Below are 66,130 nucleotides of genomic sequence, written 5' to 3'. Positions count from 1 at the left end.
ATATTTGTGTGTGTGTGTGTCGTCACAGCCCACTACCTCCTTCTCCACCCCCCCCCCCCCCCATCGCCCTGCCCCGTCCATCTTCTCCGCTGCCTCCTCATCCTGAGTCATCTTGTGTAATCAAACGTGAAATGAAACAGCGAAGCATCTCTGTTTGTGTTTCCATCTCGCTGCTATGTCTCTCTCTCTCTCTCCCCTCGCCGCCGCGTCCTAACTTCACCATCAGGCCCCGGCTGCTCGGCCTCCTCAGCATCACATCCCGGCCCAGCTCCACCGGCCCGGCATCCATTATGGATGCTGGGCCGGTGGAGCCGGCTTCACGTTCAATCTGCCTTTCACCAGTAAACAATCAGATTGTGTTTGTTTTCATTTTCTTCCCGTCTCTGATTCCATTCAGAATCCGTCTCATTGTTATACATCAGCTCCCAGAAGTGGTGTAGTGTCTTTCTGCTGAGATGAGGTCTCCTCCCTTTACTCTCTCTCTCTCTCTCTCTCTGCAGTGAAGGTTCTGGTTCTGTCCGTTCACACACAATGGCGTCAGAGGACAACACAATAATTAGCATGAATAAATCTAAACATTACACACTGTGTACCAGCCTTGAGAGAATTACCCACATCCCAGAAATTACCCCTTTTTGTTATTCCTCATTAAAAAACAAAACCAGCCCTTCCCTCCCTCCCTCCTTCTCTCTCTCGCTCTCTCTCTCTCTCTCTCTCTCTCTCTCTCTCTCTCTCTCTCTCTCTCTCTCTCTCTCTCGTTCTCGGCCACACTCGCCCAGACGCACATCTCAAGGTTGTGCAGACCGAGCCACGGAGCACGTTGCATTGCGATGTCCTCCTCTGAGCGACCTGCTGCTTCCTGACTCCCTCACGTCTCCTCTGCTGCTGCTGCTTGTTTCTCAGAGCGACGCCTCGATACTCAAACTAACAGAATGTTCCGACGCACCAAAAGGTAAGAGAGAGAGAGAGAGAGCAGGGCGAGTCCGTTCGGCCTCCGGGTGACGTGACTTCTGTTTTCCGTTCTCCTCCCTCTTGGTCTTAGATGCTCGGTTCATTTCCCTGTTCGGCTACAGGCTCAGTAAACATTACACAGGCTCGTGTTGTGGGGGGGGGCGGGGGTTGGGACGTGGATTTAATATTTCTGCTCACTTCTGTGTGCACGATGAGATTCTTAGTGGTTTTGAGTTGATTGTAGAATATCTCCTCTGGTCCCACTGGGGAACTGTTCACTCCAGAGCTCTGGTCCTGATGGTTCCCTTCCTCTAACTCTTCATCTCATATTATCAATAAATCAAATTCTATCTTCATCGTCTAATCTGACAAAACATTTTTTTGCAAAACTAATTACTTTCCCATCAGCCTCAGCTGTACTCTGGGTTTGATGCTAATTGGCCGACATTAACATGCTAATATGCTAAGATAATGAAAGGAAATGCTAATCATCACACCTGCTGATCATCAGCGCTGTGGCTTTGCTTTACTATGAATATGTTAGCGAGTCGACATTAGCATTTAGCTCAGAGCAGTTTGAGCCTAAGTACAGTCTGAGAATTATTCACATCGTTTCCCATTAATTATCGAAACTGTGGCAACCTGCCATATTTTAATATTCTAATTATGATCTGCCAAAGTACAAAGGATGGATGAAGCAAATTTTGTAATTTTATGTAAATATATCTGAGCAATAGACTCATTAACAGAATGTTTGAAATGGAAGTTCTGTATAAAAACCTTGAGATTGAAGTTTATATCTCATTTAATAACTGTATCTGTGACCCAGGTTATGTTGTTGTTGACGTTAAAGTAGCGTTAAGTTTTTGTAAAGGTGACTCATCATGTTGACATTTAGCCGAGCTGCAGGTTTTTACTGATTCACTGTTTGATCAAACTCTGATTACATGAGACGAGGATGAGTCACACAACGAGAGATGTTTTTCTGAAGTTGGATTTTTTCGGCTGGTTTTATTTGAAGTTTTTATCTCGCTGAAGTTTCCTTTGTGCAACTGAAGCTGCTGCTTTCAGACAGGAGCTGAACCGAGTTCTCTGGAGTTTCAAGAAGAATACTAATATCTCAGGATAAAACAAAGCCGTGAGATACTTCCTTTAAAATCCCTTCCACCTGTATGATCAGTATTTTCCTTTGTGTGTTTTTAACCGATGCTTCCAGTCACTCTCATGTCAGGAGTCTGTAAATTCGATCTGGCATTAGAGCGCCAGGGGCTTCCTGTTCGGCGGCGGCAGTAGTGACTTCACGCTGAGTCTCGCTGAGTGACTTCATTGCCCCCCCCACTGATCGGGGATTAAACCGGAGACTCTGGCCGTGGCCCGCCCGAGCCCCGCAGGCGAGCAGATGGAAATACTGCAGAGGTTTCACCTTTTTTTTAAAGCTCACCCCCCTCCTGCAGCGGTGCTCACACCCAAGAGGAATAGTTAAAACAGATCTGGGGCAAACAACAGCTCACCTGGTTGGGCGGGCGGCTCATGTACGGGGGTTTGAGTCCCTGCCTTCCCCCACTCTCTCTCTCTTTCTCTCTCTCTCCCTTCCACACTTAAATCTGTCCTATCGAATAACAATGCTCAGAGAATAACTTTAAGAAATGTATTCCGTGCACGGAGAGTTCCCTACAGTGGCTGGAAAACAAGTTTATTCCTCAGCTGTGACGACAACGAGGTCACGAAGCAAAGTCACAGCCAGGAACGAGCGAAGGGGGAAACAAGTGATTAAAGCGACGGAGGAGGAGGACGAAGCGGGGGAGGTTGCGCAAGAGGTGAAAGGAGGAGAGGCTGAGATGGAGCGCCGGGCCCTGGGGTGATCTCTGTGTCGGCTCCTCCATTAGGGACCAGCTCGCTAAGGTTACGTGAGCAGGACACGCAAACTCCCTCCGAGTGCCTCTCTCTCTCTAATTCCTTCTCTTCTCTTTCGTTTTGTCCTCCTTCGTTCTCCTTTCATCCGTCCGTCTGTGTTCCTCTGCACGTCAGGGTGGATGGAGGAAAAGATAGAAGTTGGCCTTTGTTTACGTCCGTCAGAAAATCAGGGAGCCATTGTTTAAAAAAAGTGTTTTGATGATGAATGTGTAGCGTGCGTCAGATGTCGCATCAAAAGCAAAGTGGAAACACGTTTAGGGAATTTAGTTAATTGGTTGGAAGCTCCGACTCAGCTGCTCTGTGCTGCGGGGCAAACTGTACACACACACACACACACACACACACACACACACACACACACACACACACACACACACACACACACACACACACACACACCTCCTCAGTAACTAAATAAGCCATTACACTTCACTAACCCAGTTACGTGCAAACCACGGAAGGTCAGAAAGAGGTTGAGGCTCCTGAATCAAAGTCTTAGCTTCTAAAAGCCGCAGCTTTTCTCAGGAGGGGCCCAGGGTTCGATACACACACACACACACACACACACACACAGACACACACACACACACAGGTGCTACATCCACCATTAGCTGCAGTTTTCAGTAAAGGTCTCTGTCCTGTTAGAGTAATGGGACTCTCATTCTCTTTGATCCTGCTCCTCCTCGTCCTCTTACAGGAAAACACAATGTGAGGACACAGACTTCCCGACGGCACTACATCCACCTTGACAGATATTGCTGCAGTCAGCTGTTGTGTAGTTCCCTCAGACCGAGACTTTGCATTTCAGACTATTACCGGAAGAAAGAAAACAACGAGAAAACGGAGTTGCATCGGGGCCGAGGGGCTTTGAAGGGATGTTTGAGACCCCGGAGAAAAGAGGAAATGTTGACTTTTCTCCTCATCTGTGTTTCCCACCACGTTTTGACATTAACCGCAGTGTCCCGTGGAATCGGGTGCAGACCTGACGGGGCTAAGTGAGGACAGTGTCCGGCCTCGGGCCCTCGACACGACCGTTTAGCTTCTGTCCGCCCCTCTTACCGCTGCTGTGACCCAGTAGACCCAATGGTAAGGGTTAGAGACTTAAGGGAATAGGAATCAATAACCTGTTTATTTACTGTTACCTCGCTGTTCATGGTGTAAAAGCTGAAATCACTGTTTCACTAATCACTTCATCAAATGACGGATTTCCACCAAATTCAGTGGAAGGAAGAACCCCTTAATTTTGGTGCAGATCCAGGAAGTTTTTTATGATTTTAAAGGTTGTTTTCTGACATTTCTACTTATTTCTCAGATGATAATTCATGCATATTGATTTTTAAAAGAATCTTGCATATTTAGGAAACTGATATTGAGGAGTTTGTGTAATCGGGTGCAGCTTCAATGGGACTTTTGGGAAGTGATAAATAGATTTGTAACATCAGTTATTAATCTCCTCTTCTTTCCTCTGTGTAGGTTTTGTTTTCATTAAAAAACATTTTTGGTTGCTTCACGTCCCTATTACCCACTTTTGTAGAATCTAGTTTCCTTTTATCCGATACCAGGTGTTTGTTTGACATTGTTCCACCGTCCGGTGTCATGAGTTGTGTCCTTCCTCTCCTCTCTGATTCTCTATCTCACTCGCGACAGTGACAGGAGAGTTTCCTGTAATGAGCGGTTCTCCTCTCTGGTCCCTGGTCGGTGTTATCAGACGCCTCCCGGCTGCAGGCTGCGTGGCAACGAGGCCTCATGTGACCACAGCGTCTTCCACTCCTCACATCGTTGTGGAGGCCGACTTTGTCTCTGGAATCGTGTCCCAGTCTTTATAACAACTTCACGACAGTAAAACCAAAGAGCTGCTCTCCAAGAAAACAAAAATATCCTCCTCCTTCACCCCTTCCCTGATTTCTCCCAGTCGTCTTTTCCACCAAACCAGTGATTTATTCAGCTCTCCCCTTTTCTCCGGTCACCTCTCCCCAGGCGTCAGAGGTAAACAAACTTCTCGCCAGCCTCTTTCTTCTTCTTTCTCTCCGCCTTTGTTCTCTTTGAAGCGCTCTCTTTCTTCTTCTCTCTCTCTCCGCTGCACCAATCTCTCCTCCACTCCGCCTCTCCTATCCACTTCCATTTGACTTTGTGTATCACTGCTACACTCGTGCAGGTCTCGTATGAGCGGGTGCTTTGGTTCGATCAATATTAACGGTCCCCCTGCTGCTAGGTGGAGAGCGAGGAACATGCAGAGGATGAAGGCTCCTGTTTGTCTGGCTTTGTTAGAGCCATGATTCCCCCCCCCCCTCGGTGTCATCTGCTCCCAGCGAACAATACTTCCCCATGTACTCCTAATGTGTGTGCACGTGTGTGTGTGTGTGTGTGTGTGTGAGGAAGAAACTGGGTCATGTTTGCCTTGCTCATGTGTGGGTGATGAGCACCACTGGGAGGCTTTCAACCTGCATCTCTAATTCTAGTTGTTCTCCCCCCAGTATATTTCCATTCAGTTTGCAGTCACCCCATACGAGGATTCACTTTTCAGTTTCTCACTTCCAGCTCACACCTCCCTCTCTCTCTCACTCTCTCTCTCTCTCTCTCTCTTCTCTCTCTCTCGCTCTAATCTCACCTTCCCGCCCTATACGCAAATATTTGATTTTGCCATTTTTCGTCACTATAGTGGAGATACACTACACAAGTTCTCTCTTCATCTCTCTTCTCCAACCACCACAGCCAGTACAGCCCAGTGCACCCCCCCCCCCCCCCCACCACACCTCTATTGATCTTTTCTGACCATCTTGTAAGAAACCGGCCTCGGGCTTCCCCCCTGAAATCTGCACTGTGGATGTGGAAAGTAAAAACATGTCAGCTTGTGTCTACATGGTAACATACAGCTCTGAATACTGACAGCAGTGTGTGTGTGTGTGTGTGAGTGTGTGTGTGTGTGCGCGCAGTCAACCTCCATTGATTTCCTGCAGCACAGGGAATCCATTAAAGGTCCTTCTGCTTGTTTTTTTATTAGTTTTACTCTGTCTTTCCCTTTACTAAGAGGAAACACACACACACACACACACACACACACACACACACACACACACACACACACTCACACACTCACACACTCATTGTACTTCTACTGCAGACACTCATTGTTGAACCTCCTACCCTACTTTTTGTGCACGCCAAGAAGTTAGAATATTCTCACTCCTTGCATATGTACACACAAGTAAACACAAGTACACACACACTGAGGGATATCAGAGTTGTGTGTGTGTTACACTGAGATTATTGCAGCCTCAGAGAAACAGGTTCACAGCTAAAGAACAATGTCAGGATGTAATTGATCCAATTAAGAAAGAGTGAAATGGAACGATAGCAGTTAGTGGACCTGCATGTGAAATGCCCCCCCCCCCCCCCCCCCCCCATTGGCATTTGAGATCAATATCCATAAAGATCTATTATAGATCTGATTGATCAGGGCGTCCTGCGACTTGTTAACATAATGAAAAGAGGCCGATGAGACGAGGCAACGTTTTCTGACCCTGTCGTAATATTTTAGATTTGATCCACTGAGTTTCCAGTTCTCATGGGGTTCACCAGTATGAGCGGACTGGGTTTCAAACAGCCTCGTCTCATTGGCTGGGATCTAGTGTCTCCTGGTGGGAAGGGAGCTCCGTGTTTATCGGCTCGTCTCAGCAGCGGAAAAGAAACAGAGATGAATTCATGATTCTGTTAAAAAACATATTTTCTTCAACATTGTGAGATACATTTTTTTTTACCATTTTCCCAAACTAATCCCTGGAAATCGATAGAAAAACCCGGCACCATTAGGGAGCTGCTGTAAATGAGCACTGTGAGGTGTGAGCTCTCCTGATTGACATTCTATTCAGGTTTGTGTAATTGTGAAACCCCTGGACGATCATTCATCACTTCAATCAGCGGAGACATCATTCATATCCAAATGTGTTATTTAATAAGCGCTCGAGGTGTTATCGTCTTCACGTCTCTACACCGCCAGTGAGTGTGTGTGTGTGTGTGTGTGTGTGTGTGTGTGGTGGAGGTGGTAGTGTCCCGCTTGGGGGGGGGAGGGGGGGACCAACCAGTGTCTTCATCTGACCGTGGACACAATGGTGTTTCTGTTTATTCTCTCCTCTCTGTTTTTTATTAGCATTTATTCAAGCCCCTGACGTCGCCTCGGAAAACCAGAGCCTTTGAAAACAACAACAACAACAACCGGCTGCAGTGTGAGAGTTCAAACAGAATAAGTGTGAATATAAAAAGGTTGTTTAGCCTGACGGTGAGGATGTGGTACAGTAACACAACTGGAGTGACTCACACCGGGGCTGTGACGCCTGTAAAGTACCTCACACACAATTAAGCTGTTTTTTCCTGCGTTTACGTTTATTTTGTGCAAACACAGTCGATTCCCTCACTGCTCTAATCTTTCTCCTTTCTTCTCGGCTTGTTGCCGCTAATCTCCCCAACTTCCCCGCTCTCTCGTCGTGTTCCGCCCGCTCTCCCCCCTCGCCTCTTATCTGGGCCGAGGGGAAGCAGACAGGGATGAATGACGGAGGAAATTGAATCCTCTTTATCGCGGTGGTGATCCCACAGCAAGCCACTCGTTTGCTCGCTTCGCCTGCACACATAGATTTGCACCCTCACATAATAATCTCTCTTTTCTCTCTCTCTCTCTCTCTCTCCCTCTCTCTCTCTCTCTCTCTCTCTCTCTCTCTCTCTCTCTCTCTCTCTCTCTCTGCAGTTGTCGTGCAAGCAACAGGAAAAGCCTGATCCTGACCACCACCTCTCCCACGCTGCCTCGCCCTCACTCCCCGCTGCCCCTCCCTGGACACCTCGGTACGTACAGTCACGCATCACGCAGCTGTGAGCTTCTTCAGAAAAGTTTAATAAGTTTTAATAAGTGGGGTTGTCCGTCCGTCTGTGTGTGACATTGTGAACACGATAACTCAAGAACATCTTCAGGGAATATCTTCAAATTGAGTACAAATCTTCACTTGGACTTAAAGATGAACTGATTAGATTTTGGTGGTTTGAAGATCATCTCATGTTCTTGTGAAGGTGATGTTTGAGGAACATGCTTTGGAAATTGTGTTACATGTGACACAATCACTTGTGGATGACCTGAAGTCAAAGGTTGCTCTGACCTCAAAAAACTGTATCTTTGCCTTTTGACCCTAATATCTTATGAGTGCCCTGAGAGGATCCTTCCAAACATGACAGACGTATTGAATTCAACTTAATTAATTGATTAGAGTGTGGTAGTCAAAGGTCAAAGGTCAAGGTCACGGTGGCCCCTTGAACATCATGTCTTAAGTCGGCCTTTAGGGGATTTCTTCAAGTTTTGGCCAGTTCTCACTTGGACTCACGGATGAACTGATTCGATTTATTCAAAGGTCAAAGGTCAGGTTTTGTTTTAAGTTAACACGACTTGACTAAGGTGCTCGTTGCTCGTATTGATTCATCTTTGAAATGTCTGTCAATCAAATCTCAGTCCATCAATCAAAACACCGACATTAACGTCCACAGAACAGGACAAAGGCTACAGAACATTCATCAGTCTTAAAATCAATGTCAGGTCGTTATGGTCTGGAAAAACCATCTAAATCAATTTCACACAATTTCCCCCCCCTCAGACCTGATAACTGTGAAAAAGTCCCATTGTCGAATTGAACTCAGAATCAGATGAGAGTGTTTTCATTAAATAACAAAGCTTGATTTTGTGTTGTCACATGTTCCTGTCCAGTGTTTGTGTGTCTCTCATTGTGTTTCTCTGGTGGCCCTCACAGGAAGCAGCCCCCTGGACAGCCCACGGAACTTCTCTCCCAGCAACCCGGCTCACTTCTCGTTCGCCTCCTCCAGAAGGTCGCTGCCTTTTAATCACCACATGTACTGAGTGTGTTTACTCTGATCTCAAGTTCTGTTTATATCAGAGAGCAGCCACATCCACACTTGTACGTTTTCATTTAGAAACACATAGAACTCTTTGTTGGTCCAGTTTCAGTTTGAAACCTCAGGGGCTGCGAGGGATTTGGAAACAGGAGATGCTCACGACCTCGTGCTGATTGGGTCTGTGTGATCGATCAGGCTCCTTTCACCTTCAGGAAGAAAGACACCGACATTATCTTCAGCTTCCAGTGCAGAACACAACACAGAGAATCAATTACAAGCGTTTCAAACCCTGTTGTTCAGTTTAATTCTGCATTTAACTTTTTAAAAATGGCTGCCTTGCTCTTTCTGCAACTAACAAAACAACAAAAATGCTTCCTGTTGACACCCACACGTGCCACACAGTGTACCTTGTGCACGTTTGTGAGGAGAGCATTGTGTGTGTGTGTGTGTTTCTAGCTGATGCTGCACTGTAATCATGATATTGTGTTCATGGCAGAGTCTGATTGTCGCATTGGGCTTTTAAATGATGTAACGTTTGTGTTTCCTCTGCAGAGCGGACGGACGCCGATGGTCTTTGGCTTCTCTGCCGTCTTCTGGATATGGCACCAACACTCCCAGCTCAACGGTAAATCACCCCCCTCTTTACATCAGCAGTTTCCCAACAGTGAAAATATCCAATGAAAGAAATATCTGCAGCAGAGTGAAGTTATTCTCACGGTGCCGACCCTCGGTTTCACCCTAGCATCATTCGTCAGCAGCCTTCCCATCAGATTTAAGTTCTCACACTACACTTCACACTTTAACTGCAGCAGGTTGTCACTTCCTATTGTTTCCTGGATGGAGGAGTAGAGGGATGGAGGGATAGAGGGATGGAGGGTGGAGGGAGGGAGGAGGGGGAAGTGACGAGTGCCAGGACAGTGGGATGAGAGGGTCATTAGAGAGGAGAAGCTGGAATTAGATGAATCACATTCTGCTCCAGTGTAATTTAACACATCCTTAATTTAGCACGAGCCTATGATTAGAGGCAAAGAGATGTTTTATTGAAAGATTATTCTGAACAGAAAAGTTTCCTGCTCACGAACTCACTGCACAACTCAAAGAAATAACGTCAAACAAAACGCTGAGCGACACCTTGTGGGTAATAAATGTTGTGGGCTACAGAATCTCTTTAAACTTCATCTACTCAGCATCCGGGTGAATTGTGACACGATAAAGAAAGTGCTCCTCTCAGCTGAACTCCTTCAGTTGGCTCTGGAGACACTGAGGTGCTGGAGAGAGAAGAAGGAGGAGAACGATGGAGGAGGTTCGTCTGAGTCTCAGATTCACGGATCTGAGGCTGAACCGAAACCAGTTCATTAACGTCTCGGCTCCTCCAGGACCAGCAGCTGTAACGGTGGTGAAACTGGAGTAATTGAGCTTTCAGAGCATGAAGAGCTGAACTTATTATCAGCTTGATGAAGATTAATTAGGATAATGTGCCGGAGTTTTGCTTCATTAACTTTCTGGCACTTTCTCTTTTTTCTCCTTCCAACTCCTCCACCCACTCTCTGATATTCCTCCCTCACTCGTCTGCCAACTCATTCCTTCCTCTCCCCCGTCGCCCTAATCCTCTCCACACCCTCGTCTGCTTCCTGTTCCTCCTCCGCCCTCCCCCTCATCCCCCTCTTCCTCCTCTGTGGCTGCAGTCCTCCAGCTCGTCCCAGGAGCGGCTGCACCAGCTGCCCTCCCAGCCCACCATGGACGAGCTGCACTTCTTATCAAAGCACTTCGGCAGCACCGAGAGCATCACGGACGACGACGGGGGCCGCTGCTCCCCCCACATGCGGCTGCGCTCTCGAAGTCTCAGGTCAGCAGCAGCAGCCGAACCCACGAGATTAAACACTGTTCTCTGTTCTAAAGGACACTCTGGGAGCAGATTTACGGGGGTGACCCCTGGTTGATGTGTTTTTTTGCTGTTATACAACCTCTTGTTTTATTTTATCCTGTTGTGAGCTACAGAGAATGAGCTTTTTTAAACAGAGAGAAAGCAAAATGTACAAGTAAACTTAATTTAGCTAAGATAAATTGTTTAACCTTTAGAGAGAACCGTTAAAGAAAGTTAAGATATTAAAATGCATACAATCAACCCTAAAACTGTACTAAACAAAATAGAATAAGATATCATCTTCATCTATAACTCTACTTCTATAGAGATTCATTAATGTTGGTTACATAGACTGTAGGTAAAGTCTATAGAAGCCAAAACATATGAGGCTGGCTCCAGTAGAGGCCCCACCTCCTCCATGTTAATGTTTGGGACATAGACCAAACTATTAAAAAGTCAGAGAACACGTGAAATACATTTTACTAAACATGTTTTGGTTTGTTCTTATCACACGACAGTTTTCCATCATGTTCTGTTTTTCCCTGCAGCCCCGGACGCTCGTCCTCCTGCTACGACAACGAGATAGTCATGATGAACCATGTGTACAAAGAGCGCTTTCCAAAGGTGACACACACACACACACATTATTGAACATGATGTTTATCATACAACAAATCCTTAAGCCTCCAAAGCATAAACCTGATCATTCAATCCTTCCTATCTGCGACTAATCCCATTAATTCAGAGCTAAAATATTAGAAATCAAAAGAAAGGGGGATTGAATGTGTTCAGATTGAATGTGTGTGAATGTTTAATATCATTCATCCAAACCCAGTTAGAAAGGAGCCATGGAGGCTGTTAAACCTCCACAAACTAGATTATGTGACACATTCCCAGGCCCCAGACATGTTTCACCGTGACAGGGAGAACATCACGTTTCTCCACAATGCTCCTGAAAGCTGCCACGGCTGAGCGGAGGAATAAAAAAAACGACTTTCACTCCTTTGCCTCATTCTTCTCCCCGTGGCTGTCTCGTGGGCTGAGGGAGGTTTAAGAGGAGTTCACTCGAGGTAGAAGCTCCTTCGGTTTGTCCTCACACAAGTCAGATAGAAAATGAAAGACGCTGTGAATTAGCAGCGTCACCCTGTCTGGGCCTCAGATTAAATTACTTCCTGAAGTTTTAAGTCACGTATCTCCGGCTCATCTAAAGAAATTCAATCCTGTCTTCTAGATGTGATCTCTGTCATTTCCTCTTCTAAAATATCCTCTCTCTCCTCTCCCCCCCCCCCCCCCCCCTCTGTCCTCCTCCACCAGGCCACGGCTCAGATGGAGGGGAGGCTGGCCGAGTTCATCCACGCTTTCTCCCCCGAGAGCGTCCTGCCGCTGGCTGACGGGGTCCTCAGCTTCATCCACCACCAGATAGCAGAGCTGTCCAGAGACTGCCTGACCAAAGCACGCGAGGGCCTCATCACCTCCGTGTACTTCTTTGAGCTGCAGCAGAATCTGGAGAAGCTCCTGAATGACGTGAGTGTAGAAGATGTAACTTCAGCACGAGTTCAAGTCCGGCCGATATCAGACTTCAACACCTGACCTTTGACTTTCTTAGCTCAGTATGTTAAAGGGAAACTGAATACTGTATTATGATATTATATGATATGATGTACCTTCATCGATACAGGTCATTTGAAATTGACACAGCAGCACAAGGGGGAAAATAAAGTAAGGAATAAGAATAGAAACAGATTCTAGAGTAAATTTGATAACATTTTAAAACTGTCTACAACATAAATGGAAGTACTTCATACAATAAAATCAGAAACACTATATAGAATAAAAATATAAATACTATACTGTATCTACACAGATAAAAGAAGTGCAGTATGTGCAGCAGTGTTTCTTGCACTGTGGATATTTCGGAGCTGTGGCGTCGTGCCTTCTGATTGGCTGACGGAGCCCTCGAGCGCTGAATGTGCTCTGGAGTCGACTCAGCTCAGCGGAGAGGCGATGAGAGCGATGATGGCTTTTAGTTCCCCCATCATCCTCTTCTCCGTCACTGTCCACTAACCCCCCCCCCCCCCCCCCTCTCCACAGTCTGTGTGTGTGTGGATGTGAGCTGCAGCTGTGGAGGTTTCTCTCAAGTCTTAAATCCCGATGCCTCTACTGAGAGATGAGATTGGAGCTAATTGAGCTCATGATTTAGGGGAATTGATATCAGGCATCGGGGATTTTCATCAGCAGCTCGATTAAATCACAGTGATCAGTGGGATCGAGTCTTTCATGATCAGAAACTCTCTCTTCACAGCTTTGAACCCTTTGAACACAGTGAAATGTTATCGCATATTCATGTACTTTATTATACTTATCTCTCTCTCACTCTCTCTCTCTCTCTCTCTCTCTCTCTCTCTCTCACTCCCTCTCTCTCTCTCTCTCTCTCAGGCCTTTGAGCGTTCAGAGAGCACCGAGGTCGCCTTCGTCACAGAGCTGGTGAAGAAGCTCCTCATCATCATCTCGAGACCGGCCCGACTCCTGGAGTGTCTGGTAAGAAAACACACCAATCATCCTACCTGGTTTATCTTCCATTAAGATTTGACAGTCAATGTTTTGATATTAATGAAACAGAATTTGCTTTATTACTGTTCACGAGTGAGGTTTATATATAAGTTTGAAGTCGGATATTCTAGACGTCTCAATCTTCAGACCCAGGTTCGCAACTTTTCAAAATAAAAGATCTGTAATTTTACCTGGAGTAAAGCATCACAGCATCAAAACAAATGTTGTGCTTTTAAGTTGTAGAACAATCTGGAGATAAACCGTCCACTTACACACAAACACACATCTCCCAGTTGATGTTCCTCTTGCACCTCAAAACAAATCCATTGTTCTTGATACAAACTTGAGCACGGTCACTTCTTTATGAGCCTTTAAGCACCGCGTTGTATTACACAGCCGGAGCAGAAAGTCCCAACAAGCAAACACTGATCTATACGAGTGGATCCAGGTTTGTTTGGGTGGCGAACATATTTTGCATTTAGATTAAAATTGGCCGTGCCACACTAATACCAGGCGGCGGCCCCCTGATGCTCGGCTGCCATCCAGCCTGACTCTCTCACACTGCAGCCGGGGTGTCACTTAAAGCTGGAGGATGCCAACGTGTGTGTTTGTGTTTGTGTGTAACCCAGTGCGACTGTGTTTCATAACCCGCTGTCAATCTTGTGTCCTCCGGGATGAGTCATGCCACCCTGACGTGGGCTTTGATTAGAGATGACAGCTGAGACGGAGACGTGGAGAATCGATTCAGCGACTCACTCCCTCCCTCGTTCTCTGCATATCGCTGCGTTTGGATTATGTTCGGGATCCATTGCATGATTCTGGCGTCGTTAGTGATTCAGCTTGTCTCGGCAGCGTGGAGATGCATTAGAGACACGATGACTGACGTGTTGAAACAGACGTTAGAGCAGCAGAGGGCTCTGAATGAGAGGCTTCAGCTCTGATTGGATTAAGTTAAGTGGGTGTCGTTAAGCATCTTATGAGGAGCTGAAGAAGCTTGTTCACTTCCACGTCCTCCTCCTCCTTCACCCGTGTTGAATCAGGAGGAAGAGGAGGAGGATAAAGTGTAACTGTGGAATAGACTATAGCCTGAGTTTCTGGTACTTTCCAATTCCTTCTGGACCCCAAGATGTTCACTTCCTGTCCCCATCTGTGGTACTTCCTGCTTCCATCAATATGCCTGACTCCTTATAATCCAGGGCCCCATCTTATAAGCAAGTTATTAAAATACGTCTCAGGAGGGAACATGAGTGCGAGGTGTAAACACACAGACTAAATAATAAAGTAAACAAGTAATTTCAAGTTAAAAATGTGATTTTGCTGTTGAGTGAATAGTTCAGGGCGCAGGGAGACTGGGAAATTAAATAAAACTAAGTGAGAGAGGTGATTATTGTGGAAACCAGTGGAAACTATGAATCACAGACCATGAAGTGAAGCTTTACACGGAGGATTTCACCGGTGACTTTACTGAACAGCACAAACTGCAGTGACGCTGAATCCTGGAGCCGCTCCAGAGGCAGTGGATCATGACTCGGCTCCTGGAGGCCGACACGGAGCCTTTTGAATCAATCAGCCCCCCCCCCCCATTCTAAGTCAATGTTAATCATCGGTTCAAGTCTTGATGCTCTGGTTTCCAGGAGTTCAACCCGGAGGAGTTCTACCACCTGCTGGAGGCGGCGGAGGACCACGCCAAGGAGGGTCACCTGATGAAGACGGACATTCCTCGATACATCATCTGCCAGCTGGGACTGACCAGGGACCCCATCGAGGGTGAGGGGGACTCAGAGGTTTATAAAGTGTTAGGATGTTAATTGAACTGTCTTTAACTCGATCTGTCATGTGTCTGTCTCCAGAGATGGTAAACCTCGATAGCTACGACAGCGAGGGACCAGCAACGCCCGAGACAGACGACTCGACGGAGGTGAGACTGGTTGTTCCTCCGAGTTATCACGTCTTTAAAGCTCCTTCCTTTTCCACATTCATCCATTAACTTCCTGCCTCCTGCAGAATGAGAGCATCAGCTCCAGTCGGCCCGGCTCTGCTTCATCTGCTAATGACTTGGCTTCAAGCTTTATCCACTTTATTCAGCTCGTTTATGCTGAGGTACAAAAAGAGAACAGGATATCCCCTCTAACGTTAGGTGTTCATCCAACTGGGCTGGAATTAAGAAGTGAGGCAGCTTCATAGTTATAACATCTGCAACGGAGGTTATACATATTCAACCCTGTACATTTATTTTGTTTGTTTAACATTGATGGGTCTGTGTTGTAGTCACCATTTCATTTGGTGCAGCTTGAAATGAAACAGATTGTGTTGACGCCTGTTAAGAGACGATCGTAATAATTAAGATGTTTGATCCTCAGGGAAAGATCAGAGCAGTGAAACCTCCAGAAGAGGCCGACTTCCAGAGCATCAAGCTGATCAGTAACGGAGCGTACGGGTGAGTCCTCTTCTCTCTGCGCACGAGGACGCCATCAATGATTAACTCAAACATGAGATCTGTTAAAGTTAAACATGCACGTGCCTCTGTGTGTGTGTGTGTGTGTGTGTGTCAGTGCTGTGTACCTGGTGCGTCACCTGGAGACCCGGCAGCGCTTCGCCATGAAGAAGATCAACAAGCAGAACCTGATCCTGAGGAACCAGATCCAGCAGGCCTTCGTGGAGAGGGACATCCTCACCTTCGCAGAGAATCCCTTCGTGGTCTCCATGTTCTGCTCGTTCGAAACCCGCCGACACCTCTGCATGGTGATGGAGTACGTGGAAGGTGAGTGTGTGTGTGTGTGTGGGGGGGCAGGTTGTTCTGGACATCTTCATCCGTGTCTTCTACGTGTATGGCTCCTTTAGTAGGAGTCTGGAAGGATAAACTCTGGAGACATTTGCCTTCTCCCCTCTGGATAATATCTGGAGATTATCTGGAGTTCAGTGCAGGTCTGAAAGCAGCTATAGTCAGATCAAGAACTTTGAATATTACAGAGAAACCCAACAGTCAAGTTATTCAAGGACATCTTTTTGTGTCAGATGTCCTTGAACAGAACTGCCGTCACATCGAGCTCGGCCGTGCACGTCCCCTTTCGTCCTAAATGGAAATGAGAATGTTCTAGAACAAGAGGAACCCAGGAGACGTTCATGTTAATCGCTGATGACTAATGGAATCCCTGGTTGTGCTGTCAGGAGGAGACTGTGCCACTCTGCTGAAGAACATCGGAGCTCTGCCCGTGGAGATGGCGCGGATGTACTTTGCAGAAACCGTCCTGGCGCTGGAGTACCTGCACAACTATGGCATCGTGCACCGTGACCTCAAGCCTGACAAGTAAGAAGATGGGAGTTCAAGGAGTTTTAGTTTGAAACTTTTAACTCTTTACACTGGATTCACTGTATATAAAGCTCGTGTAGCTCAGTGTGTACGTTTGTGTCCCCAGCCTCTTGATCACCTCCATGGGACACATCAAGCTGACGGACTTCGGCCTGTCCAAGATGGGGCTGATGAGTCTCACCACCAACTTGTATGAAGGACACATAGAGAAGGATACCCGGGAGTTCCTGGATAAACAGGTATCACGGAGACTGAGCATGAAAATAATAGGATTTGATAAGGAACTGTGAGGTTTTCATAGTTAACAGTAGCTTTACTCAAATAATAAAGAATGCTGCAAGTTCCCACAGGTCTGTGGTTGGGGAACAATCTATTTCGCCTTCAAAATAAGAGCACGATGTGATTTATAGATTATTTCTACTTTGTGATGATAAATAAAGTGTAAGTTTGTTTATGGTTTTAACATTTTAACTCTTTTTTAAGCAAAAAAATTATCACACTCCATGAATGTACTAAACTTTTTAACTAAACAAATTTTAATAATGTCTCATCTCACAGATTTTAACCTCAGATTTCAGTATCGTTACTGATAATGAATTTACTGCTATTTAAACTGTGACTAACTCAAAGTGCATTATTTCTAAACATGGAATAAACAAGTGGGAACACCTAAGTGGAGTCAGAACCAAACTTTACTTACAGACCATTTATTGAGGTCATTAGAATCTACCTTCACTTTTGATAAAACTAAGTATTGTGTCATTTAAATTATTAAAATAACCTCATATATACTGTAGATTGCGTCTTTTTGGCAGAATTCCAGTGATGCACCAAGCAGAGAACTCCCGTGTCATCGTGTGCCAGTCGTATCTGAGGCATGAATCGTTAACAGTTGGCAGAACAAAGCACCGGGCCTTCCACTCTTATTATAATCATTTCCCTTGTAGCTTCGTCTTGTTTCCTCGGGCCTTTCATTCGCTGGTCCTGCTTTGAATCTCAGCCTCATTGTTTCTTGTGGTTTTTTTGCATCATGATGCTCCAGGAGTCTATTTGCATTCAGTGCACGTGCACATTAAAAAACGCTCACCGGGGGCTTTCATCTTCTCCGGGCATCTGTGACGTTGATCCACTTGGCTCGGTCTGAAGAGCACATGCTTCCTACACGCGTGTTCCTCTCACTCACTGTCTCCTGCTCAGCGCCTATTTTAAACTCATCAGTTCATTACTCTAATTATAGGTTTAGAATAATCTAGAGTGATTTCATTAACATCAGAATTTGAAATTGAATTATCTGTGGAGTTTGTATGTTCTCCCCTAGTCTGCACAGGTTTTCTCCAGGTTCTGAACTGGGTCGTATGTAATTCACATAAAATCTAAATATCTCTAACCCCAATCTGTATTTGTTCAGGTGTGTGGAACCCCCGAGTACATCGCCCCTGAGGTTATTCTTCGTCAGGGCTATGGGAAGCCGGTGGACTGGTGGGCTATGGGCATCATCCTGTACGAGTTCCTGGTGGGCATGGTGCCGTTCTTTGGAGACACCACAGAGGAGCTGTTTGGACAAGTCATCACAGGTGAGAGACGTCCCAGCTGCACCAGTATGTTCAGCTGGAATCCATTCAACACTAGATAAACCACACTGCAGTTCTAATTTACTTCTTCTGCTTCCTGTCTTGTAGACGACATAGTTTGGCCTGAGGGGGACGAGGCTCTCCCTCTCGACGCCCAGCACCTGATCTCCTCGCTCCTGCTGACGAATCCACTGGTTCGACTGGGAACTGGTGAGTCACTTGCTGTTTCCTGCAGTCAGTAAACTCCCACACTCCTTCATCAATATTACGTGTTATGCATTCAATCTGTTTATTTATCTAAATCTGGAATGCAGTTTAACTCTGACTTCTGACTCGTGGGTATTTCGGTCCTGGCTGTCAGTACCTTCACTTTCTCTCAGGCTGCAGAACTCACCCGTCTGCCTTTGTCTCTCCTCCTCTTCATCCCCCCCCCCCCCCCCCCCCCCCCCCCCCCTCACCGCAGGAGGCACGTTTGAAGTGAAGCAGCACTCGTTCTTCACCGAGGTGGACTGGAACAGCCTGCTGAGACAGAAGGCCGAGTTCATCCCTCACCTGGAGTCCGAGGAAGACACCAGTTATTTTGACAGTAAGTTCATCCCAGAAATAAAGTACATATATTTAAGTTACTGGTTTGAAGTAGATTGTTCAGGTATCTAGACTTTATTTATACTTTAACACACATATCTGAACCTCCTACTCCTCTCCTTTGATTTGCACAGTTTCAGTCGGTAGAAATAACCTTTAGGGGAACTTTTTACTTTCTTACTTTGAGTACAATCCCCACCCTGTACTTTTATACCTTTACTTGTGTAAAAAGGGTGAATCAGTACTTTTATTTGAGTCATTTGGAACACAAGTATATGTGGACTTTCTCCACCTCTGCAGAACACACATCCTTTTAGGTTCTCTCCCGTGTTACCATGAAAACCACAGTAGCTGCAGAAGGGTCATTATGTGCATTTTTAGACTCGAGCACCAGCAGGGGGCCCATCGGAGTTTGCAGCTTTTCAGCCCAAGCTCTCAAACCCAGTGATTCACGTCTATGGGCCAGAGTTAGTATCCAGTGTGTGTTCGGGGTGAGATCATCAGAGAGAAAGATAACGACCCTGTTCTCTCTCTCTACCTTCCCTCCTCAGCTCGCTCTGAGCGCTACCACCACGTCCAGTCCTACGACGAGGACGACACCAACGACGATGAGCCCGTGGAGATCCACCGCTTCTCCTCCTGCTCCCCCCGCTTCAGCAAGGTCAGACCCCAGTCCTCTCATGTCTTCATAGTGATGTTTGAGTTATTCTAAAGAAGAATAAAGTGTGACTGACTGGTTGTGTGGGCGTGCAGGTGTACAGCAGCATGGAGCATCTTTCCCAGCTGGAGCACAAACCTCATGGAGTGACTCTACGGGAGCACAAGGTCCCCAGGGAGGAGCGGATGGCCAAGAGAGAAAGTCTGGGCAGCGTCACGCTCCGGGACAAGAGCTGGAGGACTGGATCACCTGAGATGTGAGAGCAGGCTGCAGCCCAATCCTCTTTTTAAAGGATGTGCACACTTGGTTCTAATCTTTTTGTTTGGTCTTGTTCCTCCAGGAAGCGTTTGTCCTGCTCTGAATCGTCCTTCACGGAGAGCGACTCCAGTCCCCCGTCCGGGACTCGGAGACGTTTCTCCGCCCTCATGGATGCTCACCGCTTGCCCTCCCCTCTGGAGCTGGACTCAGAGCTGCTGGCCTCCTGCAGGCAGTCCGCAGTGAAGGCGAGGGGGACTTCCCTGGAAGGAGCCATGGGGACCATCTCCTCTCAAGGCGATCTGAGAGCCCTCCTGAAAGACGGCAACGGGCTCACCTCTGGAGGTAGGAGGGGACTCGAACATCTGATCTCTGGCCCCAAACTAAAACGTTCTTGAGACCTGCTGATGCATCGATGTCTCTTCCAGGCGGAGCTGCTGTTCTGGGGCTTCCGGACGCACCGGGGCCCCGGGGGGCCGCCACTGACCTGGTGCTGCGGAGAGTTCGCCACCACCAGCTCTCGGCCGAGGGAGACAAACGTAACTCACTGCCAGGAACCAAAGTGATCAAGTCTGCCTCTGCCACGGCTCTGTCTGTCATCATTCCTGCAGGTGAAGGAGGAAGTTGTAACTGTGAAACTGTAAAAAAACTTTTTAACACACTGTCTTCTAACTTAACTCCGCCCCTCCGCCCACAGTGGAGCAGCACGTTGCGTCCCCTCTGGCGAGCCCCATGTCTCCTCGCTCCCTCTCGTCCAACCCCTCGTCCCGGGACTCCTCTCCCAGCAGAGACTACTCTCCGATGGTCAACGTCCAACATTCTCCCATCACCATCCATCGCTCGGGGAAGAAGTACGGCTTCACGCTCCGAGCCATCCGGGTGTACATGGGAGACAGTGACGTCTACAGCGTGCATCACATGGTCTGGGTGAGGGAGCCGAGTTATACTACTCACAGTTCTTTATAACTACTACCACTACTATTACTTATATACATAACAATGTTTTATATACATATTTATATTTTTATATAATCATCAATGGAGCTGAAAAGGCTTTGGATCAAATTGTAAATATATCAAACGTGTGAAGGAGTGAAAACAAAGTATTTACCAGATATAAAATTCAATTTTCAGTCAAGATGTTTACAGAAAGACACATTCGACCAAATATAGATTTGATCTATTAATCAGAATCTGAAAAACTTTATTGATACCAGGGGGAATTGGGTTTTATTATAGTCGCTCCAGCAATATACAGAGACAATAACAAAACATAGAAATATAAAATATATGTAAGATTTAAGACTAGTAAACATATATGTGCATTATAGTATAATATAATCTAACAAATAAACAGAAGCTGAATAAGATAATAGAGTAAATACAATAAATATGTGTGTGTGTGTGACACTCAGATAATCGAATATGTTTCATTAATCATTTCTTCTGATCCCAGCACGTGGAGGACGGAGGTCCGGCCCAGGATTCTGGACTCCGAGCTGGGGACCTGATCACTCATGTGAACGGGGAGTCGGTCCACGGTCTGGTTCACACCGAGGTGGTGGAGCTCATCCTCAAGGTGAGGCCGACTCATCTGTTCATGAATCTGTTTATATTTGACTTTTTAATTGTTCAGATCAATAACACACATGAGTATTTTTCCTCAGAGTGGAAATAAAGTGACGGTTACCACTACTCCCTTTGAGAACACCTCGATCAAAGTGGGTCCCGCCCGCAAGACCAGCTACAAATCCAAGATGGCGCGGCGCAGCAAGCGGACCGGGGCCAAGGAGGGACCGGAGTGAGTTCCCTCAAAGCAGATCATCACACTTCCTGCTTCCTGTGAGTTTCTCCTCCTCCTCATCTCCTCTGTTTGTCCGTGTGTTTCAGGAAGAAGCGCAACTCGCTGTTCAGGAAAATCACCAAACAGTCCAACCTGCTCCACACCAGCCGGAGCCTGTCCTCCCTGAACCGCTCGCTGTCCTCCGGGGACAGTCTCCCGGGCTCGCCCACCCACAGCCTCTCCGCCCGCTCGCCCACGCAGACCTACCGCTCCACCCTGGAGTCCTCTCACCCGGGTTAGTATGAAGCCACACCCGCACTAATACGTCTTAGTTTGAAAATGTTTTAGAGGATTGAAGAGGTTTGAAGATTATTCTCTCTGCTCCCCTCAGCCAACTCCTCCCAGAGCAGCTCCCCAGCCACCAGCACGCCCAACTCCCCGGCAGCCTCCCACCACATGAGGCCCAGCTCCCTGCACGGCCTGAGTCCCAAGCTCCACCGGCAGTACCGCTCCGCTCGGTGCAAATCCGCCGGCAACATCCCTCTGTCCCCTCTGGCTCACACCCCCTCCCCCACCACCTCCTCCCCTCCGCCCCTCAGCGGCCACACGGTGGGGAGCTCCAACACCACGCAGACGTTCCCCGTCAAGCTGCACTCCTCGCCTCCCGTCGCCCGCCCTCGTCCCAAGAGCGCCGAGCCGCCCAGGTCCCCTCTGCTGCAGCGGGTGCAGTCGTCGGAGAAGCTCGGGGCTCAGATTCAGCCTTCCTCCTCCTCGTCTTCATCGTCGCCCTCTCCTCTGACCGGCGGGGTGTCGTTACGCAAGCACAGCCTGGAGGTGACGCACGGGGACTACAGGAGAGAGTCTTTCCACTGTGAGCATAGTCTTCAGAGTCTGTTGGAGATGGAGGGGGAGAACGGACCTGCTCCACCTTCCCCTTCATCATCCTCCTCCCCTTCTCCTCCCATGGGAGGGGAGATCGGGTGCCTGAAGCCGGGGAGGAGGCTGGGGAGACAGGAGTCGCCGCTCAGCCGGGACACACTGTTCACAGCCAGAGATAAAGACACTCAAACCACAGCATCTGAGACCATCACTAGAGCTGAGTCCAAACCCAATGTTGTGGACACGAGTAAGACTCTGTCGGCTGCTAAGGTTCTGAAGAGTAACGTCAGTGCAGCAGCTGCGGAGACCAAGTCCCGTCCAGCACCGGTTCCATCCGCTGCAGAGACCAAACCGGGCCCTGGGGACAAACCTCCACATACAAGTGCTTCAGCTTCGATGGGACCAGTGACCAAGAGTAAACTCAGCGAGAAGGTCTCCACTCCGGGAACATTAAAGAGTTTACAACAGCTTGTGAGCAAACAGCAGCAGACAGACGCTGGAGCTGGAACCAAAGCTCAGGAGAAGACTGAGGAGAAAGTGAAAGCTGAAAAACTTCCCGTGCAGAGATCCTCGTCTACAGATCAGTCGAAGACACGCAAGGGCTCCGAGACGGGAGAGAGAGGAGGCGTCTGCGATAAAGCAACTGAGACGACGAAGGTCAAAGGTCCTGCACCCCCCATTCCCACTTCAGCTCCAACCCGCCCTCCAGCTCATGTGCCGGCTGCTGCCAGATCCAAAGCAGAGAAGCTATCGAGCCGTTACTGTGGCGCAAAGGAGGAGAGGGCTCACCTGGAGGTCCTGGAGGAGAACCCCATGTCGCCCTGCTCTAACGCAGCCTCGCCCTGCTCCAGCAAGTCTCGCCCCATGTCTCCGGGGGACAGAGCCAGCTTCGTCACCCAGCTGACGAGCGTGGCCAAGACAGTGCTCGGGCCCATAAAGGGGGCGTCGCTGGAGGGAGCCAAGGTCCGAGACGCCTCCAAGCCGCCGGGCGAGGAGAAGCGGGGAACCACGGCAGGAAGAGCCGAGGCCGTGAGCGGGGGGGGGGCGCCGCGGGGCTCAGGCGGGATCCTCCGCCGGCGCCGGCCCGGTCCAGTCCGATCGAGGAGCCGGTCGGAGCTCCAAGCACCACTCGTGATAAGGGTCAGAAAGAGTCAGACTCTCCCATGTAATGCCTTTTACTGTAGCATCAAACTGACATATCATGAAGCAACGTGACCTGGAATGAAGGGGGAGACACAACCGCCTGAAGAAGTAACACACGAGGTGTCACATGTAGACACACAGAGACGCAGCTGTAGGAAGTTGTGTGCACGTGGTATCAGAATGTCGGCCTGTGTGTGTGTGTGCACCTGTATGTCCTTTCCCATGTCTTGTATATAGGTTTAAAAAAAAAAAAAAAAAAGTGTAATGTCCTAACGCATGTCTTACATATATGTGGAAAAACGAAAAAAAGCATATTTAAAAAAAGAAGGTGAAAGATATAAAGCAGACCTGGAGGTAGAGAACACTGTGAACAACATTTCAAAACAAGCAGGATCCTGTTAGAAAACGGGCATTACTCATATCCCAGATCAGCTCCAGTGCCATCAGTTAGTTTATTCTGTGTTTCCTTAGAGTTCAAAAGGGACGAGGTGGATCTTGTATCACGAGGGTGAGCGACTCAACAGACAAACTGGAACATGAGATGGAACCTGAGGGGGGGGGGGGAAAGAGGTCGATTAGATGAACTTGCACAGGGACGCTATGCAATCTGCTTATCACGCCAGTTTCCTTTGGTGTCCCCCAATTACTCAGTTTACATTGTGTGTCCGTCAGCAGCAGGAGGAGGAGGAGAGACGTGAGGGTCGCAATAAGTCGAGCATTTTGTTTAAAAAGTTGTGTTGTTCGTAGGCTGATTACACAAATACCTGAGTCCGATCAACGTATGTGAGAGAAATGCTCGTTCATCCACTCTTTTTCTATTTATGCAGTTTATTGTTACGTGTGAAGCAAAGTGCCAGTGTGTTTTTATTTATTAGAGATCATGTGATTTGTTGGGTTTTTTATTTAAACGTGTAATAATATGCAATCCATGCGTGCCCAGCTCCACAGAGACGAGCACCGGGCCAGGGGCAGATTTTTTGTGGAGAGCGTCTTCTCTTGTGTCACAAAAAAACAAAAATCCTCCTGACGTGTTTTTTGGACTGAGGAGTCAGAGCTGGCGGAGACTGCCACCTTGTGGGCGTTAACAGAAGGCCCTGAGGAACAACAACAGATCGGGTCACGTGTAACGAGACGTCTCATATCTCTGCCTGTGGATCTTTGCATTTCATACATCATGAGTCTGGTGCATCGTCCTCCTGTCAACAAACACATCCTGCAGTCTTTACTTTACCAGTTATGACTTAATGGTTAAAACAGACACCACCCAGTGTTCTGGACATTCAACACCAGTCATTTATTTGTGTGTGATGTGACAAACTTGCACTTTATTTTTGTGTCGGATACTTTAATTAACCTTGTGTTACATGTTTCTTTTATATTTTTTCTATTTATTCTATTTATTAAACCAATTTTTTATTTATTCAAATGTTTTTACGTGTCATGGCGTAGGGGAATTTCTGTTCTACGACTGGAATTAGTTATTTATGAACATAAATCTACCAAATCTGTGTGGCTGCCCCATCCTGTGCAGTTTGGACTCTGTCATTCCATAAATCTGACATTGTGATATTGCTGTCATGTCCGTCTTTGTTTCCGAGTGTTTGACTTTTTTACAGCTGCAACTCTCTCCCTGACTCGTGTTGGTCATTCCGTCGCTACAGATTTATTCGCCACTGTTGTGAAAAGCCGATGCAAAAAAGCCTAAAGTGCAGAAATGTAATAAAATGCAGTGAAACCCCAAAAAACCTTTGTCTGACTGTTTTTAAAGGTATTAAAAAAAACTGTAGAAATGTAAAATCATGCAAAAGAGACGAATCAGAAACTAGAGCAGAAATCTGTAGAACACTTTCCACCAAGGCCCAACAGGCCACTTAGATTTAATCAAGTTGCACCAAATGACACAACCTCGTATCGTAGATTAGTTCCCTAAATATTCATAGATTAGTTCCCTTAATATTCCAGTTTTTTCCCTCAAGGTCCACATCCTAAGAAACTGACAGATCTGGATCCACGTCAAAACCTTTCACTTTCATTTGGATCCTCTTCTAGAAAATACAAGATGTCTCACAAACAGCCATGGCAAAATAAAAGGTATTCACTCTGTTAAATTTGAATTACCAAATTAATATATATATATATTCCGATGTCTGAGAGAGCTAAAAAAACATCATCGATTATATGAGCAGCATCTGTTTGCATTCTATTTCTGTATTTGCATGTGTTTGCATGATTTGCAGTGCGTTAAGCTCTCACCGTAATACATATATATATATATATTCATAATTTAAAAATACTAAATGTTTACATGTTGTGGAGAAGCAGCAGATCTGATCAGTGAGTACTTCCTGTTTTCATGTGAAGCATGATTACGTCAGAGCAGGGAGGTCCCTGCTGCTCCTCTGGCTTCAATAATCAATAATCACCAAGAGGAATAAAATTATTATTATTATCATCATGCAGGAGAACCTCAGCGCTCCATCCCATTGGTCCTCCGTCGACCAACCGGAGCGGCCCCTGCATCACCTGACGCGCATAAACAGGAAGTGCGCGCGCGGTGGTTGTCAGTTGTCTGCGGATGTTTGAAAGTGACGGAAATTACATCAAGTTGTGCGGCGAGGCTCGTTCGGGGGGTCGGTCTACGTCCTGGAACAGCATGACGGAGCCCCAATGGAGGTAAGAGCAGGAGGTCACCGGTCTGTGATGGAGATGAGGTGTTAGTGTGAAGCTCCTCGGTCCGGCTGCAGGAGGACGAGCTCTGTGGCTGGAGGTTAAAAACAAGACGAGTGGAGTTAATCTGCAAATGTCCCATGACTGGGATTTAATAAATAGTAAAAGAGTAAAATACAAAACTTAAACTATACACATTCTAAGATGCAATGTGACTTTAACCGTATGAAGTGTGTGTGAATAGTTGTTGTACCATAATGTGCAGAGGGTTGTTGGTCCTGAGATTAGTTAAATATAATAATTATATCTTAATTAATAGATCACAAAGTGCAGGAAAACAAAAGGCTAAAATACAAATGTTTTGTGGATAAAATACACATTAAACTGTTTTCACTGTTATCACTTTAAAGAATCATTTTCTTTTGTGTTCAGTTAAATCAGAGACTGTCCCCTCTTCTTCCTGTCACACTATCATATGGCTGTAATTACCAGTGGTGGAAAGTAACTGTACATTACTGTAAGAACTGAAGCATGAGTTATTGATTATGATTATTTCCATTGAGTTACACCTGCTGAGGAGGGTATCTTTTTGGTTTATTTGTTTGTCAGCAGGATTACACAGAAAATCATGGTAATAATAATAATAATAGAGATAAAAGACCAAGAAAACCAAAAACGAATATTCTCCAACATCCCACAAGAAAAGGAAATATTTAACAAATCTACATAGAAGAGCTTTTGTTTTTGTTTCTGACATATATCTCATGACCCCTCAGATTCATCTTGTGACCCTTGTGGAGCCGTGGATGCTGAGGTTTGGAGATACGCTGCTAAACTCCTGAACTGTACAAACCAGTTCCACCTCCACCGGCCACAACAGGAAGAGGCTGCGGTCTCACAGATGACGATTGATGATCTGAGACAAAAATAGAATTTCTCTCATAAGGGGAACTTTCTGCAGATTAAACCCAATCGCTCTTGATGCGTAAATGATATTCAAGTAAGTGCTCTTTTTGTCAAGTCGCAAAAAAAGTTTTTCTCAAGAATAGAGTTGTTAAAATTCAACATTAAAAGCGACTTTAGCAAACATTAAAAAAAAAATTAGGGAACTAGGAAAATGCCTGTTTGAATGAATGCATTTTAATTTTTGTTCTGAAGGCGTCCACAGAGAGAGCAGATCTTATGGCTTCAAATGTGTGATGACCTTTTGTTTTTAATGGTGTGTGAGGGATGACTAGTACTTCCTGGTCAGTCGACCTTAGTGACATTTATGATATATATATATATATATATATATATATACTGTAAAAGTCCTTTAACCTGTCAGTGTAACATCTAAGAAGTGTTTTAGAGAATCCTTGGAAACCAGCATCTCTCCCCTCTAAACTGACTTATCTGAAATTCCTTGAGTCACATGGTGCAGTCATGTGGTTCGAGCCTCTTCTTACTTTCATGGAGAATAATTGACTCCGCTGTGCTTAACATTAACCCATCGCTTCCGGGTTCAGACCTCGTTAGTCTCAAGAAAAAACATCACAGCCGCGTCATCTGTGTCTGCTGCTCTATTGTGTTTGTTTAGGTTCCCCCTGGAGATACAGAGCATGTCTCCCCTCCTCTAGTCGTGGTCATCTCTACTTGTTATGAATCCCAGCATGGCCACGGCCCGCTGCGAGCGACTGCCCTCTGCAGACCACGAAATGGACGACTGGCTCTTCCTCTCCTCGGAGTCTGCCGGGCCTGAGGTCCTGGAAGTGAGCCGGGACGTCCAGGAGGCCGCGGACAGAAGCAAACTCAGGTCCAAGTTGGTCTCGGCTTGGAACAGTGTCAAATATGGTCAGTTGTTATGCTTCAGTTGTCAGTTGTAGTGTCTGCTCTGGTGCCAAAGTTCACTTGGACTTGAACTCATTTGATTTTTGGTGATTAAATGATATCAAGGACCCGATATCTCCAGAACGCCTTGAGGACAGATCCTCAAGTTTGGTACAAACACTCACATAACAACAGTTCATGTGCTTATATGACAAAATACACATCATAACTTTTATTATAATCCCTTAAAAACTTCTCTACGTATATTGTAGGACAGATATCTATCTATGTAAATGATGCTTTCAACCATGTGGCATGAAACAGTTTTATGTTACCGTGTAATAAGCGCAGATCCGTTTGTCCTGTGAGATTAAACTGTTTCCTTATTTCCCTTTAATGTCTCAGGCTGGACCCTGAAGAAGAAATCAAAATTCAGCAGGAGCTCTCCTGTGATCTTGCTTGGAAAATCCTACGAGCTGAAGGATCAAGGTGAGGCCTTGAGCGTCGGGACCTTATACCCAAATCTAGAATGATCTCGTTCTTGTGAAAATCATGGGGCAACTTTAACATTCAAGCTTTGTACCCATGTCAGGGGAGAGAGAGCTTTTCCGTAGCTCCTTCGTGTCCCTCCTGTGGTTGACGTACCGACGTGGGTTCCCTCCGCTGGCCGGCTCGTCTCTGACCACCGACAGCGGCTGGGGTTGTGTTCTACGCACGGGGCAGATGCTGTTGGCACACGGCCTCCTCCTGCACCTCATGCCACCAGGTGAAAACAAACACGATTTTAAATGATCAAAAAGCTGCACAGAACATTTTGTTCCATCCAGCCCGAGACGTCAGATTGTGAGTTTTTCTTTCAGCCTGGAAAACAAGGGAGTTGTTTACTGTAGCATCAAACTAAATAATCTGTAATAAACCCTTTCTTGTTTCATTCTAGACTGGACGTGGTCTGTGACCCACCATGCGGTCAAAGACGACATGGACCTTGAGAGCCGCTCTGTCCACAGAGGACAGAGTTTCCAGGAAGGGCCGCATAAAAGGTGTCGAAAGCTGAGCTTGGGTTCCCTCCTGGACAGACCCATGGAGGCCACGCACAGGAGGGCCGTGTCGTGGTTTGCAGACCTCCCCACTGCCCCCTTTGGAATCCACCAGCTGGTGGAGTTGGGCAAAAGCTCCGGGAAGAAAGCCGGGGACTGGTACGGTCCTTCCATCGCGGCGCACATCCTCCAGTGAGACCTGAAGAGAGAACACAGAAGCACAAATACCGGGAACCTGCAGGTTTTCATCGAGATGTAACTGTGGACATTTTTTTGTTTCAGGAAAGCTGTGGCAGCATCTGTAGTCCTTCCCAATCTGGTTGTGTACGTTGCACAGGATTGCACCGGTGAGTCGGTTCTTTCATCACCGTCTCTGCTGTCTGCACTGAAGGCAAAATGTAGAGTTTATATGTGTGTGTGTGTCTGTCGTTCTGTGTGTGTGTGTCCAGTTTACGTGGCGGATGTGAAGAAGTTGTGTGAGCGCCCCCCCCCTCAGTCCTGGAAGTCCGTCATCATCCTGGTTCCCGTGCGACTCGGAGGACAAGATCTCAACCCCGCCTACATCACCTGTGTTAAAGTATTCAAAATACATTTTTATTCATTCACTACAACGTGCATCCTTTTGACTTTCCAGTAAAAGTAGAGCAGCTTCAAAGTGATTTACTCTCAGATTCCTCTTTGGAGTGTTTTAAATACAGGTTCCTTCTCCCTGGTAGCTGTGTGTTAGCTCTGTTCTGCGCTGCTTCATGAAAACAGAGGAATCCTCGCTCTAATGCAAAGCACAAGCAAACATCACTGTGTTGCAATGAACAAAGAACAACAAAGCATTGTGTGTCTTCGTAGAAACTCTTGACACTTCAATGCTGCATCGGAATCATCGGGGGGAAACCAAAACACTCTTTGTTCTTCGTCGGCTTCCAAGGTACGAGCAGGGCAGCGTGCAGGATCACTACTGTGCAGTTAGTGTTTGATATCAGGCTTTACACTTTGTGTTTCCCTTCCTCTGGCCCTGCGGTGCTGAAGATGACAATCTGCTGTACCTGGACCCTCACTACTGTCAGCCCACCGTGGATATAACAAAGGAGAACTTTCCCCTGGAGGTAAAAGGAAGTGAAGTTTCCATTCTTCTTTTTGCTTTCTGTGTGGTTCCTCCTGTGTCTGCTCGGACATGTATACCAGTGGTTTCCAGAATCCTCTTCTTCAGATGGATTCCCACAGCGTTACACCACCAGTCTGGGTTCTAAATGTGTTAGAGCTGGCTCATTGTGTTCAATATAAGAAACACTTCACAATCTATTGCTCTTTTAAGAGATGAGCACAGTAATATATACATAAAAACTTGGACTCTGGACTTCAGTGTATTTCTGAAAGCAGCTTGCGTCTACCAGTACATGGGGTACAAGCTGGTTGGGAAATACTGATACTTTCTAAAAGTATAAATGTTAATGATGAAATCAACATGGGAACTTGGATATATAGAGATATTGTCTGTTAGATTATTTTCTGATCAGTATAATTGTTTTACTTTCTCTCTCTCTGCACCTCCTTCAGTCTTTTCACTGCAAATATCCCAGGAAGATGTCCGTCTCACGCATGGACCCCAGCTGCACCATCGGGTTTTATGCTAAATGTCAAAAGGACTTTGAATCACTGTGCACTATCGTTACTGAGGTACGTGACCAGGAACCTTACTCTGCTGTGTAGGGATTTTGAATCAAATGATAACATCTGCATCTCATTCGGTGGAATTCTTGTAGTTTTTAGACGGTGATGCTCATTAACCAAATGTCATAACATGTAGGTGTTGATGTGGATTCTACCTCTTTGTCCATCAGGCTCTCTCCACATCTACAGAGACGTACCCCATGTTCATCTTTGCAGAGGGACACGGTCAAGAGCATGAGCGAAGCAACACACCCACAAACAACATCACCTACATCCAGAGGAAGGATGAGCTGAGAAGAGTCGACACCAGCAACAGCATGGACGAGTTCGTTCTGTTATGAACAGGAGAAAATAAAACTAGCTCCAGGGGGCGGTCGATGATCAGTGATCTCACATGGATGTGAAGTTTAGACTGTGGCCACTGCTGAGCATGAGAAGGATGTCCGGCTCATTAATATTAATATTTATTGTTTTAAGATGATCATTTTATTAGTGTTTCTTCATAAATGCACCAAGTCTTCTTCTTCTACTTAATCTATTGAAATGAATTTACCAGAGACAAACGTAAAGAACGTGTTGAGCTACACAGCCTCCTACTGTCTCAGGTCATGTGACAGGATGGGCTGCCGTTGAATAGAGTAGAAAGTTGGACACTTGTTAACATGTGACTCACACATGAATATATAGATTATGACTTCACTGGATAATAAGTCAAAATGCTGTGTAAGAATAAAGTAACCAAAGGTTTTCTCATGAGCTGGATTATTTTTTTGTGGTATTTTATCCAAATAAACACTTTATAAAGTACGAAGGAACCCGTGCAAAACTCATTATCTCCCTCTGTACTGTATATATGTATTATCTGTATTCATATTTTTGTTATATTTCCTTGTATTTGTATTGCATGTTTATTACTTTAACTGCAGTAAACCATCCAATCCTATTTTATAGCCGATATTCCCAAATCACAATTTGTCTCATAGGTCTGAACAAAGTGTGACATCCTTTGTTCTTTACCCTCAACTAGAGTAAAAACTCCCAAATAAAAAACTTAAAGCCTCAAAATAAGAGTTCTACAACATTGATTTGAAGAAACTATCTTTATGGAAAAGTGTGTAAAGTATTTATACATAAGAAAATGTCTGAAGAAGAAGGGAGCAGCCCTTCCAAATTAATTCACCTATTGACAGTAATATGTGAATATGAATGTGTGTCTGTCCTCTGCTGCAAAATAACAAATTAAAGGATTATATATTATGATTTGATAAAGGATGATCTTATTATTAATAATACAAATAATATGTATTGGGGGAAGAGGGTGACCAGGGACTGTTGTGTGACGTCATAGTTAAGCTCTTTCCTTCTGGTTGTTAAAAGCAGATGTAACAATAAACAATAATAATAATGATTGAACTATGAACTCAGGTTTAAATCCTTTAACTGTGCAATACTCGTGTCTGTGTGTACAATCTACTCCACTGTATATATATATATATACATATACTCTGTTAATAATGGGAAAAAACGGGACCAGGAGCGGTTTATATATAAAGATGATGTTATTATTATGAATATAATAACAACACACAGAAACATGGAGCTCCTCCAGTATGAGAGTCTCCTCTCCGGCTCTTGTCGCCTCTCTCCCGGGCCTCCCCTCCCCCACGCCGGCTTCTCCCTCCCTCATTCCTCCGCGGTCCTCACTGGGCATGCGGGGCAGTGAGCGAGCCGGCGGATAGGTGGCGCTGCGGAGTCGCACAGGCCGATCCCCGCGATACGATCTCCAGAGAAGAGGAGGAGGAGGAGGAGGGTGAAGGGAAAAAAACCGACTGGGTAGGTCGCTCTTTGTTTCTGCTTTGGAGGAAAAACCGAGAGACGTCGCAACCGGCGAGGATTCAAACATCGCGTTTCACCGCCAGCGTGAGTAAAGTTCTTCACGGCTGCACGAGGGGCCTCTTCCCCGCAGGGCTCGAGGAGAAATCCGCTTTTTATTCCGCGGGTCGATGGTGTGTGTGTGTGTGTGTTTTGCGGGAGAAAGACGAGCCGCGACATCGCTGTGGCGCGACGCGGAGCAATGAATGAAAACCGATCGTAGATCCGCACCGAGTCCCGGGTACGGGAGGCGCGACGGATCAATCGGCCCCGGCGGGGATCGACCGTGCTCTCCCCGGCCACAGGTCCCCGACTCCCCGCAAACAACACCCGCTTTTCAGTCTGATTGGCCTCGGACAGCATGGCCCGGCTAGGCTAGCCCCCACTAGCTCGTTAGCATCCTCGCCAGCTTGTGTTGTTGTAGGCTTCGTCTTTTTCTTAAGCTAGCTAGTCGGCGGGTCGCGAGCTCGGCTACTCGCTCTTTGTAGCTTTACTTTTAAATTTCTCATTTCACACCGAACCGAGTGAACACCGCGCAACACGCGAGGCTTCGTGCGAACCGACAAGTGAAGATATCGGGGGTTTAATTCTCGTTTTGCGACGAGAACTGCCGATCCGGGCTAGGCCTGGCTAGCGCTAGCCGAGCTAACAATGCTAATAATAGCTAACCCAGTTGTTATTTCCTTGTAACTGTAAACAACGCGGGCTTTAAGCTGGGATTTGAACGTGTGTCCAGATGTTGTCTCGTCGGTGTCCCCACACATCTGTCTGTGGCTCGTCTGGCTCAGCAGGGCTCCGTCTATCACCGCCTTCTCTTGACCTCAGTTTGGGACTCGATCAGTGACAGATTGGATTCGCACGGTGTGTTCTGGAGTTTACATTTGGTGGAAACCGTCACATGGCTTCAGTGTGTGGCTGTGTTGTGTGACTGTGTTGTGTTATGAGTGTTGTGAACAGCTCCAAACCAATGAGGGATCCGCATTGGGGATGTGCATGATAATAGTGTCAATGAGCATCAACTTTATTTATGTTCATGTCTCCAGACACAGATACAAAGTTCTACCACAAGAGAAAACTGTTGTAAACTTTAGGAAACAATTAAAAGCAGTTTGAAGATCACACGTCATTAAAGTGAGAATGATGCAGATGAGAAAAAAGTAAAAAAGGAGATTATATTATATATAAAAGTGTGTTTTTTAAAGGAGGATGATTAGTTTGCCAGATGCAGTTTGTTCCGAATAGTGTGAGTCCCTGACAGAAAAGCTCCGGCCCCCCTCATAAACTAACTATTACCTCTTATATGAGATGTGTTGGTTGTGTTTGTTATTTTCTTTGCAAAGCACGAAACACAACGTTTGAGAAACACAACAACAGCGTCGCTCTACAGGCGTTTGTACAGTGATCCACCCGCTGTATTGAGATTTACACCAACTAATCGTGATTGATTTGATTAATATGCTACGGGGTATGATAATCAATTAATTGTTTTACTCAATTTTTGAGCAGCGCGTTAAGCAGCCACTCGAATCTGCGTCTTGACTTCGTGTACATTTTCTATGTTGAAGTTTTGAATTGTTGGCTGGGCTTCTCAAGCAATCTGAGGACTGTTCACTGTCTTCAGATACTCACTACTCTAAAGGATTTATCAATTACTTCAAATACTTGATAGATACATTTGATGTAAATACTTGTTCTTTGCTGGCTTTGTTTAAAGTGTAGTGGAAGTAATATCTAATCGTGTCTGGTGAATTTGTGCTTAAGGAAACGGTCAAATATATTTTTTATTTTAAATTACTTTGCAAGAGAAGAGGGAACATGATGTTCCCTGCGACTGTTTTCAGTGACTCAACCCACTTGTTGCTATATAATCAAATTTGACTTTGTTGCATTTTGGTGTTTAAATATTTGGACCTGCACTGTTCCTGTAAAGCAGATAAACATGTCCGTTCTGCTGCTCACACATATATATTCCGACCATTAACGATATTCCCGGTGTCGTCTCCCTTCACAGGGGACCTTGCTGCTGTCAAACATTCCCAACTTCCCCTGAGAGATGTCCACTCCTGACCCCCCGATGGGAGGGACACCTCGGCCGGGACCCTCCCCAGGCCCAGGGCCATCTCCAGGAGGCATGATGGGCCCGAGTCCATCACCAGGGTCAACCCACAGCATGATGGGGCCCAGTCCGGGGCCCCCTGGATCTGGGCACCCCCACCCTCCCCAGGGACCCTCAGGATATCCTCAGGAAAACATGCACCAGATGCACAAAGTACTTTATATTCTTGTTCCTTTGTTTAATGTGCTTTTATTAATATCTTTCCTCTTGAATATACACTTATTTAAATTAGTAGTGGTAAATGTTTTAACCTTTATATCTTCACAGTGGACATATTTTACACTTTACTTTACACTCTAGGACTGTAAAACTATATCCTTTGAATATTCTGTGTCTTTTCATCAGCCAATGGAAGCCATGCATGAGAAGGGAATGCCCGATGACCCTCGCTACGGGCAGATGAAGAACATGGGCATGAGACCAGGGGGGCACAGTGGTATGGGACCCCCTCCGAGCCCCATGGACCAACACTCTCAAGGTAACACAACACACAGTAATGATAGTAACTGACCACCTCCTACTCTTCCCAGAAAACCTCTGTTCCTGGTGAACCGATGACTTTGTCACGTTGACCTAGAGTATGAGCACCGAGCACCCATCCAGCCGGTTCCTCTTGTTTTGACTGCTCATATGGCAGCATGAGCAAACAGCTGTGGGCAGGACAGTGGGAGGGGAGGAGCTAAAAGGGGGTTTACCCATCAGACAAAAAGAACAGCAGCTGCTTCTACAAAGCCAAGAAGAGAGAGGCACTCACAGGAGCACTTCAGTGACAGCAGTGTTGGAGTTGACTGGTTCCGTGTCTTAAACGCTGTTTATGTAACAATGTGAAGCAGCCATGTGTATTGATCACCAATGTGTGAACAGACTGGAACGTAGTGTCCTTCCCCAACGTTCCCAGTTGCCTTTGGACAGATTTCTCTGGAATGAACTCAGCAGCACATACAGAACCTTTTAAATATCAAACCTTCTTAACATGATACCTGCAACATTTCTTTGCCGTACCAGTCATGGATCTGTCTTGTGTTCCCCAGGTTACCCGTCACCATTGGGTGGTTCAGAGCATGCACCGAGCCCTGGCCCAGCCAATGGCCCCCCCTCGGGCCCCATGATGCCCGTGGGTCCCCCCGGCCCCGTCGCTGGCCCTATGGAAGGCAGCGGTGACCCTAATCAGGGCATGGGTCAACCTAACCGTGGCGGTCCCCAGGGTCCAGTGGGACCAGGTGGAGCAGGAGGCGGACCTGTCGGTGCTGGTGGGCCAGGTGGGCCCACTCCTTTCAACCAGAACCAGTTGCACCAACTCAGGGCCCAGATCATGGCTTACAAGATGCTGGCCCGCAGTCAGCCCCTACCGGATCACCTGCAGATGGCTGTGCAGGGGAAGAGGCCCATGCCAGGGATGCAGCAGCAGCCCATGCCTAACATGCCACCTTCTACCGGACCTGGAGGTGGGCCTGGACCCGGACCGGGACCAGGTCAAGCCAACTACAACAGACCACACGGTGAGTTAAAGAAGAGCCTCTGCATATTCAGAATGTGTTTGTTATGTTAACATGTTGATGAAGGCAGACTGAGATAGCTCTAAAGAGACCCCTGGTGGCTGAACATTTCTTAACGTTTGTCAATTACTGCATCATAGTTCATCTAAATATGTGACATTGATGTTTCAGGCATGGTTGGTCCTAATATGGTCCCCCCCGGACCTTCAGGGGTTCCCCCAGGTATGCAAGGCCAGCCGACCAACGGACCTCCTAAATCCTGGCCTGAAGGTAAACGTGGTCTCGACGCTCATTTCAATCAACTCTGTGTGTTCTTATGTAAACATGCAGCAAAACTGATCTCTTCTGAATTCCCACCTGTCAGGACCAATGGTGAACGCTGCTGCTCCATCCAATCCTCCCCAGAAGTTGATTCCCCCTCAGCCCACTGGCAGACCCTCGCCCGCTCCTCCCTCTGTGCCCCCCGCTGCCTCCCCAGTCATGCCCCCTCAGACACAGTCCCCGGGTCAGCCTGCCCAGCCTCCTCCCATGATGCTGCACCAGAAGCAGAACCGCATTACCCCCATTCAAAAACCCCGCGGGCTGGACCCAGTGGAGATCCTCCAGGAAAGAGAATACAGGTGAGTGGAAAAACACACGTGTCATCAAATCTTCTCCTCTGAGTCAGTAGCTCAGTTCTATAAATACAGACCAATGTCTGACATCAACCTTTTATAATTAAATATATCACCTCTGCAAAGCACATTATAGATTAAAGTTGGGTTCATCCTTAGCAGAGTGTGTTACATACAGTTCTTTTACCATACCGAGTGTTTTTTCTAATTTGTGTTTATCAGCTAGATGAGTATATTTAATCTATGGTCATTATTGTAATTGTTTTCTGCATACATGTTGCAGGCTACAGGCCCGTATCGCTAACCGCATCCAGGAGCTGGAGAACCTGCCCGGCTCTTTAGCTGGTGACCTGCGCACCAAGGCCACCATTGAGCTGAAGGCCCTGAGGCTGCTGAACTTCCAGAGACAGGTAGGGATGTGTGAAGTACAGACGACTGAAGCCCCTGCTCCACCTCCACTTATTCATCACTGCTACACTAGGATCTCCAATCATTTCTGACCTTCTGTGTGCCTGCAGCTGCGTCAGGAGGTGGTGGTTTGCATGCGGCGTGACACGGCGTTGGAAACCGCCCTCAACGCTAAAGCCTACAAGCGCAGCAAGCGTCAGTCTCTACGTGAGGCCCGCATCACCGAGAAGCTGGAGAAGCAGCAGAAGATCGAGCAGGAGCGCAAACGTCGTCAGAAACACCAGGTAAAGGGCTGGAAAGCACCAGAAGGGTTTGTAACAGGGCAAAGGGATTTACTTCACAACGAGGGATCGTATGTTTTTAACAGAGGAAAGTGTAAAGTGGAGAGGAGGGATTCTAAAGAGCCTGATAGAGTTCACATTACTTAGTAGATTTAATAATAGTGGTGTGTTTCTTCTGTTGACAGGAATACCTCAACAGCATCCTGCAGCACGCCAAGGACTTCAAGGAGTACCACCGCTCCATCACAGCGAAGCTCCAGAAGGCCACCAAGGCTGTGGCCACCTACCACGCCAACACCGAGCGAGAGCAGAAGAAAGAGAACGAGCGCATCGAGAAGGAGCGAATGCGGAGGCTGATGGTGAGTTTCAGAAATGTATCACCAAACTGCTGTGGTTGTTTATTAGTCCAGTGGCAGCATCTGACCCCTGAGTGACTCTGATTCCAGGCGGAAGATGAAGAGGGATATCGTAAACTTATCGACCAGAAGAAAGACAAGCGTCTGGCCTACCTGCTCCAGCAGACAGACGAGTACGTGGCCAACCTCACTGAGCTGGTGCGAGCCCACAAGCTCGTGCAAGCTCTCAAAGACAAGAAGAAGAAGAAGAAAAGGAAGGTCAGTGTTCGGAGCGAGCAGAGGTGAAACATCTTGTTGTGTTTTAAACATTACGCAGACTTCAATTGTTTGTGTGGTTTCAGAAGCCCGAGGCCGCAGAGGGTCGTTCTTCTGCTCTGGGACCTGATGGAGAGGTGAGTTTAAAACAAGAATCCGACAGATCACCTACGTTTTGAGTAAGATGTCACGATTTATCATCTTCCTGTTCTTCTCTCAGCCTTTAGATGAGACCAGTCAAATGAGCGACCTGCCTGTGAAGCTCATCCATGTTGACAGTGGAAAGATCCTGTCTGGGATTGAAGCACCTAAGGCTGGTCAGCTGGAGACCTGGCTTGAGATGAACCCAGGGTAAGAGCCACATCTGCCTTTGTCACTTTGTAAAGTTTCTATGTGGAGGAAGAAGAGACAGATCCATCTGAATGTATCTGACTGTCAAAAACATCTTGTCCCTCCGCAGATATGAAGTAGCCCCACGTTCAGACAGTGAAGCGAGTGATTCAGAAGACGAGTATGAGGATGAGGTACGTCACAGTGAGCTCAACATCAAAGCTTGTAAATGTCCTTCCATCGTGTTTCTAACTTCATCGTCGTTTTCGTAAGGAGGAAGAGGAAGTGCTGCCTCCGCCCCCGCCTCCGCCTCCACCCATTGTAGCTCCAGTGGAGGAGAAGAAGAAGATTCCCAACCCCGATAGTGACGAAGTATCTGAAGTGGACGTCCTGCACATCATCGAGTAAGATACACGTGTCTGAAATAACCACAAATATTAAAGTTAGGTCCTGATCCAGTCATTTTAAAGCTTGTGTTCTCTCCGGATCCTAACTGGATGTCTGTGCTGTGTCCTTCTCCCTCCAGACACGCCAAGCAGGATGTAGATGATGAGTACAGTAATGCTAGTTTCGAGCGAGGCCTGCAGTCCTACTACGCTGTGGCTCATGCTGTCACCGAGATAGTGGACAAGCAGTCCACGCTGCTGATCAACGGGCAGCTCAAGCAATACCAGGTACACACCCGGCTGAGAAGAGGAGAACCACTCGTTGCTCTAATGTGAAGAGAAACCCCAGACTACATGGTTTAAGGATTCCTAACAAACCCAAAACCAACTCTCCATCTTGTTCTCGTTCAGATCAAGGGTCTGGAGTGGCTGGTGTCACTTTACAACAACAACTTGAACGGCATCCTGGCCGACGAGATGGGTCTCGGAAAAACGATTCAGACCATCGCCCTCATCACTTACCTCATGGAGAACAAGCGCCTCAACGGGCCCTTCCTCATCATCGTACCTCTCTCGTGAGTCCAACACGTCTTCCTCGCTTCCCCGTGGGCTCATCTGGGAAAACACAACTTTAATAACAATCTGTACAAACTGTGTTTTTGTGTTCATATGTTGATGAAAACCTCATAAACCAGAGTTGTTTCTCCTTCTCAGAACTCTATCGAACTGGGTCTATGAGTTTGATAAGTGGGCGCCATCTGTCCACAAGATCTCCTACAAGGTCAGTGGAACTTACTTGGATATTTAATTTACTTCTATTCGTCCCAAACTTTGGTTATAAATATATTTGTGTTTTTTTAAATAAATGGAACGCGTCCCTGTTCACTCTCAGGGGTCTCCCGCTGCTCGGCGTGCGTTTGTTCCCATCTTGCGCAGCGGCAAGTTCAACGTGCTGCTCACCACGTACGAGTACATCATCAAAGACAAACAAGTGCTAGCTAAGGTAAGGAATATTCCACGTGTTCAGTGTTAAGGTTCAAATGAATCCCTGAATCAGCCTCAGAGGTGTCTTTTCTCTGTCTGACCTCTAAACGTCCTGTCTTTCCTCCATGAAGCTCCGTTGGAAGTACATGATTGTGGACGAGGGCCATCGTATGAAGAACCACCACTGTAAGCTCACCCAGGTCCTGAACACGCACTACCTGGCTCCACGGCGTGTGCTGCTCACGGGCACCCCGCTGCAGAACAAGCTCCCTGAGCTCTGGGCCCTGCTCAACTTCCTCCTGCCAACCATCTTCAAGAGCTGCACCACCTTTGAGCAGTGGTTCAACGCCCCCTTCGCCATGACTGGAGAGAAGGTGATAACCACAGCAGACTGTAGAACAAACGTCCACAGAGCACGAGCTGCCGTGAAACGTGTTCGGGTTCTGAATACATCCTTGTTTTCTCAAGGGTCTAAAAAAGTCTTAATTTTAATACTTGATAAATACGCTTGATAACTACCGCGCCCACTCCGCTAGGCAGCCTTTATACACAGTGCCTAGCAATTGAAAACAATCAAGCAAAAACAATCAAGAGACGGAAATTCTACTAGTGTGTGACGTCTTTTCTAACTTAATGGGGAAGTGCAGGTTCAACAAAACTTTTTGAAGGCCACTGCACCTTTAGCAAGAAAACAGTTAAACTAGGAACATGGGGGGTAAAAAGGCTTTAGAGTCAAATGCCCAGTCAGAGAAACACAAGAGAAGTGAAAAGGCAACAACTAACTCCTGCCATCTGGTCGGTGTTCGAGCGGCTGAGGGCAAGGCTGGCAGCAAGATGGCCGAGGTCATCTCCAAGTTAAATGTTCTGAGAGGGGGCTGCAAGGAGAAGTTGGCTGGCCTTTTTTTTTTTTGGAACATCCTTTTTTCTCTATGCTGAAAGAATCGTTTATTGAACTCATACTGTTTGACAAACAAAAGCATCTTTATTGACTAGAAGGCTCAGTTATTTCTGATTCTATTTGTTACTATTTTGGACCTGTTTGGATTTCCAACTGCTGTAAGTCCAGGGTTTCAGTCTTTGCCTCAGTGCAGGGTTAGCTAGCTGTCGCCTGTAGTCCTTCTCCACCAGGTCTACACGCACACACACAGTTCTGTGTACTGTTCTGTTCAGTCATTGTTATGTTGAAAGGGGATTCATTTACTTTCTGTAATTCTGGGACTTATTTCTTCTTTCATGGTCATTTTCCTCCACACTTTTTTGCCAGTATGGCTGTGAAATAGGTCTTAAGTTCTAATCAAAGGTCTTAAATGTAACTTGTTGAAACCTGTAGGAACCTGTTTCTCTTTTTCTTCACCAAGGTTGACCTGAATGAAGAAGAGACCATTCTGATCATCCGTCGTCTACACAAGGTTCTCCGACCGTTCTTACTGCGCCGACTCAAGAAAGAAGTGGAGGCCCAGCTGCCAGAGAAGGTCCGGCTGCATTTCATTTATTTAACTTACTATTTCACCCTCTACTCTCACTAGACAACGTATTCTCACATTGTCCTCGACACACACATGTGTATTTATATTTTTTTAATCTCAGTCTTTCCCTCCCTGTTGTTTTCCAGGTGGAGTATGTGATCAAGTGCGACATGTCCGCCCTGCAGAGGGTTCTGTACAGACACATGCAGGCCAAGGGAGTGCTGCTCACAGACGGCTCGGAAAAAGACAAGAAGGTAGTTAGGAGATCAGCAAGTCTTAGATTTTGTTTGGACATGTAAACTATGTCTTAGATGCTTGAGCCGGTGAAATGATGTTCAATTCACTTTAAAGCTCTAGAAACTAATGTCTTTTTGTTTCCTTCTAATTCCTCCAGGGTAAAGGAGGCACGAAGACCTTGATGAACACTATCATGCAGCTGAGGAAGATTTGCAACCACCCTTACATGTTCCAGCACATCGAGGTTCCAGGAGACTCTCGAGTTTAACCAGTATTTTCATTCAGAATTCACATCAAATAGAATGAACCTAAACTTTAGTTTGTTTGCTTCACAGGAGTCGTTCTCTGAGCATCTCGGTCACTCTGGTGGAGTCGTCACTGGGTAAGTTTTACACTGTGGAGGTTTGTACAACACGTGTGTAGTTCTGTGTGTGTATACGTCGCACACTGGTCTATTCATGCTCCTGTTGTTCCTCTGCCTGCTCAGGCCTGACCTGTACCGCTCCTCGGGGAAGTTTGAGCTGCTGGACCGTATCCTGCCCAAGCTCAGGGTCACCGACCACAAGGTGCTGCTCTTCTGTCAGATGACCACACTCATGACCATCATGGAGGACTACTTTGCCTTCCGCGGCTTCAAGTACCTGCGTTTGGACGGTGGGGCGGTTTTCTATCAACATAGAGAAACACTCATTGTAAATCGATTGTAATAATTTGGTGTTCACTCTTTTAACTCTTTCACCCCCCCACCCCCTGTAGGAACCACCAAGGCGGAGGACCGCGGCATGCTGCTCAAGACCTTCAACGACCCGGCCTCTGATTACTTTGTGTTCCTGCTCAGTACCAGAGCTGGAGGCCTGGGCCTCAACCTGCAGTCTGCTGACACAGTGGTTATCTTCGACAGTGACTGGAACCCACATCAGGTATTCATGTCAATATATGTTACGGGTCTCAGATATGGCAAAGGATGTGTTGAATGAAGACTGTATTAACTAGAGATATCATGTGTGTGTGTGTTCTACAGGACCTGCAGGCGCAGGACAGAGCCCATCGAATCGGGCAGACCAACGAGGTGCGCGTCCTCCGCCTCTGCACCGTCAACAGCGTGGAGGAGAAGATTCTGGCCGCGGCAAAGTATAAACTGAACGTGGACCAGAAGGTCATCCAGGCCGGCATGTTCGACCAGAAGTCCTCCGGCTGTGAGCGACGGGCTTTCCTCCAGGCCATCCTGGAGCACGAGGAGCAGGACGAGGGGGGGGCTCGAGGTGGCTGCCGCACGAGGGGGGCGTGGGTGGGTGTGAACTGAACCTAGCCGCGCATCGCCCACCAAATCACATCAGCCTGTTTTCTGCTTCACCTCTTCATTCTCTTTTTAACCTCCTCCTCTTTCCATCTCTTTTCCTTACTCCCCCTGTTTTCTCAGGATTTTTGAGCTTTGATCAATCCAGACTTTCTCCCTTTTGTTTTTCTGCTTCTACACAAACCTTTGATGGTTAATATGAAACTTTATCTCCTACACCAACGTAAAATCATTTCCCTTTTCTACTGATTTTTTTTTAAATACATTTTTATTAATGTTAAAATGTCCTTCCAATGATATCTCAGCTCAGAGACTTGGCTCTGAGGCGCCACATAAATCTGCCGCGAGCCTTTTCTCACTCCCTCTGTCTCGTGTGTGTTTAGGAGGAGGATGAGGTTCCTGATGATGAGACTGTCAACCAGATGATTGCCAGAAGTGAGGAGGAGTTTGAGCTGTTCATGGTCGGTACCATTTCCTTTGCAGCTGTTGCAGACTTTGAAATTTCTCAATCTGAACCCACTAACCCTGTGCTGTGTCGTTTTTCTTTTTTTTATCTCAGCGCATGGATCTAGACCGACGCCGGGAGGACGCTCGCAATCCCAAGAGGAAACCTCGTCTGATGGAGGAAGACGATATGCCCAGCTGGATTCTGAAAGACGACGCTGAGGTTGAGAGGCTCACGTGTGAAGAGGAGGAGGAGAAGATGTTCGGCAGAGGTTCCCGCGCCCGGAAGGAGGTGGACTACAGCGACTCGCTCACGGAGAAGCAGTGGCTCAAGGTGGGATGTCCTCATGTTTGGCTGTCAGAAAATATAATGTTGTCAACGTTCAAACCAGAGGTCCTGACCTGATTTCTTCTGGACACAGGCCATAGAGGAAGGTAATCTAGAGGACATTGAGGAGGAGGTGCGTCACAAAAAGACAACGAGAAAGCGCAAGAGAGACCGCGACCACGACGGCCCGGCCACGCCCAGCTCCAGCAGCGGCCGAGTGCGGGACAAGGACGAGGAGGTGAAGAAGGCAAAGAAACGTGGTCGCCCCCCCGCCGAGAAGCTCTCTCCCAACCCCCTGTCCCTCACCAAAAAGATGAAGAAGACGGTTGACGCTGTGATCAAATACAAGGACAGGTGAGAACAGATCTGCATCTCTTAAACACAAGTTCTAGATCTGTTAGGACTTATCTAACCCAGCGTCCCTCTCTCTGCAGCAATGGCCGACAGCTGAGTGAAGTGTTCGTCCAGCTGCCGTCTCGCAAGGAGCTGCCCGAGTACTACGAGCTGATCCGCAAACCTGTGGACTTCAGGAAGATCAAGGTGAAGAACTCTCCTCTTCCTCTTTGTGTGATGTCTCTCATCTTGCTATCGAACGTGTGTTTAACCGCTGCTTCCTCTCGTCCCTTCCCTCCATCAGGAGAGGATCAGGAGCCACAAGTACCGCGGCCTGAACGACCTGGAGAAGGACGTGATGCTGCTGTGTCAAAATGCACAGACCTTCAACCTGGAGGGGTCTCTGGTGAGTCCAGTCATGTGGTGTGAACTCTGCTTCAAACAATAATAATAACAATAATAATAATAACCTCTCTCACTGTCTCCGTCTCAGATCTACGAGGATTCCATCGTGCTCCAGTCTGTCTTCACCAGCGTGAGGCAGAAGATCGAGAAGGAGGACGAGAGCGAAGGAGAGGAGAGTGAGGAAGAGGAGGAGGAGCTGGATGAAGGCTCGGAGTCTGAACGTGAGTATGAGAAACGCAGGGTCTCTGCACAGAGCAGTGAGGCAGGAGCCGGTGTGGTGATGTTTACATGATCTTTGTTTTTCCCCGTCAGCTCGTTCAGTGAAGGTGAAGATCAAGCTCAGCCGGAAAGAAAAGGGCGATCGTTCGGGAAAAGGTCAACGACGAAGAGGCCGCGGCGCTCGGGCCAAACCGGTGGTGAGCGACGACGACAGTGACGAGGAGCAGGAGGAGGTGAGAGGAGTTCAACAACAAAGTCCCAATGACTGTAGATTAACTCTTAATGAGCAGGAGAGCTCTCAGTGAATTCATCAATTAACGGGTCTTTACTCTCTGAGACTTTCACAGCTGTTCATGAGTGATCCATCCCTGTGTGGTCGTTGTGTACTTGTGTTGAATGGCGTCATTAACACTGTGCTTCCGTTGTGTGTTTTCCCTCAGGAGCATTCGGCCAGTGGCAGCGATGACGACTGAATCCTCTCCTTATCGGACCAAGGCCCACTGAGCCCTTTACTGGACTTAATATATTTTACTTAGACACAGCAGGGAGACAGTCAGTGGACAGGGCCTAGTTTTACCTAGATGAGCTGATTTTTAGTGAGACAATTGTATTCTCATTAAAGTATACAATTAATTAAAAAACAATTAAAAAAAAAAAAATATGAAAGATATGAACTCTCCACTTCCATATTTAAACCATTCTCCCTGTATGAGTAGTAGTGTGTCTCTTTGCCTTTTTGCTTTCTCCTGTAAGTGGAAAATTGACAGAGCCTGAACTATAGACTGATCGTGGGCCATTAAGACAGCTAACTGTTTTTTTTAAATGATATTAATTTTGTCATCTTTTACTTTGGGACAACACGTACACGTGAACCAGGAGTCACTGCGTTCCTCCTTTTCCCCTTTTTGAATGCATGTCGTGCGTGTCTGTGGAAATGCACCTGGATGTGTCTTTGCTATTATCTCTGTGTTTAATTTAAGACTACAAGCGGGATTGCGGTACATCCCACCCTGCAAGCCCCCCCCCCTCTCAGGTTGTGTATGTAAAGAGGGGGGGGGAAGGATAGGACCATTTTCTCGTGTCGGTGTCACTGGATTCCAAAAACTACAATAAAGGCATCTCATAATAAACCTGCTGTGTGAACTTATTTGTGTGACTGCTGACTAGAGTTATCCATTCTTATTAATAACTCATACTTCAACCATGTCATCGTCAAAATGTTCTTCTCAACCACATTTCTACTTCTATACAGAGGATTCCTGAGGTCATGAAAAACCTGGAAAAGTCATGGAATTGTAAAATGTTTATTTCCAGGCCTGGAAAAGTGCTTGAAAAAAATAAAATCCCCAAAGTATACTGCATACTTTGGAATTCTCATTGTTAGCTTAAATACTAAATTGTCATTTTTTGTCACACACAGATTTCACAAAATATTTAGTTAAAAGTTATGGAAATCCAGTGGTCAAAATGTGTATGAACCCTTTATACAACTTACTTTCAAATATTTATACTTTTTTTTAAATATGCAGCTTATTGGAATATATATAATAGTTTTCTATGAGAGTGGTGTCTTTGTGATAGTGTGACACAGTCAGAGATGCAGCAGATGGCAGTAGTGCACCTTGACGTCGGTTGCCAGCCGCCAATATTCCCAAAACATAACTCACACAGCTTTGATCTTTGCCATAGACTGTATTGGAAAGAAGTATCAGTGATGGCATTACATTCCTTTGATCAAGCTTTGAAGTATTCATCAGGTTTACTGGAGAAGCATCAGAAGCTTGCAGACTGTTTACAAGCAGCAGCTCAACATTCATAAAGCATTTTCATTAGGTTTGTTAAAGACCATCATAGATATTCAGATTGATTCAGTGTCTTCTGGAGACAGTTCGTTCAGAAAGATTGTTGCTTTTATGGGATAACCTGATACTAACCCTCCAGGACACCAAGCAGGAGGCTTTTCCTGTGACTAAAGTTGCCTTCACACATTTGTTAGATGCTAAAACATCTTTTCAAGGTTCATTAAGCTGCACTGTCAATGAAACCTGTGTTTAAATGCAGATCTTACCTTTGTTGCCAGTTGGAGGAACCAGTCAAACCAGTCGATATGTCCTTCAGAGAAATAAGAAGTAAGTAATGCCATTGTGATAGATGAACACAGAGTTGTTGTTGAGTGTATTGTCAAGTCACTGGAGTTCCATCTTCTCTGGCAGACTTCGTCGAACACATGAGGGCGTTGGAATACCCCGGCTCCATCTCTCTGGAGAGCTTCAGGCGGCCCAACTTCCCTCTGATGGCCGACGTCCTCAGATTCCTCGTCAAGAGGTGCGACTGAACTTTACAAGTCCTGCACACGAGTCCTAAAACCTGTGATGGTTTGATTCTAACACTCTGGAGTGGATCAGAGGTCATCACTCACAAGTCTTGCCTTCTTGTGGCCCGGAAAAAATGGTTGTGAGCCCAACATGTGGTTCTCCTCCCTTTATGTGTGTAACAGAGAATAATGGGATAATTCTCTTTGTTCATCTCCCCCCCCCCCCTCCCCCACGTAGCTTTGAGCCTCACATGAACCTTCCCATCGACGTGGCCACGGAGGCCTCCAGGGTGACCTTCATCCGAGCTGTGGCCCAGTTCATGGTGACGAGGGCTCAGGTGAAACTGAACCTGAAGCACCTGTACCAGGCCGACGGCTGCGCACTGAGAGAGATGCTGAAGATCAGCTCTCAGCTGTACCAGGATCTGAACCAGGATCTGAACCAGGATCTGAACCAGGAGCACGTGACCCCGGACCACCGAGTCACGGTGGACGACAGCGAGTTCGAGTTCGACCGCGGCTCGTGGGTGAGATGCAGCTTTTATGCTGAGTAATGATAACGACCACGTTTCTTTATCTTCAGTTTAGAAAGATTAGATCAGTTCAGCTGCTGACTGTGTCTCACTCTGTCTCCTCTGTAGATGTCTGATCTGAGAGCAGCTCGACAGCTGACGTCCGAGGTCACGGCCTCAGGAGCATCTCTGTGTGGTCTGCTGGGGGAAGAGGTGGCCCTCAGGGTGAGGAAGCACAGACACAACAACTGACACACTGGTTTCCACTTTCCTTCGTCTGAACTGTTTACTGTTTGAAGTGTTATAGAAGCAGTCGTGTCTCACAAGTTATGAAACAACCGATGAACAGATGATTTTTACCTTTTTATGATTTATACCTTCCCTGAAAACCTGCCACCAACAGTCATGTGACCTTTAAAGCTGCAGTTGATGAGAACAGCAGCTCGGTGATGATGTCATTGTGAGAACACACCAGTGTCTCTGTCCTTGTGTCCACTTTCCAAACAGGACAAGAGAACTGCGGCTGCTTCCAGACCTCTGGACATCCACGAGACGGAGAAGGCCCTGGAAGACGCCCTCAAGGAGGTTCTGGTTCGTATTGATCCAGAAAATCACACACAATCCATGAGATGGCACAAAATCTGACACCTGGTCTTTGTGTTTATTTTCCAGTTGAGTGCAGAGAAGACCGGAGAGCTGCTGCGTGTCATTGAGTCCGACATGGCCAATCTGGACAGTAAGATCGAGCAGAAGATGAAGGAGGTGGAGTGGACTCAGAACAGACTCCAGACCTGTCAGAGTATCAGGTCAGTTTGTGACGGGTCAGGAAGCAGAGAGGCAAACCTCCGTGTTCAACAGCTTGTGATTCATTATTCCTGGTAATCTCTTCAGGCCGGTGTACATGGACGAATACGAGGAGATCGAGGCGGAGCTGGAGAAATGTCATGAGGACTATGTGGTGAGGTTCAGGTGCCTCACTCACCTGGGTGCTCTGATGGACCAGTGCATCAGAGTGGAGAAGCAGAAGCTGAAGGTGAGAGGGTTTGGTGTCGGTCGTGCTTATCAAGAGACCTGTTGCTATAGAATGGGTATGAAAACATAAACAAAAATCTGGGAGGTAGTCAGTTACTTTATGAACTCTGGACGTTCAACCATCCACGTGAACTTGTTTAAAAAGAGCGTGAGAACTTGTAAGATCTGTGAAAACTGAGTGGTCCTCTTATAATCTGCAGGCGGAGAAAACTACATAGCACAGTTTTAAATCCAGATTCAGACTAGAGACACTCAGGCTGAGAGAAGGTTTACTGATGGATGTGTGAATGTTGTTGTCGCCCTGCAGGAGGCTGAGAACGCCCGTAGGACGATCACGAGGTTTAGCATGCAGGGCGCCGGTAAGTCCAACACACACACACACACACACACACACACACACACACGAAGCAGAAAGTCCTGACGTGACCTCATCCCTTGTTTTCCAAACCCTCTCTTCCTTGTTATGATTGGTTCAGGAGACGATGAGGATTCATCCTCCGAGGACTCCGAGGACGAAGACCCCGGCACCCACCGAGAAGAGTGTCGCCTGGCAAGAAGAGACAGTTTCATCAAGGCCTTAGTGGTGAGTAAATCCAGTGTCAGCTGGTGTGTCATGTTGTGTCTTATTGTCGATTAGACACACACACACCAGGCTTCTGGATTAGCTGCAGTTGCTTTGGCTTATTCTCTGTTTTCACTCGTTATAACACATTTCAATTGTGCTTCTTACCAGCGTTTTCACAATGATGATGATGCTGATGATGAAGAGGACGAGGACGAGGAGGAGGAGGAGGAGGAGGAAGAAGAAGAGGAAAAGGAGGAGGAAGAGGAGGATTCTGACCGGGCCCCGAGTGTCTCTCCGTCGTCCATCAGTGACGAGTCCTGAAGGAAAACACAGTTTAACACTTTGAACGATTTTTTCTTATAAAAGCATAAAAAATTAATTTTCATTCATTTGTGTTTTTACTGTATTTAAAAAATATATTTTTTAAATATAACATTATTGAAAAGAAACATTTTTTTGTGTTTTTAGCATGAATTCAAAAGCATTAAGAAACAGATACTCAACAATTTTCCATCTGAACTGATAGAACCGGATCTTTATTATCCTGAAGAGCTTTTAAAAACAAATTTAAGAAAGAGTTGCAAAGAGAATAAAAAATAACTAAAACATGAATTAGTGGAGCTGTTGGCTGAAGACAACAAATCCTTCTTTATATGTGTTTTACTGCACACGACTCACGTGCACACTAGGGGGCCTCCGACTCATGCATCTGCAGACGTCTCCACTGTCCTCATCTGACTTTGTGGTGTTTGAGCTGCAGCCGGAGTTCTGGACTCAGTTCCAGTTATTCTTCTCCTTTATTCCACGTCTCTCTTGCTGCTTCTTTTCACCGAATCCTCTCGCTGCAGGTGACCTCATCCCCCTGCTTCCTCAGTGGGTTTACTGCAGATTTATTATTTCTGGGATTCAGATTCACTGGAAAAACTATTCAATATCAAAGTGTTTGAAACTCAAAGTGTTTGTATAAGTGGTCAGTCCCGTGGAGATCACCTGAACCTCCGAGGTCCAGTTCACGATGAGTCTGTTTTCTAGGGAGAGCTTATGAAGATCCTCCATTCAAAGAAGACGAGGAAAAGCAGCTCCGAGCGGCTGTAAATCATCCTGGAGGCGACTCTCCTCACATATTTGGGTGAGTGTGTAGGAAGGAGGCGAGTGAGGGGGGGCCCAGGCTGAGAGGGGGGGGGGGGGCATGGTGCAGAGTCTCAGAAACGAATCCACGTGAGGTCGAAGCTCCCGACGCTCCCACATCCGCTCAACACCTAAACAAACACCAGGGGAACATGACTGCTATGAATCTGCAGGGTGGCTGATTCCAGGAGGAGTCTCCCTGAGGACACATCTTACTACACGAGTGTGTGTTGTCATTCATTCAGGATCCCCCCCCCCCCCCCCAATCCCTGGTAGTTTCACTTATATCTGAGCAGAATCTGAGATAAACCTCCCCCCCGCCCTTCACTTGATAATAGCTCAGGCCATCTTGGAATCATTTCCCCCACACGGCCTTTTTATTGTTTCATCCCCTTTCATCACCGCGAGAGCCTTATCTTCTTCAGCAGGGCCAAGGTGACGCCTGCAGATCTGACCCTTCCCAAGAAGTCAGTTATTTATTGAGCCGCACGTGCACGAGGCCCAACGAGAGCCGGGCAGCCCGGGAATCTGTCCCCGAGCCACCTGGGGGCCTTCACAGCAGAGGACTGAACCCACTCAGAAATATCGTGGAGTATTTCTCTCTCTCTCTCTCTGTTCTCTGGTGGTTCTGCGGCCTGAGCGAGACCCACCCGCTCTCCCCCCGCTCTCCCCCCGCCCGCCCGCCCGCCTGGCTCTGCTGTGTGAGGGGAACAGGAGCCAAGAGCTGCATCTGGGAGAACCTGATCTGACCTTGAGTTGAAGACAGAGACAGAGTGGATCGGTTGCAGCCAACACACAGCCGCCGATTGTTTTGTCAGGCGGAGCAGCAACTGTGAAAGGGATTGTGCGGGCGAGCGTACTGGAAGAACCAGAAAGTGTTTACAGAGGCCGAGAGGGGGGGGGGGGGGGGGGGGGGTGGTTGAGATTGTGCCAAAATAAGGGAGAAGTTGTAGAAGAGGGGGGGGTGTGTCCTCCGCTCTCGGGAAAGAAAGACAATCACAGGAATTTAACCTCATATGCACCCTGGTTTCTACTAATGCTGCTCGGTCAGCGATTCATAACCGGGTGGACGAGTGGAGGAAGAGGAGGAGGAGGAGGAGGAGGAGGCAGGCATCACAGTGCATCTCATCGGGAGGTCAGAGGTCAACCCCGATGCCGACGTGCAAACGTTTCATGCTTCATAGCCGTTCGAGCAAGAGGCCGGAGAATTCCCTGTCAGTTCTTATCAAACACAGCCCCATGTACAGGCGGGTCGGGGGGGGGGGGGGGGGGGGCGGGGGGCAGGTTCCCACTGAGAGAACGTGTCATGTACTGGGACAGGCTTTGTGGATGAGGACGGTGGTTTGATGTGTGGGAGGTTTTAATGGTTTGATCATAATTTGAGTTTTAATTGAAGGAGAAAATGATTCTGAACGATTTGATCGTTTCTTCAGAAGCAGAACGACACTTGAATGATTCTTGAGAGAATAAATAAAGGATTAAAAATTACTTTGTTGAAGTTTAATCTGTTGATCATTAATCTATTAGCCGTCGGTAGCCTGACATACAATGGAAGTAGAACAAGTACTTGTAATGTACTTGGCTTTAACTTTACACTGGAAAAAATAAATCACTTCAACCGACTTTTTAAAAATGTTGGTTTGTTAAGATTAGAATTAATAAATTCTATTCCCTCAACAGACAACATTAATTTGAAATAACTCAATTGACTGGGAGATACATTTTATGACTAAGTGCCCAGTCCCTGTATACTGGGAACATCTGGATTAACCTGCCTGTTCAGTAAAGTACTAAGAACCACAGTAACTGAAATTCCAGCAGCAACACCCACACAATACATTAATGACTCAGTATTAACGGTCATGTAATAATATAAATGATCATATTTGAGTCACAGGGAGAATTTAATCTTTTGTATTTTTGGTGTCAGACTTTCTGAATTAGTATTCCGGTTCCATCAGCTGAATAATCTGTGTGTTGTGTCCGTGCTCAGTCTCTGCAGCAGGACGACCTTGGCCTCTCTCCTTCACTTCCATTCGCAGCTTGTGGAGCTTCAGCTTTGACGTGAAGCAGCAGGTTAACAGACTCAATAATCACAGACCACAGAGTCACAGACCCGGGGGTTTACGTTTCCTCTGTGGATCCCTCACGTGCCTCAGAGTGTTTCTTTGACGTAAAATGGACTTGGTCAATAAAGGGCATGCAGAGGGAGGGGGGGGGGGGGGGGTCCATGTTATCTGAATCCCTAACCCTCCTTGTGATAGTCTCAGGGTCAATGTATTTACTCGTCAATACATTTCCTCTGATGTGCTTCAGCTTCTTGTTGTTTTGAACCTGTTTCATCATTCGAGGGATTTTCCTCCGAAGTGCGTTCACAGAAACATCTGGATTAATCTGAACGGTTCCCGAAGACGGAGGCTGTGATGTTCCTGACGCTCAACGCTCTGCGCTCGGTTCAAGGTTGTTGTTCTCCAGCTTTATCTCCTCAGGTGGTCTTTATCTGCAGCTCTGTGAATGTAAATCTCGTAGTAAACTCTCCTGCAGCCTCACTGGAACTGAGACTTTGAACCTGTTTGAACCGGAGCAGGTTCTTCTTGTTTGTTTTGTTGCAGGCGAGGTGGCGGACCCGGGTTAGGGAAGCGGTGATACCAAGATAAAAGCCGAGCTGATGACTTTACAGCCTCGGTTTGGATTTTATTAGGATGTTAAACTCACTGGTTCAACCGCTGCTCTGTGTAAACCACATGATCCGAACTGCCTCGGTTACTCAACGAAGGTCGGCTGTAGATCAGCGGCTGATGGTCTCATAGACTTTGTGTTTACTTTATGAAACAGTTGGTTTTGTAAGAGTTTGATGATTGAGCACGAGCTGAAGGGATGAGAGGTCACACGTCACCCGAGGGGTCGCGTGATGATGAAACATCATAAACCAAAAAGTACAAGCTCATTTCCAGGATCCAATGATATAAAGCTGCCAATTTCACATGTTTGATCCGTGAAAACACAGAAAATGTGTAAATATATAGATATTTATTACTTTAGATGAAGTTAATATATACATCTATGCGCAATGAGGAAAAAGAAGAGAACATTTAAGACACCACGATGTCAACAGGTCCAGAAAAAATACTGTTCTATAATGAGGAAGGAAATATTTAGATTTTTCCAAAAATTATTTATATAGAATTTTGGGGAAAACCTCAGTGTAGTCAAATGTATCTTGTGTCTTCCAACACTTCATAGAGCATATGTCATATATTCATATTTGAGATATTAAGACGTGTACAGTGTTTTGATTTCATTATTTATTCTTGAAGTATTTCAGATTTTCATTTGAGTATCTAGAACTTGTTCAGTACGTCTCTCCATGTTGTCCCCCTCCTCCTCCTGCTGCTGTATTACAGGGGCCCCTGAGATAATCACATCCAGGTCGTCAGAGTTCCTGGCTACGCCCCTGCCAGGCTTGTATGTATGCACGGTGGTGGTCGGGTCAGGGTTTGCCTCCAGGGAATGAAACTACCAAACAGTGCATGTGCATGTGCGCACGTGTCTCTGGAAGGGTTAAAAAAAAAAAAACTCATAGTAAAATCCATCTCCGCAGAGCTCCGCCTCCGGGTTGTTGAGTCTGTGCGCCTCAGGAATCACACCACTCCAGGGCCCGCCTCCCCCCCCACCTCCGGGGCCCCTCTCGGTCCCACCCACCGCTGGACCACATTGAAATGGGTCTGATGTTGTCAAACAGTGCAGAGCATCTCCTCCTCCGAGCATCTGTGAGCCCAGCGCAGCACAAGGGAGCCGTTGTTACCGCGTGTGTGTGGTGTTCAAGAGCACGTCCTTGTTATTATTATAGTGCTTTAACAGACACACACAGAGACAGACACACACACACACACACACTCATCAGAGACCTGACAGGGTGAATCTGTAGATGCGTCTTCCAGTGCGTCTGAAAGCCATGGCACGGCCGTTTTACGCGCCCCTGCTGCTCCTCCTCTGCTCCGTGCTCCAAACGCGTAAGTTTACAATTCCTTGTATCTTCATCTGAGTTATTGTTTTATAATTAATAATCTACATTCTGCAAAAACGGCTCTGCTTTAACTGGATAAAAAACGTTTCTGCACTTGTTTGAGTGTCTGGTTGTAATTGTTGGCAATGTGTTCAGGGTGTTTGGGTTGGAACTCCTGTGACAGCACCGGATGCAAAGTGATGGGGGGGGGGGCACAGTTATTCCCAGAATGTAGGTCACATCTCTGTGTCTGTATGCCCCCCCCCCCCCCCCCCTAAACGTTCACTATGGAAGAAAAAGCAGAGCAGCTCTCAGCAGAGTGAACACAGGCTGTGCGTAAAAAAGCCGAAAAATTGGAATTAGCGCCACTTTTATTTCACTCAATGAACAAAAGACCTCACAGCAGCTTGTGGGCGAATGTGTGTTTTACAGGCGTGTGTGTATTGTTGCCTAGATGATGCAACAGCCTGTGTGTAGGAGGCCTCTGTCTCTTTTACCTCAGACGCCCCTGCGCTGTGGGAAGGAGCGCGCAACTTTATCCTCCAATACAAACACTGACATTGTCCCACGGCTGCATTCCTTCACTTTTTGTATCGCACACTGTTGGGAATTGACTGTCAGACCAGTTTGTTAGTTATGGGAAATGGTGTGTGTAGTGAAACATGCTGGGACTGGTTGTCGTCTATTGCCTCAAGGACACTTGTGTCATTTTTGTTCCCCAATGTTGAGACATAGTTGTGTAGCACTCCTGATTGCACAGAGGAGTTCTATCAGGAGGGATCCATCCTCCTCAAGGTGATTTATTTTAATGTAATGGATTCATTTTATGATAGTTTCAAGTTCAAGTTCAAGTCCAAATCTGTAAAAAGCTTCAGTGAAACGAAGTGTGTGAACAAACAATCAGAAGAAAATACAAAGAAGTAGTTTTAAAAGACACCTAAAGTGCAACTTCTCAGTGAAGTTATTTAAAATAATAAAAAAGAGACGGTAGTCACATAAACAAGTAGTGTTTTTATTGTAAAGCACTTAAAAGAGTTGTAGCAGCGTCCCTCATCTGTTTCTCATCCCATAAAACACAGCAGACGGATCGTCAAAGAAATAACCAGTAAACCAGAGGATTGTTATTTTCCCAGTACGGATCCCTACCGGATCAATAATGTTGCCATTTAGTCCAGTTTGTCCTTCAAGGGCTGAACTTTAATCCCATTGAGTAAATAGTCAGCGTGAACCCGGATCGTGTGTCATCAGTTCCAGGGAATAAGAGCCGGTCAATGAAAAGAGAAAGTTTGAGATCCACCTCCAAGTTCAACCCTCTGAGATCTTTTGTGTGTTTCTTTTGTGTGTGTGTGTGTGTGTGTGTGTGTGTGTGTGTGTGTGTGTGTGTGTGTGTGTATGTGTTACTCACAAGGACTTCCGTGTGATAAGCTCTCGTTTGTCAACATGAAACTGATCATTATCTTTATGGCGAAGGCGACAATGCACAACTTCTCACTTGGAGTCGTAAAGAAAAGATTAATGTTCACCCGAGTGACTGTTTGGAATTACCGACTCATATAAAAATACTACAACAGTGTCGTGAAGTGTTTCTTCAAACGTCGGCCCCTGACCGACAGGGCCAGATGTTTGACTTCACCCAGGAGCTGTTATGATTTACTGTGCTGTAAAAACTTCATCACACACACATTACTGGGGGTGTATCTGGTTTCCATCCATTCATGTAGGACACAAGCTTCAAATATGAATATTTAATGATACAGATTTACATTTTTAATGCAGTAACACATGCTACATGCTCGTGGTGGTGTTGCGGTCAAACACCTCTCTGTGGCCCCTGTCAGAAGCAGGTGGTCCTGCGAGGTATTGAACCCACGTGTCCAGCTGGAGGAACGACCTCGAGTACCCCCTGGTACACACTGCTCCCCTCCCCGTGTTGATGTACAGTCTAATGGCTTCTTCCAGTTCACTGGTCTCAGTGGGTCCAGTGAAGATGGGGGTTGGGAGAGCGACAGTGTCTTGAGCATTTCTGCTGGCAGGGACGTTAAATGGCGGATAATGAGATTCATATCGTGATCATCTACTTGTTAGCATCAGCAGCTCTGTGCCGGCGGTGAGAGCTGAAGCTTGTTGACGTAGCTGCTGTGAAGATCTGTGTTTGACTTGTAGTTTAACCCTTTATCTGCCTTATTTAAACAAGCAGCAACATGCATGTGTGTGTTTGATCATGTGTGTGTCATGCTAGAGTGCACACTCCCCCGCCCCCCACTCCTGTGCCAGCGTGTCGAACACCATAACACATAGTTTCCCCCCAAGTGTGTTTGAGGCGAAATTACACCAAACATAGATTTTAAATAATCTCCTTGGTAGGAACTTACTTCAAAAATCCATGAAAAAGGATTAAAACTTGTTTTCATTGGACAGGAAGTTCACCATTTATCACTTTTCATTATTTTTATTGGGTGGATCAGGACATCAAGTTTCATGATTAGAGCTTGTTGACTTTGGTGTGTTGGTTCAAACATTGATCCTCCGCACCCGAATCAATCTTGATAACATTAACCATTCTTTAACTTTTCCAGATAATACAATCATCAGATGAACATTTAATCAAATACTTTGGTTTATGACCAAAAAGCTGCTAAAATCAGTTTGTGAACATAGTCGTTGAGATTCTTTCGTCATCTCACGATCTGGTGATAGAGATTGTTTTAGCCTCATCAGCATAACGTCTGATAGATGAACTGAAATGAGTCTTTTCACTGAGCCGTGTGTTGATGTGTGTCACAGATGCACTGACGACATGTGGAACCCAGCAGTTCCAGTGTGGGAATGGGAAATGCATCACGGTCAGATGGGTGTGCGACGCCTCCGACGACTGCGGAGACGGAACAGATGAACTTCCTGCGACCTGTTGTGAGTATCATGACCGAAGTGGTTTTCAACACTCACCGATCCCACAATCCTTTGGTCTCATTATATTTTCTCTGTGTGTTTCCATCTCAGTGGATAGAACATGCCGGCCGACGGAGTTCAGCTGCCAGGACCGTCTGAACCAGTGTATACCCAGAACCTGGCTCTGTGATGGAAAAGCTGACTGTGAGAACGGGGCAGACGAGCAGACCTGTGGTGAGTTTATCCATCTCAAAGGGTCAAGACCTCCAGCTCACCCTACTCACTTCTCCTTCTGCTGGTGCTCCAAAGCTTTCCAGGTGGTTCTCTCCTCTGAACTGTCACATTCCCCTTCTCAGCCCCTAGGCAGTGCACCAAAACCGAGTTCCAGTGCCTGAGCGGCCAGTGTGTGTCGGCCTCCTTCAAGTGCGACTACGAGGCGGACTGCGAGGACGGCAGCGACGAGGCCTCCTGCCCGGCCACCACCTGCAGCCCCAGGGCCTTCCAGTGCAACAACACCGTTTGCGTGCCGAGCCTGTGGGCCTGCGACGGAGACTCCGACTGCCCCGACGGCTCGGACGAGTGGCCTCAGAACTGCGGCACCAAGCGGCCTGCCTCTCCGAGCCCTCACCAGTGCACCTCCCTGGAGTTCCACTGCGGCAGTGGCGAGTGCATCCACGGCAGCTGGAAGTGTGACGGAGCAGCCGACTGCCACGATCGGTCGGATGAAGCAAACTGTGGTGAGTACGGTGACTTCATCCTTTTCCCGTCGATCACACACTGTCACTAGTTCCAATCCTTAATTCCTGCCCCTTGGCTCCCTGCAGATCGTCGGACCTGTCGTCCTGATGAGTTTGAGTGCGGTGATGGAACATGCATCCATGGGAGCCGTCAGTGCAACCATCAGTACGACTGCAGGGACAGGAGCGATGAAAGCGGCTGCGTCAATGGTACGACCCAACTTTCCTGCATCAGATCTCAAGCCTGTGTCTGTGGTAGGTGAGTTGACCTCATGTTGTATTCCACTGCGTCCCGCACAGCGACCCACTGTGACGGCCCAACCAGGTTCAAGTGCCGCAGCGGGGAGTGTATCCTCATGGAGAAGGTGTGCGACAGGAACCGCGATTGCAGGGATTGGTCTGATGAGCCTCTGAGGGAATGTGGTGAGTCCAGAGGCCCCTCGTTCATTACCGTCACCGTTAATCACCACCTCTATGTATTTAATGAGGGTGCAGCTCAAGAATGTTAGACACAAACCTTCTCCTCTTCTTCTTCTTCCCTCTGCAGGCCTTAACGAGTGCCTGTTCAGTAACGGCGGCTGCTCTCACATCTGCAAAGACCTGAGAATCGGCTTCGAGTGCCGGTGTCCTGCCGGATTCAGCCTGGTGGACCAAAAACTCTGTGAAGGTAACGGCCTCCCTCACAGTTACCAGCAGAAACAGTCAAATATCCATGTGCACACTTATTAGATACACTGCTGCATGTTTTAAAGTCCTCTCTCCTCATTGGATCAGATATTGATGAGTGTGCCGACCCGGACACCTGCAGCCAGATCTGCATCAACCAGATCGGCGGTTACAAATGCGATTGCGAGGATGGTTACCAAGTCGACCCAGCGAGCAAAGCCTGCAAGGCCATCGGTAAATAAACTGTTTTAACTATAAATAAGAGGTTGTCTAGCAAGTGCTGTTTTTTAAATTTGTATACCTTTAGTTCTATCAACTACTAACCCGTCTGGCGTCAACTCTTATTTTGTAGGAACGATAGCCTACCTGTTCTTTACCAACCGCCACGAGGTCAGAAAAATGACCCTGGACAAAAGTGAGTACACCCGAGTGATCCCCCGCCTCAAGAACGTCGTCGCGATGGACATGAACATCGCCACCAAAGACATCTACTGGTCGGACATTTCCCAGAAGAAGATCTACAGGTGAGCAAAAGACCACCATCAGAATGAATTCAGAGCCTGGGTCTTGTTTTCCCTGTTTGACGCTTGTCGTCACTTTCAACCAGAGCCCAGATGGACGTGGCTGATGACTCCGCCCACCACAGCACGGTCATCGGCAGCGACATCGATGCTCCTGAGGGCCTCGCCTTCGACTGGGTCCATGGGAACCTGTACTGGACCGACAGCATCCGCAGCACCATCTCGGTGGTGACCGCGGACGGGAGCCGTCGAAAAACTCTGTTCCGGCACGACCTGTCGAAGCCCCGGGCCATCGTGGTGGACCCCTACAGCAAGTGAGTCTGAGAGCATCGATAAATAGACAGTTCCTTTACGTGCTTAAACACCAAAAGACTCATTGTGTTTATTTGTTTTGACGCCTCCCAGCTTCGTCTACTGGACGGACTGGGGAACCCCTGCTAAGATAGAAAAGGGGGGTCTGAACGGGGGAGACCGCTCGGCTCTGGTCACCGACAACATCGAGTGGCCCAACGGCATCACGCTGGGTAAACTGCAGCATTCACGTTTCTCTGGTTCCAAGTCTTTTATTAAAATAATCTACTCTGTGGCCACTCCTGTGCGACCTGCTGACCCCCCCGCCTGCTTCGCCCCACAGACCTGTTGAGCCAGCGGCTGTACTGGGTGGACTCCAAGCTGCACACCCTCTCCAGTATCGACGTGCAGGGCGGCGGCCGACACACCCTCATCATTGACGAACTCAAGCTGGCTCACCCACTGGGACTCACTGTGTTTGAGGTAGCTATTTACCATCTGATAAACTTCACTCGCCAGATAGCACGAGGATGTGGGTCACTCCAGGTGATGATGCAGGACTTCTGGCCTCGTGTGGCCCGGAACAAATGGATGTGGCCACTTGTGAAATCGCAAATGTAGCCAAAATATCCCTAAACTAAATGTTTGTGGCCGATTCTCTGCAAGTTTTAATCTCGTTTTGTTGACATGCGGTACTGCTATGTCTTACTTGTGGCCCAGATCTGGCAAACTGCAGCGGACCGCCCGAGTGCCATCATTCCACACAGTACCATGAGCTCTGTCCATTATCTCTTGAATGTTCAACTTCTGTCGCTTGTTGTGTTTCCAGGAGAAAGTTTTCTGGACCGACGTCAGTAACAACGCCATCTTCAGTGCGAACAGACTGACGGGCGCCGACATTGTACCGGTGGCCGAGAACCTGGCATCACCAGAAGACATTATTCTTTACCACAACCTCAAACAACCTGCTGGTAAGAGACGTCACTAGATTATATCTTTATCATCTTGATTTGGGGACTGAGGTAGAAGTGGAGACGGTGAATAATACTTGTTGAAAACTCCCAACCATGGTCACAAGTGTTTTAATCTTTGCACATAAGAGGAATCATATGTGATTTTTCAAATAGATTCTTCTGGGTCCTCAAACCCAAAGGTTCCTAACTCCCGACTTTATACAAACACAGAATATTTACCTGTTTCCAACTAGTTATTCATTTTCAGAGAAGCTACTTAGCAAATTCTTTAGCTGTGGACAGATCTGACCCACATAGCAAATCTCTGTTGTCCCAGATTAGGCCCAAACTGTCAAACTGTCATCCGCCCTACATGCCACGGGAAATGTTGGCACTCAAGTGGCCTGCTCCGGTTTTGCCAGATCTGGGCCACAAGTGAACCATATCCACACTGCATGTCCACCATGCCATATTCACCCTTTACCACATGGGCCCCTTTAGGTTCACGTCCAGATTTCACCTTTCCTAGAGCGCTGCATGTTTGCCATACTTGCTGTCCACAGTTATTATTTAAGTTGCCATCCACCTAAAATCTTAAATCGGTATCTTTGTTCCAGGGAGGAATTGGTGCCAGGTTTCCAACGGCGGCTGTGAATTCATGTGCCTGGCCGCTCCTCAGGTGGGACGACATCCGCCCAAGTACACCTGCGTCTGTCCGGATAACATGATGCTCGCCAGAGACATGAGGACGTGTGTGCCTGGTGCGTAAAGCAGCAAAAAGAGAAATGAGGATGAAGAAGAAAAGACGTAATCAGACTCTCACCTTTTACCTTGTTTTCTCCACCAGCTGTTCCTACACCGGCAGCTCCTGTGCAGCCTCAGATTCCAGCTACCAGTCCTCCTCGTCTGCCACCGGCGCCACCCCCGACCACACCTAGACCCACAACCAGAGCCACCTCCAAGCCCCAGGTCCCCACCACCACTCCAGTGCCTGTCGTTATCACCAGTTCTGCAGCCCAGGTAGCACCACGCACCTCCAAGCCTTTGGTCAGGACCACCGTACCCCACCCAAGGACCACCACTCCCCAGCCAGTGAAGCCTAAAATCCCCCAGACCACCACAGAGGCTCCGGCCACCTCTCCAGGTAAGAGCCATCATGGGTTTTTTCATCCTTTGAAACATGATTTATCCCGGTGCTAGTTGGTTTTCACGTTGGACCGGTCCTGGTGTGAAGTGAATCATTCACTGTGTTCCCTTCTCCTTCAGACGTGCGACCTGGATTTGCTCTAGCCGCCCCAGACACTGCCTCCCCCACCCGGATAGTTCTGTACATCGTCCTGCCTCTGGGTGAGTAGCTCAGTCCACATGGAAAATTACAAATATTTCCAACATCATCGCTCCTGTCTCACCTCTCTCTGGATTTCTCTCCCCTGGTGCAGCGATCGTTTGCCTCGTGGCCGTCGGTGCCGTGCTGCTGTGGAGGAACTACAGGCTGAAGAACACCAACACCATTCACTTCGACAACCCCGTGTACCAGAAGACCACCGAGGACCAAGTGCACATCTGGAGGAGCAACAGCCCCGACGGTTACTCCTACCCAAAGGTGAGTGTGATAGGAGTCACTGAATTCTCACTACACGACTTTAGCCAAAGTTTCGGCCCGGCGATAAGTTTTAGAAGTTGTCGAGAGCAAAAAGCCTAAAATCAGAGCCAAACAATGTAAAAATCTGGTTCTAATGAATTAGTGTTCAAATGAAAACGTATTTGAATGTAACCTGAATTCATTCATCTGTTTAAGGACGTTCTCACACCTGTACTTGTTTGATCTAGTCTCAATCAGTTCATCTGTTTCTTTAACTTGGAGCCTTTTCCCTCTTGGTTCTTTTTCTTTTCACACTGAGCAAAATCCCGTCAAAACAAAACCTCACTGCAAAACACGTGAGAAAGTTCACTATCGGTCAAATGGGTCTGGGGCGGGGGGTAAAATAGTAAATACAGGAGGAAGGTCGTTAGTTCTGGTCTGGTGCATATTTCTGTGACAGAAACATCACTCAGCAATTTGCAATGGAGCCGCCTACTAATATTACAGAGGCCACCGCGGAGTGTCCGCTCTGCTGCCCACAGGAGACCTGTCACTCAAACTCACACCAGGTTGTTGGGTCGGATCGAGGGCAGATCCCCGATCCCACCACAAAACAAAAACAGAAACCAGAGTCCGATTGAAACCAGACCAAAACCAGAAGGAGTAAAAACGCTCTCGTAGATTTATAAATATTAGACAATGATATATTTTGTTGTTGTTGACACGTGCAGGCGACACTTTATTCTCTGTCTGACATCTTTTTTTATTTGCTGTCCCCTCAGAGACAAGTTGTGAGCTTGAATGAAGAAGCAGACAATCCAGCCTTCACAGAGAACTGAGCCACGTGGAGAGAAGACCATAAGCTACCTTGGACTTCCTTTTGTGTATTTCTGTTTTTTTTACCTCACTCAGCACAACTATATGGAAGTCGAAGCCAGTACCAGAGAAGCTTGAACCACTAACTCCTCCCAGAGGAACACTTTGTCCAAACTGTGATGATTTACCTGGAGAACTGTGAGATAGTTGAAGCCACGTCAGTTTAACTGAACTCATCGGAACACAACCCTCGGACTCGCGTTTCATGGATTTCACAAATGAGTGTTGTAAATATCACATATTGTTATTTTTGTATTTTCCACTGGTTTTGAACAATCACATCTTGAACTATTTATAGTTTAAAGCAGCAGTTGAAATTATGCATAAGTGCTTTCTTGGCTTTGAATGAAGGCACCGGCTCCGGCTGCAGAGTTTAGCTCAGTTTGGCACCAGGAACGGAAACTACAGACATGTCAGTCGGGTCGAGTCGTGTCCCAGAACCTGCAGAGCCACACAAGTAATTTTTACTTGATGTTTTTGTACATTTTAAATGATGAAATGTTTAATAATTGAGCGTTTGAGTTGGTGAAATGCAGATTCTGTTATTTCTCTTTTAACGTTTGGACAGAGCCCGGTCGCCTGATAATGGTCTTTATGCACAATCTTCCAATGTCAAACATTTCCCCCCCGTTAATGTCAAAGTCGTCCACTTGTTGTTGACTGGTTTTTATTCCCGAGACAAACACAGACGTTGTGTTGAGACACACTCAGAGAAAACACACTTTACAGCAGGGTCACAGTGACCGATAGCAGCTGCCTGTGATTTCACACTCTCTCCTGCTCCGTTCTAATGATTTGTGGGTCGGCTGTTAATACACAGGAGAGACGTCTTTAAACCCCCCCCCCCCTCCCCCCCACTCGGTGCCCCTCAGGAGGAACCACAGAATTCCTCGAAGTCGGAGAAGCTTTTGATGCGGTAACGTGCGACCGCCGGGGCCTCGCCTCGTGTCCAGCGCCCGGCCACGTGTGTGTGTGTGTGTGTGTGTGTATTTACATCCTGCCTTAAAAACAGAGCCTCAGTTTGCCTTATTCCAGCCTCACCTGACAAAACAGAGCCAGGGGCCCACCGGGGCTTTTCTCTTTTTGAGCTGATTCGTGTGTATTGATAAATGTGTGCCTTTTTTTAAATGACTTTATTTGTTCGCGTGTTGTTAAACTCAGTGGGTTGTGTGTACAATCAAAGTGTCTGCCTGTTTACAAAGGACCGTGTGAGGGATGTGGCAGCGTCACGTGCTCCGGACACACACGTCGTTGTGTTGTGAGCCGGTGGCTCTTTTCTCAGAGACATAATTAACGAGTGCGAGTGAAGATGTATGGAAAAAAATCTTAATTCACTGACCAACGAGCAGATCAAGTGTGTAAATATCATGTTCATAAATGTAAATATTTGTTTTTGGTAATAATGTCAGTGGTTTAGCATTTGTTGTAAACTTTAAACATCAGCTGTACATAAATAAATGCTTCTATTTATTAGAGAATCACTTCTTTCTTGGTTTGGATTCTGTGCCTGAATTTACACGGATGCACTAAAAGTTCATGTGATCCAGTGGAAAATATTGAATATATGAGATAAATATATGAATATGAACACAAACATATACAGAGAAAACCTGTTCTCACCATCAGTTTTTGCTATTTTAACTATTTATTCATTCTTAGCCATTTTTTACTTTGTCCACCAGCTACAGTTTAATGTTGTAAATACTTTTAAAATTATGAACACAATACTTTTTAACAGTTTATCTATTAGATTCAGCCAATAGCTTGTTTCAATTGTTTATCCTTAACTTAGTTTTTTTTAATTGTTCATCCGTTGCTGTTTAAACAGTTTCAAATAGTTTTAATTGCTTATCATTACTTTTAGCCCTAGCCCTAAAAACACTACACAACAATATTTTCCACGTAGCTTTAGTTGATGGTTTCAGTTGTTTTTAAACTATTTCAATTTGCATCAGTTGAACTTTAGCTAACAAACTCAACGATGTATTAACCAGTTTTCAGTAACAGTTTGAAATTGTTATGTTTTCTTATCTTTAACTAAATGCAATGGATTCATAATGTTCCGACGGTTTTGACCTATTTCAATTGTTTATTCATAAATTAACTTTTTCAACAGTTATTCTTTTAGAGATAACTATTATAACTATTTATCCGTTATCTTTATCAAACAGCTTCAACTGTTCATAAACCAGTTTCAGTTCATTTCAACAGTTTCAATCCTCTTGAGTTCAGCTCAGTTCTTTTCACTGTCTGTGTTTGGGAACCACTTCCTGTGACACTCGGCCACAACATCAACTTTTCCATTTTTCCTGCTCCAGTTCTTTCTGCCAGTTTCTCCACTGGGGTCAAATCTTTTCCACTGTTCAATCTCCTCCACGTTACTTTCCATCTCCGTGTTGATGCTGGCTGAGCTGAACCTGAGCTACGTGGCAGATGATACGGTTTGAAAAATGTTCATGTTTGACTGTAAGAGCCCCCCCCCCCCCCCCCCCATCCTCCCCCTCTTTCTCTCGGGGGGCCTGCCTGTGTTATTGTGTAGTTCCTTTTTGTGGAATGCGAGAGTTTCCTGGAAAGTCCAGACGTCACCGAGAAGCAGAGAGCCACGGTTTCTTAGAATCCTCCAACGCTGTGAGAGCACATGTCGGGAAAGTTACACAACTCCTTGTGGGGAAAGTGTCTGCAACATAGTTTCATCTGTTTCATCATGAAATAAAAAGTTATGATGACATGAAAGATAGAACGTCTTAATACAGTCTGGAGACATTTATAATCTGGTCATTTTTCCACTTCACAAGATCATTTTCAAACCATCAGTGCAGTTTATTGATCTGATTTGTGTTTGCTCAAGCAGGGCGAGCGGTTTGTTGACATCACCATGATGCGTTGGTGATGCATCTATTTGTTTTTGAGCTTTAGGACGACCTGACAACTACCAGAGAAAAGAGAATGTGTGCAAACCAACATCTGTGTGACCCCCCAAACATCTGCATCTCCAGACCGCTCACGTGCAGAGCTCAAGGTTTTAAGGAGGAGTGGAAGTTGTGAGCTGATAGTGCAGTACATGCAGATAAGAGACAAACCAGTTGATGCTGACTTTCAGTCTATACTCTCCAGGGAAAACATAAACCGTAGACAAACATTAACACAGATACATTCATCCTCAGATCCTGAGTCAGATCAATAGCTCGGACTCCCTCGTCTTTGATAAAGTTTGTTTTTGTTTGCACGTCCGACAGAAAACGTCTGGTTTTCAAAGAAAGGATAAATCTGAATCTTTTGACATCAGCAATCATTCATTTGAACACAAGAGGTCAAGCCTGACCAGCTGGATCATAATAAATACATCTGAGGTCACCGCAGCTTTCTCTACTTCTACATGTTTCTGTTTGTACAAAGGCCTTAATGTCCACTTTTCATTTTTAGTTCAGCTTCTATCTCAGGTTTATTATAAACAGCCGAACAACTTGGTTTTTCCATGTGATCACATTTACATTTTGGTTTGGAAGAAACATTTGAAATCTTCTTTTGTTCATTTCCTGTTTTCCACTTATGGACATCAGACCACCGGACCACATTTCTGTACCGGTTCCAACGAATCACCAGATATTGAGACACGATCGCTGAGTGGGTGGAAATACAACATTAGCGCTCGTCTACATAAACAAATAGACCCAGCTGGAGGCTCCGTCCCTGGACAATCTCTG

At 46.7% G+C, this 66,130-nt stretch overlaps 5 protein-coding genes across 8 annotated transcripts; all 5 read left to right on the top strand.

Moving 5' to 3' along the window:
* Window positions 1-7,147: 7,147 nt before the first annotated feature.
* On the top strand, window positions 7,148-25,094 carry LOC128459134 (microtubule-associated serine/threonine-protein kinase 1-like). Its single transcript, XM_053444237.1, is given in 27 exon segments — window positions 7,148-7,152; window positions 7,604-7,698; window positions 8,649-8,724; window positions 9,304-9,376; window positions 10,437-10,597; window positions 11,164-11,239; window positions 11,930-12,139; window positions 13,052-13,153; window positions 14,800-14,932; window positions 15,016-15,083; window positions 15,526-15,602; window positions 15,718-15,926; window positions 16,334-16,472; window positions 16,582-16,714; window positions 17,884-18,049; window positions 18,155-18,256; window positions 18,510-18,632; window positions 19,183-19,292; window positions 19,385-19,545; window positions 19,630-19,895; window positions 19,937-20,155; window positions 20,242-20,471; window positions 21,001-21,123; window positions 21,212-21,345; window positions 21,435-21,622; window positions 21,719-23,241; window positions 23,243-25,094. Coding segments are annotated over 27 exon segments (5,001 nt in total). The 3' UTR covers window positions 23,342-25,094.
* Window positions 25,095-25,878: 784 nt separating this feature from the next.
* LOC128458734 (cysteine protease atg4da) lies at window positions 25,879-31,334 on the top strand. The gene is made up of 12 exons (XM_053443694.1): window positions 25,879-26,022; window positions 26,793-27,016; window positions 27,596-27,849; window positions 28,231-28,314; window positions 28,418-28,591; window positions 28,763-29,054; window positions 29,145-29,209; window positions 29,312-29,439; window positions 29,706-29,784; window positions 29,886-29,962; window positions 30,414-30,533; window positions 30,698-31,334. Exons 3-12 carry the CDS (start codon window positions 27,657-27,659, stop codon window positions 30,866-30,868), a joined length of 1,383 nt encoding a protein of 460 aa, XP_053299669.1. The 5' UTR covers window positions 25,879-26,022; window positions 26,793-27,016; window positions 27,596-27,656; the 3' UTR covers window positions 30,869-31,334.
* Window positions 31,335-32,299: 965 nt separating this feature from the next.
* On the top strand, window positions 32,300-45,484 carry smarca4a (SWI/SNF related, matrix associated, actin dependent regulator of chromatin, subfamily a, member 4a). Of its 4 annotated transcripts, none has more exons than XM_053443653.1 (34): window positions 32,300-32,447; window positions 34,411-34,668; window positions 34,861-34,993; window positions 35,547-36,014; window positions 36,183-36,281; window positions 36,376-36,631; window positions 36,909-37,035; window positions 37,144-37,317; window positions 37,500-37,673; window positions 37,761-37,928; window positions 38,012-38,062; window positions 38,146-38,276; window positions 38,386-38,449; window positions 38,532-38,659; window positions 38,782-38,929; window positions 39,053-39,216; window positions 39,356-39,422; window positions 39,534-39,644; window positions 39,757-39,999; window positions 40,984-41,097; window positions 41,238-41,345; window positions 41,486-41,572; window positions 41,664-41,710; window positions 41,816-41,982; window positions 42,085-42,248; window positions 42,350-42,616; window positions 43,009-43,086; window positions 43,185-43,403; window positions 43,492-43,751; window positions 43,832-43,937; window positions 44,035-44,136; window positions 44,224-44,356; window positions 44,448-44,587; window positions 44,795-45,484. In XM_053443653.1, the coding sequence occupies exons 2-34, from the start codon at window positions 34,453-34,455 to the stop codon at window positions 44,825-44,827; spliced, it is 4,947 nt and encodes a 1,648-aa protein (XP_053299628.1). In that variant the 5' UTR covers window positions 32,300-32,447; window positions 34,411-34,452; the 3' UTR covers window positions 44,828-45,484. The 4 variants fall into 4 exon arrangements, with proteins under 4 accessions (XP_053299628.1, XP_053299626.1, XP_053299627.1 ...); XM_053443651.1 differs by having other exon boundaries at window positions 38,529-38,659; XM_053443652.1 differs by having other exon boundaries at window positions 32,308-32,360; window positions 38,529-38,659.
* A 977-nt stretch (window positions 45,485-46,461) lies between these two features.
* On the top strand, window positions 46,462-47,432 carry LOC128459133 (clusterin-associated protein 1 homolog). Its single transcript, XM_053444236.1, has 4 exons — window positions 46,462-46,483; window positions 46,568-46,679; window positions 46,907-47,195; window positions 47,310-47,432. The coding sequence occupies exons 1-4, from the start codon at window positions 46,462-46,464 to the stop codon at window positions 47,430-47,432; spliced, it is 546 nt and encodes a 181-aa protein (XP_053300211.1).
* Window positions 47,433-53,608: 6,176 nt separating this feature from the next.
* Window positions 53,609-63,907, top strand: ldlra (low density lipoprotein receptor a). The gene is made up of 18 exons (XM_053443665.1): window positions 53,609-53,918; window positions 56,696-56,821; window positions 56,912-57,034; window positions 57,157-57,537; window positions 57,625-57,747; window positions 57,838-57,960; window positions 58,085-58,204; window positions 58,312-58,437; window positions 58,556-58,727; window positions 58,811-59,038; window positions 59,130-59,248; window positions 59,359-59,498; window positions 59,845-59,986; window positions 60,586-60,729; window positions 60,816-61,112; window positions 61,235-61,315; window positions 61,408-61,571; window positions 62,333-63,907. The coding sequence occupies exons 1-18, from the start codon at window positions 53,834-53,836 to the stop codon at window positions 62,387-62,389; spliced, it is 2,751 nt and encodes a 916-aa protein (XP_053299640.1). The 5' UTR covers window positions 53,609-53,833; the 3' UTR covers window positions 62,390-63,907.
* The last annotated feature ends 2,223 nt before the right edge of the window (window positions 63,908-66,130 follow it).

The sequence above is a fragment of the Pleuronectes platessa genome, chromosome 16, assembly GCF_947347685.1.
Source record: "Pleuronectes platessa chromosome 16, fPlePla1.1, whole genome shotgun sequence".
Lineage (NCBI taxonomy): Eukaryota > Metazoa > Chordata > Actinopteri > Pleuronectiformes > Pleuronectidae > Pleuronectes > Pleuronectes platessa.
The sequence above is the reverse complement of the archived record's forward strand: the minus strand, read 5'-3'. Positions and strand labels throughout refer to the sequence as shown.

Excerpts from the sequence above, each read along its gene's own strand:
- LOC128458734 (XM_053443694.1), top strand. The coding sequence starts at position 27,657 with ATGAATCCCAGCATGGCCACGGCCCGCTGCGAGCGACTGCCCTCTGCA. Across the intron at positions 28,315-28,417 it reads CTACGAGCTGAAGGATCAAG|GGGAGAGAGAGCTTTTCCGT; the intron begins GTGAGGCCTTGA and ends TACCCATGTCAG. Across the intron at positions 29,785-29,885 it reads GTTCTTCGTCGGCTTCCAAG|ATGACAATCTGCTGTACCTG; the intron begins GTACGAGCAGGG and ends GCGGTGCTGAAG.
- smarca4a (XM_053443651.1), top strand. The coding sequence starts at position 34,453 with ATGTCCACTCCTGACCCCCCGATGGGAGGGACACCTCGGCCGGGACCC. Across the intron at positions 37,318-37,499 it reads AACGTCGTCAGAAACACCAG|GAATACCTCAACAGCATCCT; the intron begins GTAAAGGGCTGG and ends TTCTGTTGACAG. Across the intron at positions 43,404-43,491 it reads CGGAGAAGCAGTGGCTCAAG|GCCATAGAGGAAGGTAATCT; the intron begins GTGGGATGTCCT and ends TTCTGGACACAG.
- LOC128459133 (XM_053444236.1), top strand. The coding sequence starts at position 46,462 with ATGTCCTTCAGAGAAATAAGAA. Across the intron at positions 46,680-46,906 it reads CTCAGATTCCTCGTCAAGAG|CTTTGAGCCTCACATGAACC; the intron begins GTGCGACTGAAC and ends TCCCCCACGTAG. Across the intron at positions 47,196-47,309 it reads AGTTCGACCGCGGCTCGTGG|ATGTCTGATCTGAGAGCAGC; the intron begins GTGAGATGCAGC and ends TCTCCTCTGTAG.
- ldlra (XM_053443665.1), top strand. The coding sequence starts at position 53,834 with ATGCGTCTTCCAGTGCGTCTGAAAGCCATGGCACGGCCGTTTTACGCG. Across the intron at positions 53,919-56,695 it reads CTGCTCCGTGCTCCAAACGC|ATGCACTGACGACATGTGGA; the intron begins GTAAGTTTACAA and ends TGTGTGTCACAG. Across the intron at positions 61,113-61,234 it reads GGCTCCGGCCACCTCTCCAG|ACGTGCGACCTGGATTTGCT; the intron begins GTAAGAGCCATC and ends CTTCTCCTTCAG.